Source organism: Oncorhynchus tshawytscha, linkage group LG06 (assembly GCF_018296145.1).
Source record: "Oncorhynchus tshawytscha isolate Ot180627B linkage group LG06, Otsh_v2.0, whole genome shotgun sequence".
Lineage (NCBI taxonomy): Eukaryota > Metazoa > Chordata > Actinopteri > Salmoniformes > Salmonidae > Oncorhynchus > Oncorhynchus tshawytscha.
Genome location: NC_056434.1, coordinates 23405447 through 23465755, shown reverse-complemented (window position 1 = coordinate 23465755; position 60309 = coordinate 23405447). Strand labels below are relative to the sequence as shown.

The window sequence follows — 60309 nt, the reverse complement described above, 5'->3', positions numbered from 1 at the left end:
AGGTTTCTTCCTAGGTTTTGGCCTTTCTAGGGAGTTTTTCCTAGCCACCGTGCTTCTACACCTGCATTGCTTGTTGTTTGGGGTTTTAGGCTGGGTTTCTGTACAGCACTTTGAGATATCAGCTGATGTACGAAGGGCTATATAAATAAATTTGATTTGATTTTGATTTTAATCGTTTTTCCTGTCCATGCTAGCTATATTTGTATGTGCCGCATACAGACATTTAGTTCTTTATTTGACCTTTGAACATGTTTTAAAACCCAAATGTAATGCAGATGTCACTTAAATATGAATCATTGTTAATATTTATCTAATCATTTTTGATATCATGAATGAATACAGGTTATTGACACTTTTCTACCATTATGTCGTGGACTTTTATTTTGAAAATGTCTACCCGGAAGTGATTGGTTTAGCTGACAATACACAAACTGAAAGGAGCCAAGAAGACAGCGGCGAAAATTGATACAAAGGTTTCAGATGTTTAAATGAGAAGAGGTACCTAGCTAGGCTTTGCATGTCATTGTCACCTCTACCAACTGCTAGCTACTACTTACAGTTTAAACTTTAAAGTCGAGAAATATGTCTTTATGGCTTAACTTTGGCATGTGTGAAATGGCAAATCAATCACAGAATGCCATTGTCTACAGTACACATTACCAACACTGTACACAGTGAACAATTTCCTCTGGCATTTGGCCTGGCGACACTGATACCTGAGTATCAGTCCATGGATGCCAAGAAGACAACAGTTGTGGAGACTGCCTGCTCTCACTCAGGTGACCCATTTAAAGGCCCAGTACAGTCAAAAACGTGATATACTTGTGTTTTATATATATTTCCACACTATGAGGTTGAAATATTATGATATTATGATTATGATGGCCTTTTAATGTAAGAGCTGTTTGAAATTAAATATCAGCCTGTTTGGTGGGATGGAGTTTTGGTCTGCCTGGTGACATTTGCTTGAAAATAATTCAAAGTAAACAAATACCCTAACACTACACACACACACAAAAAAACATTCAATTCTAAAAATAAATGTAAATAAAATAAGACCACCCTACTACACTATTTAAATATATTTAGTCCTACTTCATGCCAACAACCTGAAAGGATGGGACATCCTCACTTAACACACCCTGTAACTCTTCTGATGTCAAGTCTCACACACCCAAATACTTCTCTGCAGCTGCCACCACAACCTTTCTGATCCCCATCCTCATGGGCACCCCTACAATTAACACATACCACTACTATCCCCGATGCTACACATTCCTTTATCTCATGGCCTTCTGCACACGTCTCACACCTAGGAACCTCCCTCCTACACACTGCTGCCACATGCCCATAAGCTTGACACCTGTAACAATGTAATGTATTCGGCACAAAAGCTTGTACAGGATAACTTATATATCCTAACATCACTTCGTCAGGCAAAGACCTAACATCAAAACTCAAAAGAACAGACAATTACTTTTCTGTTTCACCACTCTCACCACCTTGTTTGCGTTTGCACCAAACTAAGAGCATCACAAACACCGGGAATCTTCCCCTTCAGTTGGTGAACTTTAACATTTACTGCTACCCCAGTAATCACTCCTTTCAATGGCGCCCATTTCTTGAGAGCGAAACAATTCACATTTCTTGCACCCATTCGTTTAATGCCGAGTGCCTTCTCCCTCTGACCAGCAGAAACACAAACAATTATCACAAGACTACTTCTGGTTACCCTCACCGATTCCACAGTACCCAACTCTGTTTTCACCCATCCTGAAACCACAAATGGATCAGCCAAAAGGCAAGGGTCCACTTTTTCCACAGACTCATCTTTATTCTGACACTCGATGCAATCCTCGCGCTCTGAGAACTTAGCCCTCTTTCACTTCCATTTCTCCTCCTGTCTTCAGCTCACTCTGCTTACACTTTCTACCTTCTTTAACAAACCATCTCCCTTTTTTCCTCCATTTTTAACAGACTCAAGCTCACCATCTTCATCGCTCTCTCTCGTAGACCTCCTCTGCCTCTCTTTTTCCCTCTATTCCTCTTCTGTATTCCAAATATATGTCTCCTTATGATGATCCTGCACTTCTCCTGACACATCTTGTTTTTCCTTCCCACTCAGACCACTCGCAGACAGTCCCAGCAAAATTCATGTCTGAGAAATTGCTCTTTGATAAGCTCTTTTTTTAAATATTTTTTTTTTACCATTTTAATTTAAAACAATCACAGTAAGGTACTTAAAGATGCACTATGCAGAAATCACTCTGTCATTTCCTGGTTGCAAAAATTCTAATAGTTCGCCTAATTTCAGTTTATGTAAAGAAAATAAGCAAGTATAATGTAGAGAATCATTGTACCATCTAAACCGCAGTGAAATATATTTTCCATAAATAAAAATATTGTACAAAACTGAAAGTAAAAGACGTAAAAACAAAACTTAAGAACAGGAAGCATCAAAATAGCACACACAGAACAGATCTACCACTTCTTAGACTTGATTTCAATTATAATTTATTGGGATCGTCCAAAAAGTTACATATTGCAGCTTTAATTGTTACCCAGAAAAAATGACTGCATTGGACCTTTAAGTCCTGGACATTGACCTGGTGTGTATTCATTACGCTGATTCTGTTACAAAACATTAAACGGTAGACAGTTTCCATTGATGTAATCAATACACCCCTGGTCTGTGTTCAATAGGCACAAAAAGGGGGAAAGTGTTTTGAAACCTGGGTTGCAATTTAGTATGAAAAAAAAATGGTGTGCAACATTGAATTCAATAGAAACGGTACTGTACTGAACGACCAGTTGAAAAAACATGATAATGGTGGCCCAGACGGCAATTACCATATGGTGTTTTGCGATTTCAGATGGTCATACCCATATTGATCCAGACCATGTGTCAGGGGATATTAATATCCAGTGTCTGTATCCTGTTGGTCTCATCACTGTCTGTCTCATCACTCCTCAGGTTGAATTCCTCTCTGTCAGCATACCCCGACAAGGAAGAACTGATCTTGTTTGGGGGCGAATTCTTCAACCTCAAAAAGGCAAGATTGATATACCTTGAACATCTTTATATCCTTAAAAAAATGTTTTTGACAAATCCTTGTTGACTTTGGATGAATAGGTTTTTAGTTGACAGTGGGTTTATTTTCTTCCTTTCAGTCTTACCTTTACAATGACCTGTTCTTCTATAACATAAAGCAGAACACCTGGGTCATCGGGTAACTATGTACCTCCTATAAACCTCAGTGCTTCCACTACAGTCATTAAGCAGAGGCGTGCTGCCGCTGGTAAATCGTTGCCGAATATTCAGTCCCTTCAGAAAGTATTCAGACTCCTTGACTTTTTCCATGTTTTGTTACGTTACAGCCTTATTCTAAAATGGATTTAAAAAATATGCCTCATCAATCTACACACAATACCCAATAATGACAAGGCAAAAACAGGTTTGTTAGACAGTTTTGAAAATGTATTTTAAAAAAAATGAAATATTACATTTACATACAGTACCAGTCAAAAGTTTGGACACACCTACTCATTCAAGGGTTTTTCTTTATTTTTTATTATTTTCTACATTGTAGAATAATAGCGAAGACATCAAAACTATGAAATAACACATATGGAATCACGTAGTAGCCAAAAAAGTGTCAAACAAATTAAAAATATATTTTATATTTGAGATTCTTCAAAGTAGCCACCCTTTGCCTTGATGACAGCTTTGCACACTCTTGGAATTCCCTCAACCAGCTTCATGAGGTAGTCACCTGGAATGCATTTCAATTAACAGGTGTGCCTTGTTAAAAGTTAATTTGTGGAATTTATTTCCTTCTTAATGCGTTGAGCCAATTAGTTGTGTTGTGACAAGGTAGGGTTATTAAACAACAGATAGCCCAATTTGGTTAAAGACCAAGTACATATTATGGCAAGAACAGCTCAAATAAGCAAAGAGAAACAACAGTCCATAATACTTTAAGACATGAAGGTCAGTCAATCCGGAAAATTTCAAGAGGTGCAATTCTTTTCAAGTACTTTGTGGCGACAAAGCTCTTAGGCACGTCTCTCTCCATGCCAGGCACATCTCTCTCCATGCGCACCGACTCCCACAGATTTGTGTGCATTCATAGTTTTCATGGTTTTAATTGGTTGCCAGTGTTTATGAATTCCCAACTATATAGCAAAAGTTTCACCAGTAGTATATGTAGGCTACCGTTAATCATTGCCATTTCTAGAATGTTTGGTTAAGGTCATTTCTGTTCATTAAATGTATTAATACTGCATACCATTCTCATTCTCTTAGTGGACCTTGTTTGGGGAGCTCACGAACAGCGCAATACTTGTGATAATGAAGTTGTGGTTTATTTAATTACCAGTTGTATTTACATTTCTTCATTGTCTTTGGTTTGGAGCACATGTCTGGTTTCTCTGTCTTGTCACTGATGTGTGAACGCATGAGTGCGCAGAAATGTAGGCTGCCTGACCTGCACACCAGGATTATGCTAAATATGTCCCCTATCACTTTTAAGCTCTCCTATCACAGTATAACTAGCTTCTTGACAAATCATATGCTTATCGCAAAGAAACGTTATTGGAATGGAACAAGCAGCAGCAATCTCGCATCACATCTTTTGCCACTGCAAAGCGCCTCTGTAGACCCTGCCAGACCCGAGCAGTTAACACAGCTCATTATGGTTTCAATGAAGGGTTCTCAAATGGATCTTGTTTTTATTGACTGAATATATACTCAGGTGCCAGTTTATAAGGTACACCCATCTAGTACCAGGTCGGACCCCCCTTTGCCTCCAGAATAACCTGAATTCTTCATGGCATGGATTCTACAAGGTGTGGCGTTCAAACGTTGCTCAATTAGTATCGAGGGACCTAATGTGTGCTATGAAAACATTCCCCACATCATTAAACCACCTTCACCAGCCTGTACCGTTGACACCAGGCAGGATGGGGCCATGGACTCATGCTGCTTACGCCAAATCCTGACTCTGCCTTCAGAATGATGCAACAGCAACCGGGATTCGTCTGATTAGGCAACATTTTTCCACTCCTCAATTGTCCAATGTTGGTGATCGTGTGCCCACTGGAGCCGCTTCTTCTTTTTTTAGCTGGAAGGAGTGGAACCAGGTGTGGTCTTCTGCTGCAGTAACCCATGCTTGACAAGGATTGACGAGTTGTGCGTTCCGAGATGCCATTCTGCACACTACTGTTGTAGTGCGCCCTTATTGGTCTGTTTGCGACCCGCCTGTTAGCTTGCGCAATTCTTGCCATTTTCGACCTCTCTCAACAACGAGCTGTTTTCGCCCACAGGTCAGGCCAAAATGAATGAATTGCCAAAATCTCGCACTATCCCTTTAAAATTAGAGTGACAAGTTACAATGAAATCTCGCACTATCCCTTTAAAATTAGAGTGACAAGTTACAATGAATACTTGTAGGAAACCGAGTGAGCATGGTCGTGAGCTTGCTCCTCATTCCCTACAGTGCAGTGGCACGAATGAGTTATATTTCAGATTGTGTCCACATAATTACATTTTCATGCATTTTGGAGTAGAATGCCTTTCTAAGTGTCCCCCCCCAAACGTCCCCCCAAATGTCCTGGCATACAAACGCTGCTGAAAGAAATCCTAGGGAAACACTGAACCTCCAACCATCATCTCTACCTCCATCCTCGTTACTCTACAGAGCTCACTATATCCCCCTGTCATGACGTTGGCCTGGGGTAGGTTTATGACAGTCATAAATACCTCTTCCCCCCTTTTTCCTCTCTCTACCCTACTGATGTTACATTTGAAAAACCCTTGGTTAACATAGAGATTCTCGGAACATCAGAAGGTGGGGGGAAATGAACTATATTCTGGTTATCCGACCAACTGAACATATGCGGTGGTACTTAATGAATATGATGTCAGTTCGGTTGTCATCTGAGACATTGTCATCAATGATAAGAATACATAAAGATGACTCTACAGTGGAAAGTCTACACATCAGAGTTATCGGATTCACATGGAATTTTTGTTCAATTTAAATGTTTGAATATGAAATTATTTGTGATGGGATGAAATTTGATTTTAGCTTCTAAAATGTGAGATTTGGGTTTTCATAAGATAGGGCTCTGCTCAATCAGTGGACAGCCCCTGTGAAGGGACATGGGCTATAAAACTTTTTAAACAAGCCCTCCTCTCCCTTCCTATATAAGCCCTTGATGACAATATAACCTCCCGTTCTGAGGACGTGAGGACTACGGTCTGATGTCAGAATGGTTCAGATAATAACTACAGAACGAAGCCAACATCAGCGTGAGCTTTGGTTGCGAATGGTATGAACTTTGAACTCTTATTCAATACAGAAGTGATACCTCCTAGCCGTTCAGTTAGCAACAGCCGCTGCAAACGAGGGTTAGGAAGGAACAGACAGAGTATCCCGTCTACCACACAACAACGTTACTACAACGTATTCAATTTACCCGCAGAGACATTCTTCAAAAGAACAAAGGACTCGGTTGGGCAACACGGCCTTCCATCTACCACCAACCTACCGAAGCACAGCTCAGAGAAAATATTTATTGCATTTTACTTTTCCAAATGGGCAGTAATTTAGAATGCATAAGATATTGTATTTACGATAGCACAGCTTCGCCCTTTGTTCCTCAGTCTTCCCGCTCTTTCACTCAAACCCAGCCCCTTTTCTTTTGTGTAACAAGCTGTCATATCTGTTCCGCCCACAAGGGACGTTTTCCTTTATGAAGTCATTTGTAATCAAGTTATGATTTAATTACGTGTATGTGTAATTCTGTGTGATTAGTTAGGTATTTAGTAAATAAATGATTAAACCCAATTTTGTATTGCTGGTTCAACTTGTTAGCCAGGGTTCATGCAGATAAACAAGAATTTCCAACTTTCAGATGAGACTTAATTAAGATGCCGATTAATATTGACTGCTATTGATGTAAAATATTACTAGGTCTTTAAGAGTTTATTCAGAAGATAACAGCTCTATAAATATTATTTTGTGGTGCCCGACTCTCTAGTTAATTACATTTACATGATTAGCTCAATCAGGTAATATTAATTACAGATAAATTATTTTATAGAATAGCATGTCATATCACTTAATCTGGCATAGCCAAAGACACGACACCCCCACCCTCCACCTTATGCCAGGAACCTATCTATACCCTCTATAGTTACTTAGACAGCTCAGAACGTTGTTGGGGAGCTCACCATTTTTTCACACCTTTGTTCTACTTTTCTCTATTGTTGTGGACTGGTGATTCCAGTCCACAACAAGGATTCCTCTCACTGCGGGTCTCTGTTGGCAGCCTGCCCATTGTTCTGTCATTCTCCCATTTGGACACCAAGGGGCAGACTATGCTCTGATACAACTATGAAGAGATTTGAGGTAGATGGTATCGATCTGATCACTATCCCGCCCTCTAACTCTCTTTATTTCTCTCTCTCCCTCCTGCAGGCTGTGGTAGTTCCCCAGGAAAGGGGTAGCTGTCGATGATTGGGGGGGGGGGGTTGCTTCTCCTGAAGTGGAGCAGTTCAAAGACCTCTGGGCTTCATCTTTCCACAAACACCTAGGAACAGATCAAGTGAGTGGCCAGGTGTCTTTGCGTGCCATGCTGTTACTGTAGTAGTAGACTGGGTTTGTGTTTGAGGTGCTACTACAGTAGGTGAACCTTGTCTGTGTCAGTGTGTGTCTGTAACCAAGGGTTCCAGGTGCTCCCTCTGGTAGGAGTGGCCATCGTATGGTCCTGAGTAAGAGACAGCTGCTGGTGTTTGGAGGTTTCCACAAAATTGCCAGGTAAGGAGAGATGATGGGAGGAGCAATTGTTTCAGGTAATGACAGGTGGTAGGAGGACTAATTGTAATTGTAGGAAATAAGAGCAGAGAAAATAGTTCTGGAGAGTTTATGGCTGAGGCTAAAATATAATTTCACAATCTTTTTTAGAAGCTTTCGGCCTGCCGCTGTTATTGAAATATGGAAAATGTATGATAATCTGACGGTATGGACTCTAGATTACTAGATTACACTTCTGTTAGTCAATTTATTTTCCTGCATGGGTTTTATCTACTACAACGACGTGCACAGCTTCAGTCTGGACTCCTTCACCTTTAGTCGCCTCTTCCCCTCTGGCACCCCCCTCTCCCCTCACTCTGCCTGCCAGATTACCTCTGCCCCTGATGGCTCCGGGGTCATCATCTACGGCGGTTACTTCAAAGTGGTGTGTGTGTGTTTGTGCATGTGTGTGTGTGCGCAAGAGGGTCTTAAGTCTGTGCATGTTAATTTAAGCATTATGATATTGAGAGTTATGCAACGTGTCTTTGAGTGGCTTCCGTCTGGACACTCTACTATAAAGGCCTAATTGGTGGAGTGCTGCAGAGATGGTTGTCCTTCGGGAAGGTTCTCCCATCTCCCAGAGGAACTCTGGAGCTCTGTCAGAGTGACCATTTGACCTCCCTGACCAAGGCCCTTCTCCCCTGATTGCTCTGTTTGGCCGGGCGGCCAGCTCTAGGAAGAGTCTTGGTGGTTCCAAACTTCTTCCATTTAAGAATGATGGAGGCCACTGTGTTCTTGGGGACCTTCAATGCTGCAGACATTTTTTGGTACCCTTCCCCAGATCTGTGCCTCGACACAATCCTGTCTCAGAGCTCTACGGATAATTACTTCAACTTCATTGCTTGGTTTTTGCTCTGACATGCACTGACACTTGTGGGACCTTATATAGACATGTGTGTGCCTTTCCAAATCATGTCCAATCACTTGAATTTACCACAGGTGGACTCAGCTCAAGTTGTAGAAACATTTCAAGGATGATCAATGGAAACAGAATGCACCTGAGCCAGTGGCAATTTTAGCATGTTAATCTTGGTGGGGAAAACGCAAAAACATTTTTTTTTAGATGCATGCCAGCAAAGCCACAACACAACATAACACTAAACAATACATTAATTGCATATACATTAAACAATACTAAACAAACAAAAACTAAACAATACATTATAACGATGACAAGCGGTGCCCACAAACTGTTAGCGCCTACATAAAGCTGTCCCAACAGCAGAGCTTTCTTTCCAGCACAATGGAGTGAATCCTTACCACGCTACACCAGGCTATCAGCGGGGTCTTGTCTGGCGGCGAAACAATTCATTCAGCCTCATTACTGCCTTTTTATAAAACATAGCTGATATGGCTGGCATAACATACCATATCTCCCTGGCATATTACATCATTTATGCAGCAGCATATAAGACATTTCTGGACTCAACTTGTTGTGTGCGGCAGTCCTTCGTTGGCAAATTTTGTCATCAAAGAAAAACATTTACAATTCTGAGTTGGTTGACCTTTCAAAACATATTTTCCCAGTCTTCCCAGTTGCAATGCTAGCGGTTAGCCACTGTCACGATTCCTTCCAAACAACTCATTGTTGAATTTGCGATTTCCAACTTGTGTTTAAGTGTTTGTGGCGTCACAACAGATCCGGGTTCGATTCCTTGGCTGTGTTGCAGCTGGCCGCGACTGGGAGAACCATGAGGCGGCGTCGTCTGGGTTAGGGGAGGGTTTGGCCGGCTGGGATGTCCTTGCCCTATCGCGCTCTATTGACTCCTGTGGTGGGCCGGTCACATGCATGCTGACATTGGTGCGGCTGGCTTCTGGGTTAAGCGAGCAGTGTGTCAAGAAGCAGTGCGACTTGGCAGGGTCGTGTTTCGGAGGACACATGGCTCTTAACCTTCACTTCTCCCGAGTCTGTACTGGAGTTGCAGCAATGGGACAAGACTGTAACTATCAATTGGACATCACGAAAAGGTGTAAAAAGTAGTAAAGAATAGGTAAACTTTTGTTCTATTGGGGATAGTAGATTGACATAAGCTAGGGCTTTTGTTGTTCATTAGACCTACTCATCTTGTTGGCTGATGAAAAGTAAGTTCTTCCAATATTCAAGAGGCGCACAGTTGCATTCCTGATGTTGCTCTCTTCCCTTGTAGCCTGTGAAAAAGACCTGATCATGTGATGGAGAGCCATGTGAGTGAGAGGTGCTTCAGAGCACACAGCATTCAGGGAGAAGGGAATTATAATCATTATATTTAACCCAAGGTCACAATGGCCACTGGCCGCAAAAGGCATGGATTGTTTCAGGGGGCATTATGGCCACACAAAGGGAATGCCGCCGGGAAATTCGAGGCATTATCAAGTGCTTGTCAAATTGTGAATGAGAAACTGATGAAGTGTGTACAGCCAGCGCCAAAAAAAACGAAGCCGAGCACATGACTTTCAAGCAACTGAAGTTTGCTAGAGAGCATTTGGATGATCCAGAAGAAGATTATGAGAATGTCATATGGTTAGATGAAACCAAAATATAACTTTTTGGTAAAAACTCAACTCGTCGTGTTTGGAGGACAAAGAATGCTGAGTTGCATCCAAAGAACACCATACCTACTGTGAAGCATGGGGGTGGAAACATCATGCTTTGGGCCTGTTTTTCTGCAAAGGGACCAGGACGACTGATCCGTGTAAAGGAAAGAATGAATGGGGCCATGTATCGTGAGATTTTGAGTGAAAACCTCCTTCCATCAGCAAGGGCATTGAAGATGAAACGTGGCTGGGTCTTTCAGCATGACAATGATTCCAAACACTCCGCGCCCGGGCAACGAAGGAGTGGCTTCGTAAGAAGCATTTCAAGGTCCTGGAGTGGCCTAGCCAGTCTCCAGATCTCAACCCCATTGAAAATCTTTGGAGGGAGTTGAAAGTCCGTGTTGCCTGGCAACAGCCCCAAAACATCACTGCTCTAGAGGAGATCTGCATGGAGGAATGGGCCAAAATACCAGCAACAGTGTGTGAAAACCTTATGAAGACTTACAGACAACGTTGACCTCTGTCATTGCCAACAAAGGGTATATAACAAAGGGTATATAACAAAGTATTGAGATAAACTTTTGTTATTGACCAAATACTTATTTTCCACCATAATTTGCAAATAAATGTATTTTTTTTTCTCATTTTGTCTGTCATAGTTGAAGTTTACCTATGATGAAAATTACAGGCCTCTCTCATCTTTTTAAGTGGGAGAACTTGCACAATTGGTGGCTGACTAAATACTTTTTTGCCCCACTGTATAACTATGATGTATGATTATTTTTATTTTATTTGTTTACTTTTTTTAATACAGGGTGGGTCACCATTGAGACCAGGGTCTCATTTGCAAGTAAGCCCTATGAACATACAATAAATAATATCAATACAATAAATACAAAAATATGAATCAAAACAAACAACTCTCACATATCACCTCAATTGAACTCGATATAAACTTTCCAATGGAGACCAGCGAGTCTAATTTCAAAGTAACCTGAAGGCTATTCCATGAGCCAAAGCAACATGCAACAATTTCAAAGATTTTATTGAGTTACAGTTTATATGAGGAAATCAGTCAATTGAAATAAATTCATTAGGCCCTAATCTATGGATTTCACATGACTGGGAATAGAGATATGCATCTGTTGGTCACAGATACTTTTTAAAAAAAGTTACAGGCGTGGATCATAAAACTAGTCAGTATCTGGTGTGACCACCATTTGCCTTAGGCAGCGCGACAGTTGCTGGGTATTGGCGGGAACTGGAACACGCTGACTTACACATTGATCCAGAGCATCCCAAACATGCTCAATCGGTGATATGTCTGGTGATTATGCAGGCCATGGAAGAGCTGGGACATTTTCAACTCCCAGGAATTTTGTACAGATCCTTGCGACATGGGGCTGTGCATTATCATGCTAAAGCATGAGGTGATGAATGGCAAACTGCTGTCAGGTCAAGACCCTGGTGAGGACGACAAGCATGCAGATGAGCTTCCCTGAGACGGTTTCTGACAGTTTGTGCAGAAATTCTTCAGTTGTGTAATTCCACAGTTTCATCAGCTGTCCGGGTGGCTGGTCTCAGACCATCTCGCAGGGGAAGAAGCGGAATGTGGAGGTCCTGGGCTGGCGTGGTTACACACGGTCTGCGGTTGTGAGGCCTGTTGGTCGTACTGCCAAATTTTCTGAAACGACGTTGGAGGCAGCTTATAATAGAGAAATTAACATTCAATTATCTAGAAACATCTCTGGTGGACATTCCTGCAGTCAGCATGCCAATTGCACACTCCCACATATCTGTGGAATCTGTGGAATCTGTGGCATTGTGCTGTGTGACAAAACAGTACATTTTAGAGTGGCCTTTTATTGTCCCCAGCACAAGGTGCACCTGTGTAATGATCATGCTGTTTAATCAGCTTCTTGATACGCCACACCTGTCAGGTGGATGGATATCTTGGCAAAGATCAATGTTTTTTGTGCATATGGAACATTTCTGGGATCTTTTATTTCAGCTCAAGAAACATGGGACCAACACTTTACATGTTGCGTTTATATAGTATTTTTGTTCATTATATCACCATATTAAGTACTGGGAGAAGTGTTTCTTGAACAATCTTCCTTCTATTTTCAAAAGTGAGGCAGGATTTATTTCTATAAACTTTTTGAACGTTTTTTGTATGTTTGTTTTAAAAGAGAGTTTATCATCAATCCAAATACCCAAGTACTTATAATTGGCTCCCTTCAATGTGCAAATATGCAGGTCCCCAGGGTCAATGTTATGAGAAGGGATGGTTGTTTAGCAACAGAACTGACGTGTGCCCAACTATTGGGCAAAACAGACAGGGTTGGCTTAGTTTCATTAGCATTTAGCACTAGTTTAGGATCAGCAGTAAACCATGCTGAAGGTCATAAATGGCCTGCTGTTCTGACGGGGCACAGGAGTGAATAACTGTATCATCCACGTAGAGATGAATGTTACAGGTTTTAACAGAAACATGTTATTTATATAAATAGTGATGAAAATAGGGCCCAAATCGACCCCTGTAGCAAAGGGATAGGAGATTGACTTTATTCATTCAATTCAACACATTTTAAAAACTAGTCAACACTTGCTGCTGTTAGGTCGTATATCAAAGCACCATAAATAGCCCATGTGCCCAGACTATAGTAGGCCTATGAAACAGACAAAAGAAAATAAATGGATGCGCCACAAAACAATTAAGTGGATTTCAATTCATTGTTACCACTTACATTACACTGGACATCTAAATTCACTCACAGGAGACAATGAAGAAGCATCATGCTCTCCCTCCTCTCTGAAAAAAAATGATGTGTAAATAAATTTGACTGCAGCCAAGCAGAGCGCACAAAAAGTAAAAAGTGGAAAAAAGTATCTGGCTGACAATGAGTCTGTTATTGGCTATTGAGACTACGGTTGGGATTTATGGAATACACTGCTCTACCCTGGGCCCAGTTTTTCAAAGTTATCTATCTGGATTTAGCCTATTGGATAGGATTAAATAAATAGAAATAGAATGGGAGTCCTCATTCAAGTCAGAAATTCATCCGTTCTATTCATTCTATTTCTATGCATTTAATCCTATCCGATAGGCAAAATCCAGATAGATAATTTATGAAAAACTGGGTGCTGCTGATTTGTGCCAAAGCTTTGCCTGAATATATGGAGGGGTTGGTTGTTTAGCAACATAACAGGTTTTAGTTTTGGGAACAGAAAACTGAATTGAGATCAAATTTGCAGGATGTCGGCCAAAATCCATCTTGCTACATCTTCACCCACTGCTGGCCACGGGGCTTCCTCTCATCATCATACCATATTTGGTGGTGAGTGGAAATGCCAACTGGATGCTACAGATTTATACACCCAGTGAAACATCTGTTTCATTGTTCAATCTGTATTATAGCTCTGGGTGCTGTGTGTTATATGCATCACTGTTTTCCGTCCTGGTAGGACACATTTTGGACTGTCAGCGTAGCCTAGTAGTTAGAGTGAGCTGACAAGGTACAAATCTGTTGTTCTACCCCTGAACAAGGCAGTTAACCCACTGTTCCTAGGCCCTCATTGAAAATAAGAATTTATTCTTAACTGACTTGCCTAGTTAAATAAAGGTTAAAAAAATGTTGTAGAGAGTTGTTGCACATGCTAGTTATCAAGTGTGTCCCACAGTCTGCAATTTATACATTTTTTCACTCTGTGACAAACACACTTTTTGCCTTGTCTCAATTTGTCCATGTGGTTGCTGGCTGCGCTTTGCTACCATCCGAAAAATCGGAAACATTGTCCATGATTTCATTTCGTAAGGACCCCAAAACACTAAAGCAGTGGGAGAACCTATTCACGAAAGTAAATACATGTTTCTTATGTAAAAAAAAACAATGTATTATTAGCTAGCTAGTAGGCCATTTTGTAGGCTAACTCAACTGATCTGCTAGCTAGCTTTACACACTGTTTAGCTAAGTGAATTAAATGTAATCAGCTACTTAACTTCTTATTACTGTAGCTGGCTATCTTGATGTGATCATTGTAAATTAAAAACAGTCTCTAAATGCATTTGTAAATAACATCCATGAAAGAGGTTGACATTACAGCTCCAGCTGTCAGTAAAGGGAGAGTGTAGGTTACTGGATAGGGCAGGCCATTTTGTGGTCATTATGAAACCATTCTCCAGTTCCAGTACCTAGAGGGAAAAAGTTTGAGGACAGAGAGATAAGAGCAACATAATATTCAACGATGTCTAATTTTAGTATAATGAAGCCTGTTTCTTTGTGATGTTTTCTGTCCTTAGATATGGAATCCTGTGAAACCTAATTGCAGATGAAGAGAGAGGTCCCAATGAATGACCCAAGAGACTAAGGGTATATCCTATATGCCATGGGTTATATATGTAAGCCTACCTATTTTAGCAAATGTTGTATAAAGAAATACAGTTAATCATCAAACACAATGTACTGTATAAACCTATTACAATTGGAGCAGGCCAACCCTACTGGAGGTCTGCTGGGTGTGCAGGGTTCTGTTTCAGCCCAGCAATAACACACCTAACTCAATTTATCAAACCTAATGAGTAGATAATCAAGTGTGCTATTGCTGGGCTGGATTAGAAGTCTGCTCACCCAATAGGTCAGGTATCAGTGAAGCAAGGTTGGCTAGCTAGTCTCAAACGAACCTCGGTGTGGCTGGCTAGTTCTTGTCCCTCATGCTAGCCTTTACAGCCAAATATCACTTCAGAAACTGTTATTTGTTTGTTCCGTCAATAAATGTATCAGATTTACGCAGAAACAGAGTGCTCCTTTGTTTTTTGTTTTTCTGGATAGTCACCAGTGGAAGTGTCCTGGGCTAAGGAATGGTTTTTGGATCATACCAGAAATGTCCAAATGTAAAATATTGATATGGCCAGCATTGTAGACCATTTCTCCCCTCTTACTGCAGCTTCAGCTCATCTAGAGATAACAGAGAACTGATGTGAAAATCAGCGTCCTGCAAACATTCCAAAATGTTTTGTCACCAGTGCTTGTTTTGTTGTCCTTTTTAGTCCTCACACACTGTTGCTCCTATGGCATTAATCTAGTGAGCACCTTTGGAGTTCCGCCCAAGCAAGGCATTTGATTGGTTTGAAGTTGTCACTGATCCCTCCGGAACTTTCATTATGCACACCTGGCCCCAATTCCCAGTGATTAGTAATTGTATACGTGTGCCCTTGGTTTACAGTGTCCTGTTGATTGTTGTTACAATGTCCGTTGGTTTGTGTGTGTACCTGTGCTGTGTGTTTTGGCTTTTGTGCCATTGTGAATTGCGCAGATGATGGTACTGGTCGATACTGGTCTCGTCCCGTGTGTTAATCATTGTGCGCTTGTGTGATTTATTTGAGGTACTCCTCGCTCTTTTGTTTGGGTTTCAACCCTGTGTTTTGTATAGTGTTTGTTTGGTCTTCGTCCCCGCGCCTTTATTTGGGTAAGAAATAAAAAATGAAATAAAAAAACTATTATGCATTCCTGCGCCTGTCTCCCGACCCTTCATACCAACGTGACAGAAGTGTTGTGAGGTTTCACTGATTTGCACAATCCCTTGTTAGCTGATTTCTGCCAGGGAACTTCCCCAGGCTTCTTGTTTTAGGGAAGCCTGGATCGCGACTAGGCTAGGAGGGGGTCTCTGTCGCCTGTCCCGAAGTTAGAGAATTTAGCATTCTCAAATTCTTATGCATATCTAAGCATACCACTTGAGCTGTCTATATCCTCCTGACTGTTTTATTTTGTTTAAATAAGCTAAATATGCATATCTGTTAAAATCTGGGTAAATGATTGAAAGGAATGTGAGTCTTAATCAGTGCATTTAGTAATTCTTGCTTTTCTAAAGTTTATCAATGTCACCAGCAGGCATGCTAGCTAAAATAGTTAGACAAGGTAGCTACTCTAACTTCATTGATCGCCTGAAATGGCTTCTTGGTAGCTACTGTAGTTGAGGTTAGGAACCTATCTGGGCTAGCTAAAGCGAACTTCATAAAGTTGCTACTAGTATTACACAGAAACAACAACAAAATGGACAAATCTGAAGGGCCACGTGCCCCGTGCCCCCTATGGGCATGACACCTCTGGTCAGACAAGCGCCAGAGCCAGGGAGGAAATCAGTGCCTCCAAATGAAACGCAACCTAGTTACATGTAACTATCTCAGAGTGACCTATTTTATTCAGTGTTCATTTTGTCACTCTTTAAGATTTTGACTAAATTATTGTCCTAGTCACATTTGTGTCCTTTGAGTAATGATTTTGTCAAAATGATGAAAAGTGGGCCATTTTAGTCAACTAAATACCCTTTCATTTTAGTCACATCACATTTGTATTGCCTCATTACACTAAAGTAAACATAAATGACTGGCTTCCATGTGCACAAACATATTTTTCTGCATACCATCCTATTTTCCCAACAGCAGAGATATGACAAACATACACTGTATAAGAATTATCTGGCCATGTAAATTCCTAATTCAGCCAACATAGATATTGTACATTATATACAAAACAGACTCACAATTGCAGAGAGAGAGCGTAGCTCAATCACAAGATGGTGTCGCAAAGTATTGACAATGTCACTCGGTCGCATCATTGTTATCAAAGTTCCACAGACGCCGCAGCCACATTGATGTCCAAAAGTAGAACGGGGGAATGACTTTGAACAGGAGCTATGACTGTTGTGATGTTGTCGATTCATTAAAACTTGAGTCCAAATCGAGCCATAAGTCCACTGGGCTCATGTTCGAGTCCTGGTCCAACTGCTCAAGTCTGACTCACTGGGTCCACATTCATTCCAAATAAAATAATTTACACAGTCATATATAGTGTAGTGGCAAGAGGAATTTTGTCAAATTGTTTGCTATCCATTATCCTTTCCTTCTATGCCAACAAATGTTTGCATATAGACTACTCAGATGCACTGAAATTGTTTCTGTAGTTAGAAACAGATTTTGCATTTTTGTTGAAATGTAATTTGATCTCTGAGAAAGTAAGTTACTTGTCAATCAAGCTGACTTTTTTCAATATTCTATGAATCCGATCAATTCATATGTCCAATTCGGGTGCAATCAATTAGCTTAAATTCTTGGAGATCAACCTATATTTCAACAAAATTATGTTACAGGAATGCTAATCTTATCTGTTTCTAACTACAGAAACGATTTCGGAACAATATGAGTGTCATGGCTTGCTGAATTGACATGGAACGACGTTCAGCTGGAAAATGTCCTTGAACGTTGCAGATAGAAATTCCATGAATAGAGCCAACGTTATTCCTTATTCAACATGTCAGAGGCATGTTTGTTCTACATAGCATATCTCTATCTGAATGTTCCAAAACGATGGTTGCTGAAAGCGCCCCAGGTTGTTTTTAAAGTTAAGAGCTAGAATCAAGCTGTTTTCTCTGAGGAGAACAGGGAGACTTGGCTATAGAACCTGGCTATGAAATGCAGTGGGGAACATGGGAGGGTTGAGCGAGACTACAAATTCAAACACAGCCTATTTTTTCTTTACTCAAGGGAGAAACATAGCTAGACTGGTGTTCTACTATTCAACTTAATGCTGCTATTGTTTTCATTTCGTATAGCACCTTGAGAGTCATAACGAGGCAAGGATAGCAAACGTTCCCATAGCAATGATTAAAACATTCCCAAACCAGAAACCGTGGATTGATGGCAGCATTCGCGTGAAACTGAAAGCACGAACCACTGCTTTTAATCAGGGCAAGGTGACTGGTAACATGACCGAATACAAACAGTGTAGCTATTCCCTCCGCAAGGCAATCAAACAAGCTAAGCGTCAGTATAGAGACAAAGTAGAATCTCAATTCAACGGCTCAGACACAAGAGGTATGTGGCAGGGTCTACAGTCAATCACGGATTACAATAAGAAAACCAGCCCCGTCACGGACCAGGATGTCTTGCTCCCAGGCAGACTAAATAACTTTTTTGCCCGCTTTGAGGACAATACAGTGCCACTGACACGGCCTGCAACCAAAACATGCGGCCTCTCCTTCACTGCAGCCGAGGTCGGTAAAACATTTAAACGTGTTAACCCTCGCAAGGCTGCAGGCCCAGACGGCATCCCCAGCCGCGCCTTCAGAGCATGCGCAGACCAGCTGGCTGGTGTGTTTACGGACATATTCAATCAATCCCTATCCCAGTCTGCTGTTCCCACATGCTTCAAGAGGGCCACCATTGTTCCTGTTCCCAAGAAAGCTAAGGTAACTGAGCTAAATGACTACAGCCCCGTAGCACTCACTTCCGTCATCATGAAGTGCTTTGAGAGACTAGTCAAGGACCATATCACCTCCACCCTACCTGACACCCTAGACCCACTCCAATTTGCTTACTGCCCAAATAGGTCCACAGACGATGCAATCTCAACCACACTGCACACTGCTCTAACCCATCTGGACAAGAGGAATACCTATGTGAGAATGCTGTTCATCGACTACAGCTCTGGATTTAACACCATAGTACCCTCCAAGCTCGTCATCAAGCTCGAGACCCTGGGTCTCGACCCCGCCCTGTGCAACTGGGTACTGGACTTCCTTACGGGCCGCCCCCAGGTGGTGAGGGTAGGCAACAACATCTCCACCCCGCTGATCCTCAACACTGGGGCCCCACAAAGGTGCGTTCTGAGCCCTCTCCTGTACTCTCTGTTCACCCACGACTACGTGGCCACGCACGCCTCCAACTCATTCATCAAGTTTGCGGACGACGCAACAGTGGTAGGCTTGATTACCAACAACAACGAGATGGCCTACAGGGAGGAGGTGAGGGCCCTCGGAGTGTGGTGTCAGGAAAATAACCTCACACTCAACGTCAACAAAACTAAGGAGATGATTGTGGACTTCAGGAAACAGCAGAGGGAACACCCCCCTATCCACATCGATGGAACAGTAGTGGAGAGAGTAGCAAGTTTTAAGTTCCTCGGCATACACATCACAGACAAACTGAATTGGTCCACCCACACAGACAGCATCGTGAAGAAGGTGCAGCAGCGCCTCTTCAACCTCAGGAGGCTGAAGAAATTCGGCTTGTCACCAAAAGCACTCACAAACTTCTACAGATGCACAATCGAGAGCATCCTGGCGGGCTGTATCACCGCCTGGTACGGCAACTGCTCCGCCCACAACCGTAAGGCTCTCCAGAGGGTAGTGAGGTCTGCACAACGCATCACCGGGGGCAAACTACCTGCCCTCCAGGACACCTACACCACCCGATGTCACAGGAAGGCCATAAAGATCATCAAGGACATCAACCACCCGAGCCACTGCCTGTTCACCCCGCTATCATCCAGAAGGCGAGGTCAGTACAGGTGCATCAAAGCTGGGACCGAGAGACTGAAAAACAGTTTCTATCTCAAGGCCATCAGACTGTTAAACAGCCACCACTAACACTGAGTGGCTGCTGCCAACACACTGACTCAACTCCAGCCACTTTAATAATGGGAATTGATGGGAAATGATGTAAAATATATCACTAGCCACTTTAAACAATGCTACCTAATATAATGTTTACATACCCTACATTATTCATCTCATATGTATACGTATATACTGTACTCTATATCATCTACTGCATCTTTATGTAATACATGTATCACTAGCCACTTTAACTATGCCACTTTGTTTACATACTCATCTCATATGTATATACTGTACTCGATACCATCTACTGTATCTTGCCTATGCCGCTCTGTACCATCACTCATTCATATATCTTTATGTACATATTCTTATCCCCTTACACTTGTGTGTATAAGACAGTAGTTTTGGAATTGTTAGTTAGATTACTTGTTGGTTATTACTGCATTGTCGGAACTAGAAGCACAAGCATTTCGCTACACTCGCATTAACATCTGCTAACCATGTGTATGTGACAAATAAAATTTGATTTGATTTGAACTAGAAGGTTGGTGGTGACTGGTTAGCTACGGGGAAGCAAGAGAGTCGCCTGTGCAATGTGTATAATCAGACGCAGAGCTGGAGCGGAGCCTGTCTGCCTGTCTGCCCACACATAGCTTACTCCCCCACAGCTCACCAGCTGATGTAGACTGTGTGTGGTGCATTCTTCCTACTGCTGAACAGAACTGCGCTACGCATCTGTGCTGCTAATATTAATTGTGCTTGTCACTGAAAAGCTCTCAATCTCTCCAAAAATGCTTGTCCAGTTCACTTAGTAGTCAGATTTAGTCGCAGAGATAATTTTGTCTCATCTCTTTTTATTTAATTGAAATTAAAAATAATTTTCATTTAGTTATAGTTTTTTATTTAGTCAGCTATAGTCTCATCAATTGCCAGTGGAAAATGTGTTTTACGAGTGGTGCAGTGGTCCAAGGCACTGCATCTCAGTGCTAGAGGCGTCATTACAGACCCTGGTTCGATTCCAGGCTGTATCACAACTGGCTACATTGGGAGTCCCACAGGGCGCACACAATTGGTCCAGCGTCATCAGGGTTAGGGTTTGGCTGGGGTAGGCAGTCTGTGTAAATTATCATTTGTTCTTAACTGGCTTGCCTAGTTAAATAAAGGTTAAATAAAATCAGCCCTGAAAAGAGGGATGAGGGAGGGATGAAGAGAGGAATGATGAATAATAGATGGAGAGATGGATGAAGTTACTGGGATGCTGCAGATGTTTTCCCAATCTTTTTTTCACTCACTCCCTTACTCATCTGCCTTATTTATTTTAAATCCTGTAAACAAGACTGATATTATGAATAAAAATACACTTTTTTGGGCTCAGTGCCACTGACATGTCAGGGCACATGCAGTCAGTGGTCTCGTGAGTCCTGTGTGTGTGAGAAGTGAGACTCAAACCCATAGAGTTTGCCTCCATCAATTAGTTGTATAATATCAGATATTGATCTTGTTGGTGTTTCATCATTTACACTTCTCCTCTTTGATAACACCATATTGGATGTTTTTTTTTTCAGATTACAGACTGACTAGATGATATTCACCATCACTCATTATCAGCCCTTTTCAATGTTGTCACACTAAGATTGTTCAGGCCCAGTATTAGTGACTCATGATAACATTATGCTTACACAGTTAAGGCAAATAATCACATTTTGTAGCCATTTGTGTGTGTGTTTTATGGGCGTAGTTGTGATCATACACCCAGCTGTTAGCTGGATAGATATTTGACAGACTGTTACCTCTCTCTCTAACCCCTCTCTACTTCCTCCAATAGATTTAGAGGAATGACCCATAATCCTCTTCTAGTGGTGGGACACGGCTAAACTCCACACAGTGATTTTATTACAGTAATCTCTGGTGAAATTGGCTTAGCTTCCCTTCAGACAGCAAGCAGACAGGGAGGCAATCAGAGACACAACAAGACATACAGAGAGCTGCAATGAGAACAGTGGTTCCAGAGTCTGGCAACAGAGCAACAGAGAAAGGGCTTACTGGGAGTTGACAACAGTGCAGGTTGACGTTTATTGTCAAGAGTCATGTCCTGGAGGCAGAACTGAGCGATTTCCCCTTAGATAGGCCAGCTGCAAAGTCAAAATTGGCTATATTGTAAACATTTATGAAAACAAAAAATATATATTTTTGGTCTTCATTTAAGGTTAGGCATTAAGGTTAGCAGTGTGGTTAAGGTTAGGGTTAGGTTTAAAATCAGATTTTATGACATTGTGGCTGTTCCAGGCTAATAACCACTCTGCAGAGCTGCCTCCAGAACAAGATTCATGACCGAAAACACTAACCTGCAACAGGGGTACGACACTACTAGCAATACAAACTAGGCTCTGTTGTTATGTACTTGTGCTATGATTTACCAGTATAATGTAAGCTGCAGCCTGCTGATCTTCATTGTGTGGTCTTGCTGTCTGATGTAGCAACATACAGTATAGGACACACACACACAAACACACACACACACACACACACACACACACACACACACACACACACACACACACACACACACACACACACACACACACACACACACACACACACACACACACACACACACACACACACACACACACACACACACACACACACACACACACGAGCAGGCACGGACACACACACACAGTGTAATGTTATTGACAGGTAGCCAGTATAAACCAAGGTGGAATGTACCATTTAAATTCTATTCAAGGGGAATTTTTGTCTGTGCTTCATCAGCTATTCTTCTCTGCATTATTGTAATCCAGCAGCATAGTACAGAAAGAAGGCTAGAGAAGGGAGAGTATAGAGGAATAGTTCACATTGAAATGGCATAGAGGCAAGACTGATTAAAGGGAAATTAAAGTGTGTTGAGTTTGATACAGCATTTTCCTCTGCCTTTTCCCTTTTTTATCACTCTCTCTTTTATTGAGAAGATGGGTCCCAGATGGGTCCCAGATAGGTCCCAGGAAACTAGCCCCACCCCCATATGTCTGACCACGCCCCTCACGTGAAAGAGAGGAATACTAAATCATGGTGGCCATGGTGACCCCCCTCCAATGGTGCAGTTTGAAGTAGCAGTTTGGTTTACTCCCTCTGCATCTTTATCAGACTTTGGTATCTAACATGTTGTATACCTTAACAGTTTAACAATATGCTGTGTAAACCCGCATACACATGCATTGCGCATGCGCAAACACACACCCTGGAAAACACACACACATGGCCCCACACACACACAAAATGCATTTTATAGCTGATATCATCAGTACTGTTTCTGTATATGGAAAGAATTGAGTGAATAATACAATATCAAAGTTGGAGAAGATCTGAGCAAAATAAGACTTGAAGAAAGAGGGAGAAGACAAGGATTCAATAACCACAAACAATGAGTTTTCTTTCAAACACTTTCATTATTTTCTCCACATAACTCAAAAACAAACAGACCCCCAAAAAGTTAATAAATAAAAGAGGAGAGGAGAGAGAAAAAGAACTGGGCATGCTTGGGCATGCGATGGGCTCTCAAGGTGATGGGTACTTCCAGTCGGAATGGTAGAAAAACCACAGGAACAGATAGATCACCTCTGCACCTCTCAGCATCAAGACCCGCTGGACCAATATTCATAGTTATTCTTTGAATCAGTGAACCATTTCCCATAATATGCCTTCACCATCTTACAGTATCAGTCCAGTTTCCAACAGTACCTCAGTAAGTCAAGACTGGGGGAGCAAACCACAGGAGGTTGGTGGCACCTTAATTGGGGAGGACGGGCTTGTGGTAATGACTGGAGCGGAATTAGTGGAATGGCATAAAATACGGTTTCCATGTGTCCAAAATATGGTTTCCATGTGTTTGATGCAACTCCATTTACTCCGATACAGCCATTATTATGAGCCGTCCTCCCCTCAGCAGCCTCCACTGGCGCAAACGTTCTTGAAAAATATAACTCCAAGCATTTGGCCCCAGCTTTCATTCCTTCACATCGGCAGCTCTGTTTGACTTTGCTGGATAGAGAAACGGAGAGGTATGGGAGGAAGAGAAGAGAGCACACATACTGTAGATTGTGAATGATTACTGACTGGAGGACCAGGACAATCAGGAGGGAGTACTAGCCCATTACAGACATGCTATAAATGTCTCAGAGTCTTTGAGTTATTTAGCCAGCTATAAAAAGATACACAAAACATTTCTCTCTTAGTTTGTCTGTTTTTTTCCCTCTGTTGTTTAGTTCCATCTGAGATGTGGGCTTGGTCATGGAGAAGCAGGGGGATGCAGTAGACTGTCTGATTCCTTTACTGTACCGTACTATAGCTCCAGCCCAGGCTATCCTATGGAAGATTCTGCTTCTCAGAACAGTACTGGACAACACCTGGAAAGCTTCTGCTTGCTCACAACTAAGAGGAAATTGGCAAAGCCAGTAAAAGACAACCTTTCCTCATTGGGATGACATTTTAAAATGTTTTTATTTTCTTTCGTTTTTTTCTTTTTTAAAAATGTATACAAATCTAAAACATACTTGACCATGCATTTTAGAATATATTTTTTTTCTTACTTTATAAAACAAGGCAGTTGGCGTTTTTTCAGACGTCTTGCAAATAGCTAAAAATGTTGATGATTTTTTTCTGTCTTGGGAAATCGTTGTTTTGAAAGCAGCAGTTTGAAACGTAACAGTCTCTGAACTTGTACTTGGGCACACCAGTCTCTTACTGTACGGCGAGCCAGTGGCTCCAGACCAGGTGTGTGGGGTGAGGTTTGGGTAGGAACCTTTAGTCATTATACTGTAATGAGAAAGAGAAAGAGAGAGAGACTCTGTTGGGGCCAAAGGGGCAGTTAGATGACAACTGACAGAATGTCATGCCCTATAGTCCTCATATGAAGTTCAGAGAGATACTGATGAAGTTGGTTGGAATGTCAATATTTTATACAAATCTAGCGTATAATAACTCCACTGGACAGACGTGCATGAGTATTGTACCTGTTGTGTACATGAGTATTGTACCTGTTGTGTACATGGGTATTGTACCTGTTGTGTGCATGAGTATTGTACCTGTTGTGTACATGAGTATTGTACCTGTTGTGTGCATGAGTATTGTACCTGTTGTGTACATGAGTATTGTACCTGTTGTGTACATGGAATTGTACAGTGTGTGTGTGTTTGAGAGTTCTTTCCTTTAGATCATGATTTTCTTTTGTTGTAGACTACAGAGAGAATCTTTTACATTAGAGACTTTTGTTTTAGACTATAGAGAGAATCTTTTACATTAGAGACTTTTGTTGTAGACTATAGAGAGAATCTTTTACATTAGAGACCTGGATGAAGTCCTTTCAGACAGAACTATTCCTACTCCGGTTGCGGACGGATTAGAGTTGACAAAGAGTAGATCCTCGCGCATGTTTCAATCTTGGTAACCCAAGTTGCTAAATTTACAAACGGTTTACTAACATAGATAGGTATGGTGTTATAGTTGTTAGAGGCAAATTTGTATTGGTCATCCTGGTTTTTCAGATTGTAAACATGTCCTGTTGCTGACCAGATTCTGTAGTTGCAAAAGTTGTTTTGCAGCCCTATTTTTATTGAATCATATGTTCATGAAAGAAAGAAACAAAATGAAGTCTTGGTGGAAATGGTTGGTTGTTAGGATTTGGGGAGCACGGTGGGGTATAAAATGAAAGGAGAGTTACATGAAACAAGGAAAAGAGGGTAACAAGATATGGTGTGATGTCATGAGTGGACTACCCGGAAGGGGAAGGATGGGTGGTGAGAGGCTGAACTTATATTCGTGAAGGGGAACAACGTGCCAGAAGGGTGATATGTGCAGGGGTAGAGGATGGGGTGGGTTCGGAGGGCACTGGGTAGGACAGGGGACAGGGGGCCGTTTCCCATCCCTTTGAACCTTGTATTACTGGGTGGACAACACCTGTGTTCAAATACAACTTGAAATCTTTCAAATACTTTCAGCATTTGCTTGGGCCTGCCTCGACTGTCAGGTAGGCATGGTTTTGCACTTTTGGGACTTTTCTATTGTTTCCACTGCAACAGGTAAGCTCAATCAAGCACAGATACAGTATTTAAAAATATTATTAAATAGTATTTGAACCCAGGTTAGGTGGACACAGTCACAACCAGAGTAGATACATTATCTTCTGCCTCATTTGACCCACTACACCATCATACAGGCAGTGCCACCACTCATCTGAGTCTGCCACCAGAAACAAACTCAATCAAAAGAACATCAGCAATATAATCAGAGAGAAAAGGCAATTAAGGAATACAAAATAATATATATTAACATGTCATATGTGAGGAAATTAATCATTTTAATTATACGTTTTTAAACTATGATTTAAGAAGAAAAACAGGTAATTTCAGGGAGAGAAATCCAAAATGTTTTGCAGATGTTTTGCAGATAACTGCTTATCTGAAATCTGGGCATTGGGAACCATCTTTATCCCCATATTGTTTATCCTCTTACTATATTCTTTACAGAAGTGTCGAATGGTCAAGGTCTGGTTACTGATAGTCATGATAATACTCATAATAATGTATAATCATAAAAGGAATCAATAGGCAATACATGTTTAAATAAAAAAGTGGATAAACAAAATTGCGACTCCAATGTTGAGCAAAATCACCATGACGACCAGAATTGAGCTGGAGCTCTGTGGAGGAGGGAGAGAGAGAATAGAACATGTTCATTCAGACTTTTACTAACGTAAGCACACACACACACACACACACACACACACACACACACACACACACACACACACACACACACACACACACACACACACACACACACACACACACACACACACACACACACACACAGCTCTGCCTTAACACACAAGCAAATACACAGCTAATGTGTACTTTCTTTGATTTTGGTATTTACTCTGTATAATTAGGTTCATTTGAGAGATACAATATTTTCAAGTGAGTCTCTGTGTCATTGAGAGCCAGCATGTCTAAACAGCAGACTGTTAGTGAAATCTAACTGATGTACTGTAACACTGTCATGGAAAATGTGCAGGACTCGATCTATTGTACAAGGTAGAAAGCATCACAAATGACCGATGTAATTATCAAAGCAATTGAGTCCATAGTATGATATCTAAAATATTTAGAATAAAATATATCATAGTGTTAAAATATATCATAGTGGGATCTTTGTCCAAGAGTGTTTTACAATGTGATCACTTGCAGAATCTACGTCTGTGTCTCATGTCTTACACAAGTTCGCTGCATTACTTGCCTCACTGCGGTTGCAAATACCACCCCCCCCCTCCTCCAGTCACCATCACACGCCCACTTATTGGCTACCGCTGAAGCAAGGCATAACCTGTTCCCTAGCAACAGAGCGTGGGGCAGCCAATGCGGGGCTGCTTTGTGGAAGGAGCTACTTTGCCAATCTGCTGTTACTAAGGTGCTGGGAGTACAGTGGGAGATAGCTAGCTGAGGCTGTGGTGCGGTGGAGGGGACTGTGGGAGGTTAGAAGCCCAACCAAGGTGTCTGTGTTTTATAGAGCACCTGCCTATCAGGAGACTACACCAGGGCCTGGGATGCTCCCACTTGCTACCTTACACATGAGTGATTACCCATGCATGTGTATTTTCTGCATGTGTGCACACAATAAATAAATTACATGACTAAATTTGACTATGAATGTGTGGTTGAGAGGAGGACTCCTTACCGAGTTTGCTTTGAGCTGGGTCAGTTTCTTGTCATCGTCGTGTTCTAGTGCAATGGGTGAGGATTTCTGTGGGGGGGAGAGGGTGAGATCCCTGCGCAGAGGCCTAGCCTCCAGCTTGTCCTCCTTGCACAGACTGTCCATCTTTTGCATTGAGTCTGGGGCCAGTCCCTCCTTGCCCTCTTTACCCTCCCGCACCCCTGAAGGCCGTGCCGCCTCCATGTCTCTGCCCTCCTTGGCCTCCCGGCTCTTACTAGGCCGCTGTCTCTGCAGCGTGTGGGAGTGGGCTTCGCCCCCGTGACCATGGCCCTCCTCTCCCAGCCCATAGGGCTTCTGGGAGTTGGAGTCCATTGGCTGCAGTGGCCTCATCTCCATCTCGTAGTTGCTCAGCTTCTCCTCATCCTGCTCCAGCAGTCGTGTGTCACCGCTGTGCGTCCGCTGGGACCTCCACGATGCTGATGGGCAGTCCGACCACCGGTCCCTGGAGGCCTTGTGATTGGACGAACCATGCTCTCGAGACTTGTGATTGGAGGAGGCGTGCTTGTGGCCGTGGCCATTTGTGCGCCCGCTGCCCCTGGCTTCCTCTTGGACAGAGGGGGTGGTAGAGCGATTTCTGCCCCAGCTGCCCCCCCTGCTTCCCCCTTTATAAGAGTGCTTGTCCTTGTCCTCGCTCCAGCTGTTGGCCCTAAGGTACTCGCCCCCTCCTCGCCCCTCCATCAGCACCTGGATCTCCTGCCCACTACTGCCCCCTCCCCCACCGCCACCACCCCCAGCATCGTCCACAGCACTCTGCCGCAGGAAGCGAGCGTTCTTGGTGCAGTGTGGCTTGGTGGTGGCAGGGCTGCAGGGGGGCGAGGAGGGGTGGCTGGCCTCAGGGCTAAGGTCAGGGGTCAAGTTTGGGGGTGTTGTGCCCTTCATGTAGAGTTCAGGACTGTCTGGCCCTGTGCCACTGGAGACCACCTCAATGTCGTTCTCACTGGAGTTCTGATGTTTTGGCCTTTGGACCTCTACTCCTGACCAACAGAGACACAGAGAGAGAGACACAGACAGAGACACAGAGAGAGAGAGACACACAGACAGAGACACAGAGAGAGAGACACAGACAGAGACACAGAGAGAGAGAGACACACACAGACAGAGACACAGAGAGAGAGACACAGACAGGGACACAAGAGAGAGAGACACAGACAGAGAGAGAGACACACAGACAGAGACACAGACAAAGACATGAGAGAGAGACAGACAGAAAGAGAGACACAGACAGAGAGAAACACAGACAGAGACACAACAGAGAGACAGAGAGTCAGGACAGCATGACACACAATGTTGGAATAGTCCCATTTCAAAGTGAATGATTGAGAGTTATTACGTTGGGATGGTCCCATTTCAAAGTGAATGATTGAGAGGTATTACGTTGGGATAGTCCCATTTCAAAGTGAATGATTTAGAGTTTTTACGTTGAGATGGTCCCATTTCAAAGTGAATGATTTAGAGTTATTACGTTGGGATGGTCCCATTTCAAAGTGAATGATTTAGAGTTTTTACGTTGAGATGGTCCCATTTCAAAGTGAATGATTTAGAGTTATTACGTTGGGATGGTCCCATTTCAAAGTGAATGATTTAGAGTTATTACATTGGGATGGTCCCATTTCAAAGTGAATGATTTAGAGTTATTACGTTGGGATGGTCCCATTTCAAAGTGAATGATTTAGAGTTATTACATTGGGATGGTCCCATTTCAAAGTAAATGATTTAGAGTTATTAGGTTGGGATAGTCCCATTTCAAAGTGAATGATTTAGAGTTATTACGTTGGGATGGTCCCATTTCAAAGTGAATGATTTAGAGTTATTACGTTGGGATAGTCCCATTTCAAAGTGAATGATTTAGAGTTATTACGTTGGGATGGTCCCATTTCAAAGTGAATGATTTAGAGTTATTACGTTGGGATAGTCCCATTTCAAAGTGAATGATTTAGAGTTATTACGTTGGGATGGTCCCATTTCAAAATGAATGATTTATAGTTATTACGTTGGGATTGTCCCATTTCAAAGTAATTTATTTAGAGTTATTAAGTTGGGATAGTCCCATTTCAAAGTGAATGATTTAGAGTTATTACGTTGGGATGGTCCCATTTCAAAGTGAATGATTTAGAGTTATTACGTTGGGATGGTCCCATTTCAAAGTGAATGATTTAGAGTTATTACGTTGGGATGGTCCCATTTCAAAGTGAATGATTTAGAGTTATTACATTTGGATGGTCCCATTTCAAAGTAAATGATTTAGAGTTATTAGGTTGGGATAGTCCCATTTCAAAGTGAATGATTTAGAGTTCTCTTTGTTTTATATTCATGTTTGGACTTGTTTTATATTCAAGTCCAATCTCTGTGATATGGCCATGGCCAATTTACCCCATGAATGACATGAACAGCTGTACTGCTAACGTCAACCAGATGATGTCAGTATTATGTAAAGGAAATCAAAGGGACGTGCATATGGAAGGAACCATTGCCCTTAAAATGACCTAATTTCCTTTCCTGAGATGCGTGTAGTTGATGTGCCCATTATATTATGCAATCATGCACACAACACAATAGAATAGAATACCTCTTAGACAGACAGACTATTCCTGACCACTCCTGTCCTGTCTTTAGACTAGACTCTGCCTCTTTTCAAGGTTTTTCAGTCAGCAGCACCAGAGAGAGGGGGGCTGGTTAAGCATTCTACTCAGTTACGCCAGACACTCCTTTCTCTCTCTGCATTGCCTACCTTACCTCGCTGTCTCCCAGACGTCTGCACCCAGCCAGTCACAACACTCACACAATCTTTACTCTGCTCAACAGGCAGCACAGCACGACAAGGCACAGCACAACACTATCACTCTCCCTCTGAGCCTCAACAGTGCTCAATGTGCTAATTTATCATGTGCAAGTGCACAGATATTGTGTGCAAAGGGTTTGGTTGGCACATAAGAGCTTGGTGAAATGACCCATTTCAGTTAAGACAAATGCTGCTGTTGTTGCTCTGAGGATAAACTCAGCCTCCTAGGGAATCTGTAACTGTGAGTCTTTATAATGTCATGACATTCAAAACAGCCATCAAGGTATTGTCAGGTACGTGGAACAAACAAACAAGCAAGGGAGAGTATATGTCAGGAAGTGTGTGTGTGTTTAAGAGTGTGTGTCAGTCAGCCTGCCTTGCGTGGGCTTGTTGGAAAGTTCATTGTTGACCTCCCTCCAGCTTCCTGTTGCTGCCTCCATCACTCATGACTTGCACTGCACTGTGGGTAACCGGTCCCATGGGGCACGAGCACATACAGTAGAGCACCCACATGCCTGCCACTGACACCTGATTGACTTGGCCATTCTCTTCTCTCTCTTGCCATTATTTACATGTTCAGGAGACATACTGTATGTTTATTCATATATGATGCAGTATGTATTTTCTCTCAGCGTTTCAAGTTGATAAAATAAAGTGACACACTGTGAGTGCCAAATAGACTCAGGGCATTAGTGTATTGACATTTGTGGTTATAAAAAGACTGTGTGTGACAAAATTGGTGCTTCTGGTGTATTGATGGTTGCTATGGGGATGGTGGCACACTCACCGTTTTTGCGGTGCTGGAAGGAGGGGGAGAACTCTTTGGCCGTGACCCTGGCGAGGCGACACTCTTCCTGGGCCTTCTGGGCTGCTCCCATGGCCGCCTCTGCCTTCCCTCGTGCATGAGCTGTCCTGGTGGTGAGTAAATAATAATTCATTAAAGAATGCAACTGCAGGGAGCATGTTGCATGACTGACTTTGTGAGTGTACTGTACGTGTATTGGAATGTATAATATAATAGACAGCCAATTCCCATTTCTCCTGTGAGGTCAGACCCTCTATGTCAGGGCTGCCCAATTCCAATGCTGGAATATTTTTAAATAATTTCCTATAAATAGCCTACTATTTTAACATATTTTCAAATACTTATTTCAAATACTATTTTAAAATGCCTGGGTTAAATGGATGGGAGTGTATTTGAGTCTGTGTATTTCAGTATTTTCAAATACTTTCCAAGTGTATTTTCAAATAAATTCCAATATTCAACTACTTGTCTTTAAAAGTAACTGAAAAAACCTCAATATTATTTGAACCCAGAGCACGATACTACGAATCAAGTTTTAGGAGTTACCGAGGTAACTTTGGTCAAATCTGAGTTCAACTCGGGATAACCGGTACCACGAAAGTGTCTCACCTTTTAGCCAGGTACATTTCTATGGCAATGAATCCTTCAGAACTAACCTGCTCTGGTGCAGGTGTCTGAGTATCTGAGCCTCGAGTTGAGGACCAATGAAATCAAATTCTCTCCCTCTCGCAAAGATTGCGTCATCATCCACTTCATTCGAGGAAGATGACTGATTAAATATTTTTTAAATTAAAAGGTTTTTTTGTGTGTTAAAAAATAGTAATGTTGAAATACCTATCACATTACACATTTAATAATGACAGAATGCACTTGAAACTTCACACAGTAAAACCTTTTTATGACAATACAATTATTTTGCTGATAGGAGTGGGAAAAAGGTACTTGTGCATTGATAAGCACACCAAAGATGACCTTAACGATAAGTAATAAAATAAATACCTCACTTCTAAAAGCCTATTTCACACTATAGCCTGCTGAATTGAAAATATGAATTATAATCACTTAATAATTCACATTTCCTGTGGCTGCAGGATTATTTCCCTTCTGTATCAAACTGGCTCAAATTAAGATCCTACATCTGCAGCTTCCATCGTAGTATACCCTTCTGGTATGTGACAGATAGCCCCATACTGACATCTGTTTCTGTGTCATACTACTGTGGTCTCATAAAAATAATAGAGGCCTGATGATAATGTGCAATCCCTTCAAATGGATAATTCCGTTTTAGCTCGCATGACATAAACCCACGTCCAGAGGAGAACATACGGTGCTTTCCCAATCGTTTTGCCTTTACCATTCTTTCTAGTCTCTCTCTCTGAACCCTCTATTTTGTCTCTTTCCTTTTCTATTTCCCTCTCTCCTCCTTGTTTGTGCAGGAACTGTCTTGGTGCAGTATTGCATGTCGATGGTTATTGATTTTTTTTGCCTGTGTTTCTTTTTGCTTCTGTCTCTCTTCACCCTGGCACTAGAGCTCACAGCACTGTGTGGTCACAGCACTGTGTGGGTGTGTGTGTGTGTGTGTGTGTGTGTCCGTCCATCTGTCCGTCTGTAGTAGTGTGTGAGTAATAGTCTGTAAAAGTTTCTGTTTGTTCATTTTAGATAGCCGTGTGTGGACAGTGTTGGCTGGCCTGGTGTGTTTGGTAGGGACACATTAGTGGGTGTTAGAGCGGGGTGTGGTGAGGGGGTAAGCTGAGGTGAGCTGAGAGGGGGAGAGCTCCTCATCCTGCTCTACTGGGGACCAGCCCTCTCCTGGACCGTTGTCCTAGCAACTGCAGGAGCAAGGGAGTGAGAAACATAGTGAGAGAGAGGGAGGGGATAGGAATCTTCCATTCAGTGTTACTGTGCCCCAGAGCACTGCATGAGTTATTTTACAGCTTCATCATTTAGAAAGAATGCAGTGATCACCCCACCACTCACTGACACACACACACTCACACACACACACACACACACACACACACACACACACACACACACACACACACACACACACACACACACACACACACACACACACACACACACACACACACACACACACGCTAGCACATGTGTTGGCATGTAAGGCAGATATGGATTTGATTCTCTGTCTATTTATATCACACCAAACCACAGCAGTAAGAACACCACTTCTGATTTCACAGAGACACTAATCATTCTATGACATCAGACACACACAGGACTTTTTGCCTGCACCCCTCATCTCTCCTAATACACCTTCTTACTCTCATGCGTGCACACGTGAACAGAAGTTATTTCACCGCTCTCTGACTCTCACAATGCACAATGTCTCGACCTCTTGAACCATCTTTCTCATGCAAACACAGACATGTTTTCTCACACAACCTGCACTCAACTTGTAACACACAAGTAAAGACAAACGCCCTCCACTCTAGCAGACATTTAGAGAATTAACTTCCTCTCACACCTTTATCTATCTAACACATTAATTCACACTGAATATATTTGTCTTGAGAAGCTGCTAGCTAATCTTATGTTAATGGGAAAGGGGCCATGCTTATACAATCTTAAGTAACCTAGAATGGTCTGACTAAGGCATGACCTGAGCCGTCTGGGGAATAGGGTGCCATTTGGGACACAATGAGAGTCTCACTAATCCTCAGGATGACACACATAAGGAGCCTCTTTTTAATAAGTTGCATCAAGATGGATTTGAACAGAGCCGGAGACAATTCATGCTTGTTTCCGGTATCAATGTCTCATCAGCAGCACATGACGCAGGGACTCTGATAAACACATTTACCCTATTAACATCTCATGAACATCTCTTTCTGTCCTACTGTGGTCTCTTTCTGTCCTACTGTGATCTCTTTCTGTCCTACTGTGGTCTCTTTCTGTCCTACTGTGGTCTCTTTCTGTCCTACTGTGGTCTCTTTCTGTCCTCCTGTGGTCTCCTTCTGTCCTACTGTGGTCTCTTTCTGTCCTACTGTGGTCTCCTTCTGTCCTACTGTGGTCTCTTTCTGTCCTACTGTAGTCTCTTTCTGTCCTACTGTGGTCTCTTTCTGTCCTACTGTGGTCTCTTTCTGTCCTACTGTGGTCTCTTTCTGTCCTACTGTGGTCTCTTTCTGTCCTACTGTGGTCTCTTTCTGTCCTACTGTGGTCTCTTTCTGTCCTACTGTGGTCTCTTTCTGTCCTACTGTGGTCTCTTTCAGTCCTACTGTGGTCTCTTTCTGTCCTACTGTGGTCTCTTTCTGTCCTACTGTGGTCTCTTTCAGTCCTACTGTGGTCTCCTTCTGTCTTACTGTGGTCTATTTCTGTCCTACTGTGGTCTCTTTCAGTCCTACTGTGGTCTCCTTCTGTCCTACTGTGGTCTCTTTCTGTCCTACTGTGGTCTCTTTCAGTCCTACTGTGGTCTCCTTCTGTCCTACTGTGGTCTTCTTTCTGTCCTACTGTGGTCTCTTTCAGTCCTACTGTGGTCTCCTTCTGTCCTACTGTGGTCTTCTTTCTGTCCTACTGTGGTCTCCTTCTGTCCTACTGGTCTGACCAATCGGATTCCACGCTTCAAGTTTGCTTCGATCATGTGGACTGGGATTTGTTCCGCATTGTGGCGAACAACAACATTGATGAATACGCTGATTTGGTCAGCGGGTTTATTAGCAAATGCATCGGCGATGTCGTATCCACAGCGTCTATTAAAACATTCCCAAAACAGAAACCGTGGATTGATGGCAGCATTTGTGCAAAACTGAAAGCACAAACCCCTGCTTTTAATCAGGGAAAGGTGACCGGAAACATGACCGAATACAAACAGTGTAGCTATTCCCTCCGCAAGCAATCAAACAAGCTAAGCCTCAGTATAGAGACAAAGTAGAGTCGCAATTCAACTGCTCAGACACGAGAGGTATGTGGCGGGGTCTACAGTCAATCACGGACTATAAAAGGAAAACCAGCCCCGTCGCGGACCATGATGTCTTGCTCCCCCAGACAGAACAACTTCTTTGCTCACTTTGAGGACAATACAGTGCCACTGGCATGGCCCGCTACCAAAACCTGTGGGCTCTCCTTCACTGCAGCCAATGTGAGCAAAATATTTAAACGTGTTAACCCTCGCAAGGCTGCAGGCCCAGACAGCATCCCCAGCCGCGTCCTCAGAGCATGAACAGACCAGCTGGCTGGTGTGTTTACGGACATATTCAATCAATCCTTATCCCAGTCTGCTGTCCCCACATGCTTCAAGAGGGCCACTATTGTTCCTGTTCCCAAGAAAGCTAAGGTAACTGAGCTAAATGACTACCACCCCATAGCACTGAATTCCGTCATCATGAAGTGCTTTGAGAGACTAGTCAAGGACCATATCACCTCCACCCTACCTGACACCCTAGACCCACTCCAATTTGCTTACTGCCCCAATAGGTCCACAGACGACGCAATCGCAATCACACTACACACTGCCCTATCCCACCTGGGCAAGAGGAATACCTATGTAAGAATGCTGTTCATCGACTACAGTGCAGCATTTAACACCTTAGTACCCTCCAAACTCATCATCAAGCTCGAGACCCTGGGTCTCGACCCCGCCCTGTGCAACTGGGTCCTGGACTTCCTGGCGGGCCGCCCCCAGGTGGTGAGGGTTGGTAACAACATCTCCACCCCACTGATCTTCAACACTGGGTCCCCACAAGGTTGCGTTCTCAGCCCTCTCCTGTACTCCCTGTTCACCAACGACTGCATGTCCATGCACGCCTCCAACTCAATCATCAAGTTTGCAGATGACACTACAGTGGTAGGCTTGATTACCAACAACTACGAGACGGCCTACAGGGAGGAGGTGAGGGCCCTTGGAGTGTGGTGTCAGGAAAATAACCTCACACTCAACGTCAACAAAACAAAGGAGATGATTGTGGACTTCAGGAAACAGCAGAGGGAGCACTCCCCTATCCACATTGACGGGACAGTAGTGGAGAGGGTAGAACGTTTTAAGTTCTTCGGCGTACACATCATGGACCAACTGAAATGGTCCAACCACACAGACAGCGTGGTGAAGAAGGCGCAGCAGCGCAACTACTCCTCCCACAACCGCAAGGCTCTCCAGAGGGTTGTGAGGTCTGCACAACGCATCACCAGGGGCAAACTACCTGCCCTCCAGGACACCTACAGCACCCGATGTCACAGGAAGGCCAAAAGGATCATCAAGGACAACAACCACCCGAGCCACTGCCTGTTCACCCCGCTATCATCCAGAAGGCGAGGTCAGTACAGGTGCATCAAAGCAGGGACCGAGAGACTGAAAAACAGCTTCTATCTCAAGGCCATCAGACTGTTAAACAGCCATCACTAACATTGAGAGGCTGCTGCCAACATACTGACTCAACTCCAGCCACTTTAATAATGGAAAGATTTATGTAATAAATGTATCACTAGTCACTTTAAACAATCCACTTAATATAATGTTTACATACCCTACATTACTCATCTCATCTGTATATACTGTACTCTATACATTCTACTGCATCTTGCCTATGCCGTTCTATACCATCACTCATTCATATATTTTTTTATGTACATATTCTTATTCATCCCTATACAACCTGTGTGTATAAGGTAGTTGTTGTGAAATTGTTAGGTTAGATTACTCATTGGATATTACTGCATTGTCAGAACTAGAAGCACAAGCATTTTTGCTACACTCGCATTAACATCTGCTAACCATGTGTATGTGACAAATACAATTTGATTTGATTTGATTTACTGTGGTCTCTTTCTGTCCTACTGTGGTCTCTTTCTGTCCTACTGTGGTCTCTTTTTGTCCTACTGTGGTCTCCTTCTGTCCTACTGTGGTCTCCTTCTGTCCTACTGTGGTCTCTTTCTGTCCTACTGTAGTCGCTTTCTGTCCTACTGTGGTCTGCTTCTGTCCTACTGTGGTCTCCTTCTGCCTCTGTTTGTGAGTATGTCTCTATCTCTCTCTCTCTGTGTGTGTGTGAGTGTTTGTTGTTATTTACCTATATTGTTCTGTGACTATGCATTATTTCTTGGTATCTTACCTCGAAGAGTAACCTTTGTCTTGGAGTTCTACAAGGAAAATACCTTTCCTCTCATAATATCTGGGTTAGCCTGTGTACTGTTTGCACCAGAGAACTGCTGTAGAGGCAATTCAAATGTTTAGCATAGAACGGTTGAGGTCAATCTCTTCTCACACGGTGTTCCTCGAAATGTGCATCCCTGTCCTCACAGACAGAGGTATGTTACCCACATTCTCCTTACTGTATTTTATGACAGCTTTAAAGTCAAGCAGTGGCTGCTATTGTTCCTGAATACAAAATGATACCCCCATACCCCTGCTCTCATCCTTTCCTCTCTCTGTGCTACAGCAGTGCCACACTGAATCAGCTGACATGGGTTGAGATAAATGTATTATCCTGCTGCATCGAGGTGTAGATGCCCTCATCTATAATGAGTGTCCCTGTGTAGGTAGTTAGCTGTAGCCAGTGTGTCCTGTGTAGGCAGTTAGCTGTAGCCAGTGTGTCCTGTGTAGGTAGTTAGCTGTAGCCAGTGTGTCCTGTGTAGGTAGTTAGCTGTAGCCAGTGTCCCTGTGTAGGTAGTTAGCTGTAGCCAGTGTGTCCTGTGTAGGTAGTTAGCTGTAGCCAGTGTCTCTGTGTAGGTAGTTAGCTGTAGCCAGTGTCCCTGTGTAGGTAGTTAGCTGTAGCCAGTGTGTCCTGTGTAGGTAGTTAGCTGTAGCCAGTGTGTCCTGCGTAGGTAGTTAGCTGTAGCCAGTGTGTCCTGTGTAGGTAGTTAGCTGTAGCCAGTGTGTCCTGTGTAGGTAGTTAGCTGTAGCCAGTGTCCCTGTGTGGGTAGTTAGCTGTAGCCAGTGTGTCCTGTGTAGGTAGTTAGCTGTAGCCAGTGTTCCCTGTGTAGGTAGTTAGCTGTAGCCAGTGTGTCCTGTGTAGGTAGTTAGCTGTAGCCAGTGTGTCCTGTGTAGGTAGTTAGCTGTAGCCAGTGTTCCCTGTGTAGGTAGTTAGCTGTAGCCAGTGTGTCCTGTGTAGGTAGTTAGCTGTAGCCAGTGTGCCCTGTGTAGGTAGTTAGCTGTAGCCAGTGTGTCCTGTGTAGGTAGTTAGCTGTAGCCAGTGTGCCCTGTGTAGGTAGTTAGCTGTAGCCAGTGTGTCCTGTGTAGGTAGTTAGCTGTAGCCAGTGTGCCCTGTGTAGGTAGTTAGCTGTAGCCAGTGTGTCCTGTGTAGGTAGTTAGCTGTAGCCAGTGTGCCCTGTGTAGGTAGTTAGCTGTAGCCAGTGTGCTCTATTACTATACTTAAAAAAAGAAAAATATGCAGACGCTCTTACCCAGAGAAACTTACAGGAGCGATTAGGGTTAAGTGCCTTTCTCAAGGGCCCATCATCAGATTTGTCACCTAGTCGTCTCGTGGATTCAAACCACCTTCCGGTAACTGACCCAGTGCTCTTAACAGCCAGGCTACCTGTCGCCCTGTGTAGGTACTTAGCTGTAGCCAGTGTGCCTGGAAGAGTTTGATGAGCTTAAATAGGATTTGAGTTTTAGAACCAAATATAGCAAATGCATACCCTTGCATATACTGTATGTATGTGTAGAAACACAGACACAGACACACACATGGAAGTGTACAGATGCCCACAAAACGTAACATAGCTATGTAAATCAAGACTTAAGTCCACAGTTTTTAGAGTAATAGCCTTTGGGGTTGCATCCTATGATATAATAATTAATCGATATGCATAGTTAAGACTTTGGAGATCTTGGAAGAGTGTGCTGGGTGTGAAGGTTGTAAGCGTGGGTGTTTGAACATTTGTTTGCATGCACATATATTTATGTGCAAATTGTGTGTGTGTGTGTGTGTGTGGCGGCCAGCCTCCAGTTCAGCCTCCCTTGTCTCTCTCAGGCTGTCCGCCAATGCAGATATCACTCCCTGCCTCTGCTCTCTCTCTTTCTCTCTGTCGCTCTCTCTCTCTCTTTCTCTCTGTATCTCTGATATTCTCTCTCTTTCTTTCTCTATCTCCCGTCATGCCTTTCTCCCACCTCCCTCCAGGAGAAGGCTTCAACGGCCCAACACAGGAGTGCAAAAGAAAGTCAAGAAACAGGCAGATCACACAGGTATTCTGTTTTCATAGCTTATGGCCTAATTGGGCTTTCTCTTTATCTCTCTCTGTCAACCACAAAAACACATACACACATGCACTTATGCACGGACACACATACACATGTGCATGCACGCACGCATGCACACACGTCACACCCACACACCCACACACACATATGAACAAATGCATACATGTTTTCAAATAATGATGTAATAGTTCATAGCCATGACACCATGACCGTGTATACCCACATCATTGATTGCCTCTACTGCTCACCCATCAATATAGACCCATCAAGGTTCCGGGCAACGTGTTTAAACAATCCATACCAGCCTCATTCAGACCCCAGTCTGGTTTGGTCAGGAAGAGGAACTCAGTATAATGGGCGATGCAGAGGTCCACATGCATGTGTGATATCCAAGAGCAACCAGCTATGTAATTCAACCCTAGTTTATAACTAATGTAGGTCAATGTTGCATTCTTTCAGTTCCTCAGTCCAGAAGGGGATACACAAACTAACAGTGGGGAACCGTGAGGGCCTTCTAAACCTTCAGAGAAGACCTAAGAATTTATAAAATAGTTGTTGTCATTTTAAAATATACACTTATACACTTCAAATATACACACGTTGAATTTCTATTTAATCTTTTCAATAATATTTCAATGGTATTCTGATTATATTATCCTTCTCAAGGATATTCTGACTGAAACTCTTCAGGTGGTTTTGGAAAGGAAAGGGTTAACACTGAAACAAAAAAAAAAACAATCAGGATTTTTCTTTGTTGGTCTCTGGGGAGATAAATCTAGCTAGCTATGTCAGCCATTGGCTAGGCCCTCAGAAGCTAGATAGAAGGCATCTGCCATTCAACTGTATTTGGGTATAATTTAGGAGTAACAGTGGAATCAACCAATCACATTTTGACTTGGGTGGGACGGTTCTTACAAAAACGTATGGAAACTTCCAGCTTCTTGAAAGCGGACAGGTCACTGCACAATAGCTAGCAGTAGTTTTCCCACGGTTTATCTAGCTAGCTTTAGTTGTAAGCTTGTTAAAAGTGTATAGCAGCTGCAGCATGTGTTATCGAAGAGGATGTTGTTGCTAAATTGTTACTCTGGCTTCACCCTTTTCAAGATGAACTTTCAACAAGAAGTTATGTTTGAAATGATCATTGTCTGGTGAATGGAACAGTGTTTTTTTTTATTGCAGCTCGCTTGCTGTTGTTAGCTGTCTCTGAAAATAACTTACAGTATGTGTGTGAAACATTGTTGCATTTAAACTTTAGATTGATCGCTGGTTACTTTGTGTGGTGAACATGATGAAAAGGAATAGTTATACAATTTGATTGAGAAATGCTTAGCCTAATGGTTGTGTTTTTGTATTCTTATGATTGGGACCTACTGGCTTATTATGTCTGAGTGAATGAGCTTCTTATCCTTTAACATCATGCCGTGTGAGACTGCTGTCTTTCTAGTGGCTCTATGTTTTTGGCTAATGGTGTTTCTGTATGCTACTGTACAATGTAGGCCTACAGTGTAAGCTACATGTGATAGCAGAGTTTGCTAAACAAATGACCTCCCAATACAAATCTTCATGACATCAGGCAATCACGCGAATGTCCCAAAGGTTGCGTGTTCGAAACTCATCACAGACAACTTTAGCATTTTAGCTAATTAGCATCTTTGCAACTACTTACTACTTTTTAGCTACTTTGCAACTACTTACATGTTAGCTAACCTTAACCCTAACCTTAACCAAAACCTTAACCCTTAACCTTAACCCCAGCCTAGCTAATGTTAGCCACCTAGCCATCTAGCTAATGTTAGCCCCAACAAATTGGAATTTGTAACATTGCAAATTCCTAACATATTGTATGAATTGAAATTCATAACATATCATATGAATTGTAATTCGTAACATATCATATAAATTGTAATTCGTAACATATCATATGAATTGTAATTCGTAACATATCATATAAATTGTAATTCGTAACATATCATATGAAATGGATGAGGGACATCCACAAATTAATACATATTATATACCATACCAAACGTAACAGATCATACTCCTGAGTGACGCAGCGGTCTAGGGCACTGCAGCTCAGTGCAAGAGGTGTCACTATAGTCCCTGGTTTGAATCCAGGCTGTATCACATCCGGCTGTGATTGGGAGTCCCATAGGGTGGCGCACAATTGGCCCGGCATCGTCTGGGTTTGGCCGGGGTAGGCCGTCATTGTAAATAAGAATATGTTCTTAACTGACTTGCCTAGTTAAATAAAGGTTAAAAAAAAGAAAGAATTATTATAGATTTTAAAAAAATACTATTTTCAGTGTCCTGGTTTTATTTTTACTATGTTACTGATTACAGGTTGCAGGCAAACAATGAGTTGAGAGCTGCTTACTCTTGAGATTATATTCTGGTGAAACTAAGCTATGTTGCGTGCATGTCAATATATTTGTGCTTTGCGATGTTGTAGGCCACTTTGTGCATGATTTCTCTATTGTGCTACATAATTGATACGGTGTATAGTATACCTCCACTACACTACTTTGATACACATCAATGGCAATTAAAAGTGAATATACGCAATGCCCACTGAAACAAAAGTTGGTATATGGCATATTATTTTGTATTTGCTTATAGCCCACACGAACACTACTGATCATGAGCGAGTCACAATCACATCCTTTGATGTGTCATCGTTGTCACTTTTGGTTGTCACATATAATGTTACTTACCCTACATTATTCATCTCATATGCATACGTATATACTGTACTCTATATCATCGACTGCATCCTTATGTAATACATGTATCACTAGCCACTTTAACTATGCCACTTTGTTTACATACTCATCTCATATGTATATACTGTACTCGATACCATCTACTGTATCTTGCCTATGCTGCTCTGTACCATCACTCATTCATATATCCTTATGTACATATTCTTTATCCCCTTACACTGTGTATAAGACAGTAGTTTTGGAATTGTTAGTTAGATTACTTGTTGGTTATTACTGCATTGTCGGAACTAGAAGCACAAGCATTTCGCTACACTCGCATTAACATCTGCTAACCATGTGTATGTGACAAATAAAATTTGATTTGATTTGATTTGATTTGGTGATAGTAATTTTTGAGTTTGGTACACTGAAGGCGTATGTCCAACAGTCACAGTTTGCCACTGCAAACTAAACCCTAGTAATTGCTATTTGGAGGTACTATAAGCCCTCTATCCATCAAGCCAGACCCAAAGATGACCCTCTGCCAGCCTCCTATACACAGACTGCTATCATTAAGCAATAAAGCATGAAGGGGTATGGTATATGGCCAATATACCACGGCTAAGGGCTGTTCTTAAGCACAATGCAACGCGGAGTGCCTGCATACAGCCATTAGCCGTGGTATATTGGCCATATATTCCAAACCCCTGAGGTGCCTTATTGCTATTATAAACTGGTTACCAACATAATTAGAGAAGTACAAATAAATGTTTTGTCATACCCATGGTATACAATCTGATATACAATCAGCCAATGAGTATTCAGGGCTTGAACCACCCAGTTTATAATAAGGCCCTACTCCTACTCCTAGTAAGGCCTACAAAGAAGGCCACATGGTCCTGTTGCTGTGGCTTACCTGGACATGGCGATCTCAGCCTTCTGCTTGGCGATGTCTGCAGCCTTCTCGGCCGCGTCCACAGCCCGGTCCACCTTCTCTCTGATCTTACTGGCTCTGAGGGGGATCAGGTTCTTTCTCTTGCCGCTCACCAGGACATTCTGCTTGTACTTGCCCTCCTCCTTGGTCCCGTCAGGGAAGGTAGTGCAGCCGTACCCGTGCCGCTTGTTTCCCACCCACTCCCCCTCATAGTGCAGGCCGTCCGAGCGCCGGCTCACGCCAAAGCCTGTGCGCTTGTCGTTCTTCCACTCACCGCAGTAGGTCTCTGTTGCCGTGGCGTCCACATCATCCTCGGCAGCGGTCAATTCGGCCTCGCCTTCTCCCAGGCTGATGGTGGAGTTGACTGAGCTGACCGTGCTCATGCCCGCCTCGCTGCGAAACGAGCTCTGCTTGGAGCGCTGGCTGGCTAGAGAGCTCCTGGACTCGGACTTCCTCAGTTTGAGTCCACTGAGGATCGAGCGACCTCGGAACAGACCCTTCTTCTTGCCCTTCAGCAGCTCTGCCTCGCTGGGTGCCGTGAGCACGAAGCCCCCCCGCGACACGGCCGGACTGCCAGCAGAGGCCATCCCACCCACGCACGCCACGCCGGCCCGGTCCGGGAGCAGAGCCATCCCGTTACTGTGCTCCGAGCGCAAGGAGTTTATGGAGGTACGCAGCGGAGAGCGGATGACGGCTGCCATGCCGTACGGCACACTCTGCCGCAGGCCGTATCCCTGTCGCATCCCTCCCAGCCACTGGCCCTGGTACGTACCTGCAAAGAGAGAGACAAAGGTCACAATGCATACCAATATGATATAACAGCATATCAATAAATTATTCATTTTTATATTTCACAATACAACAACAACACTAGAGATAGAGATATGTGCCTAAGGGAGCTAATGAACATACTGCAGAGTCTAGCATGTGTAAATGCCTCTTTGTCTGTGTCGGGACTCAGCTGATGACATTACAGCCTACTACAGTAATACTCGCTGCCTGAACACACACTCTTCCCCTCCAGCATTGTCTGCATCTTACCTGAGACACTAAGTTCAAGTGCTTCAATTAGGGACTAAACCATGCAGTATTACCATAATAACAACAACCAAACATACTACTACTACTACCACTACTAATACCGCCAGTACCAACACTACTATACTAAGGATATCAAGAAAAAATACTGCATCCCAGGCTGTATCCCAGTCATCAATATATGTATGAGGGAAACTGTGGCGAGATAGTAAGTGAAGAGCACTCATAACATCTATCAACATGTCCATCCTGTTATCTATCACTATATCCATCCCGTTACCTGTCAGCACTGTTATTTAGGGGTCATATTGCCAACAAAATAATGTCATGTTCTTTTCCCTGAAATGTCCAGTATGGCAGCTGGTCATCATGTCGTCTGCCAACCTCTCTGATTGATCATGTCTCAATGTGCTCCTATATAGAGGTAGCAAATGGACATTAGGTGCCTGAACAGCGTATCAAAGGACTGACCCTGACTGGCTAGGGTCAAAGGTGAGGCTCCACTGGGCACTGGATTCCATAATTCAATTCAGTGGTGCTATATTATGTCAAAGGTTTTCAGCCCGATTTTCAGCCCGATGCAATACATTACATATCTATAGGGATAGGTAGCATTGTTTCCTATTGTGAACTACACTCTAAGTCTATTTTGTCTGTGAATAGGTCCAATACTTGTTCAGTACACTGCCTTAGTAGTTTATATTTTAAAGATGTCGCAGGATTTTTACTCTCTTTTTCTCTATTTCCCATTCCAGTATAGGTCCATCTGTTGGATATCTCTGTAGTGCTGAAATCTGGGACAATTCACTGCATCTCTCTCTCTGTCTCTCTCTCACGTGCACGCACGCACGCACGCACACACACACACACACACACACACACACACACACACACACACACACACACACACACACACACACACACACACACACACACACACACACACACACACACACACACACACACACACAGACACAATCCTTGTGGGGACCAAATAATTGATTCCCATTCAAAATCATATTTTCCCTAACCCTAACCTTAACCCAAACCTAACCCCAAATCTAACCCTATCTCTTAACTCTAACCCCTAACCCCTAATCCTAATTGTAACACTAACCCTAATTGTAACCCTAAACCTAAACCTAAACACTAAGCCTAAAATAGCGTTTTTCTTTGTGGGGACAGACAAAATGTTTCTGTGTTTTACTATCCTTGTGAGGACTGCTGGACTAATTGCCCGATCTATAGGATCCATCTATGTACAAGTATTCATCTATCTTATCTATATTCCGTCCTTTCCATGCTGCCAATGACTGAGCAAACCCTCTGATGTAACAGCTCTTCTGCTCTGTGATTCATCGCAGCAAGCTTTCTAGAATTTGCTGCTTAAGTGTGGAATCAGCACACATACAGATGTAGGATCTTAATTGGATCACCCTGTTGCAGGAGAACTGTACCGAAAACTTGTAGTGTATTTGAGGTTTTAAAAGGCTTCTAACGTTTGTAATTTTCACATTGACATTTCGGACTTGATTTTTCCCTTATAAAAAATGTATCAACCCCTACAAAAATGTCCATGAATTATAATCCACATAATAATTCATATTTCCTCTTGCTGCATGATTATTTTCCTGCTGTAGCAAACTGGATCAAATTTAGATCCTACAAATGTGTAGGTCCACATAAGGATGCACACACACACGCACGCACACACACACACACACACATACACTCTCCCCTTTCCTCTCTGCCTTCATTGCTATCTTTGGGCTGGCGTGTCAGGGAAATGCATAAGGTTGGATGGCTCAATGAGGCAACAGCAGAGACAGTGTGGGATATCCCAACCCCCACAGCAACACACTGCTGCTGCTACTTCTACTGCTGCTGCTGCTGCTGCTACTGCTACTACTTCTTCTGCTGCTACTCCTACTGCTTCTACTTCTACTGCTGCTACTCCTACTGCTGCTACTCCTACTGCTGCTACTTCTACTGCTGCTACTTCTACTGCTGCTACTCCTACTGCTGCTACTTCTACTGCTGCTACTGCTACTACTCCTACTGCTGCTACTCCTACTGCTGCTACTCCTACTGCTGCTACTCCTACTGCTGCTACTGCTGCTGCTACTACTCCTACTGCTGCTACTCCTACTGCTGCTACTCCTACTGCTGCTACTGCTGCTACTCCTACTGCTGCTACTTCTACTGCTGCTACTCCTACTGCTGCTACTTCTACTGCTGCTACTTCTACTGCTGCTACTTCTACTGCTGCTACTTCTACTGCTGCTACTTCTACTGCTGCTACTCCTACTGCTGCTACTTCTACTGCTGCTACTTCTACTGCTGCTACTCCTACTGCTGCTACTCCTACTGCTGCTACTTCTACTGCTGCTACTTCTACTGCTGATACTACTGCTACTCCTACTGCAGCTACTTCTACTGTTGCTACTGCTGCTACTTCTACTGCTGCTTACTGCTGCTACTTCTACTGCTGCTACTTCTGCTACTTCTACTGCTGCTACTTCTACTGCTGCTTCTACTTCAACTGCTGCTACTGCTTCTACTTCTACTGCTGCTACTTCTACTGCTGCTACTTCTACTGTTGCTACTGATGCTACTTCTACTGCTGCTACCACAGTACTGAAACCTACTACTCTTCAAAACAGGCCTGGCAGTCTGGGTGGGCATTGACTATTTCTGTGCTTTTGAGTGTGTGCGGGGGGAGAGTGAAATAGGTAGACAGAGAAGAGAGAAAGAGGGAGAGGGCAAGACTAAGACCAAGCTCTAACATATCTCTCATGTGGAGGTATTAATCATTGTCATACCTCCCCCCGTTCCACATACGTCTGACCGTCACAGAGACAGCTGGCCGACATCTGGGCACACCCGCCCGATCCTATCAGTCAACAGCTGTGTGCCTTATGATGGATCAAACACAGGCCTCAACTGATAGGATTACACTGATATTCCCATAGACAGAGAGAGAAAGAGAGAGAAAGAGAGAGAGAGATAGAGAGAGAGAGAGAGAAATAGAGAAATAGAGAGAGAGAGAGAGAGAAAATGAGAATTAGCTAGGGCCTTCCAGCATTGCTCTGGCACATCTATCTATCTAGGATCACTTCCTGTTTTCCAGCTCTTGATTTGATTTGATCTAATTGATCCCAGCACAGACACTCCAGAGATAGAGAGAGAGAGGGATGGAGGAAGTATGAGTGCTTCTTCTGTCTGATAATTTTTTTTAAATTGTTAGCTTTTGCGACACAGCTGAAATAAGGTCCAGACTGAAATAACTTGGGTTATGTCTGGTTTCAACAGAGTCCATATACACAGAGAAGTGACTTATCCTCTCTTGACAGTTTGATTAGGTCCATTTTGGATCAGACCACAGCATATTAAGTTGTTATTATAGTTTGCAGACACATTAGCTAGATTCAGATCATAATGAAAGACTTGTGTGTACCCCCCTCCCCACACAAAAAAAAAGACTAACAATACAAATTTAGACTGGTGTGTCCCCGACCTGCTACAGCAGAACACTTCTCAGTGAAGGAGGTGAAGCTTTAAAAGAGTTGAGAAGGGACGTCTCTCTCCCATGAGAGAGCAGCGAAAGTAAACTCTGATTCTTTGGTAATCCATTGACATAGCCATGGGATCATCATCTCACCACTACAGCCATTAGTAAAGCATAGCTAGGCTAATGACTGATGCAAGTTTGCACACATGAACATTAATTATGAGGCAAAATAAATACAATGCCACATCTAGCAGAGAAAAATGCAGTAGTCTACCTGAATATACTTTTAACAAATATGTGTTAATTGAATTCAAAGTATCAAGTGCTCCTGAAATGTCAGTGACATTTTCCTTCTGGCTTAATTTTGACATTGACATACAAATCCTGTCATTACACATGCCATGAATCATTCCACATCAAGCAAAACATATTATATGCTTACTTGAGTTGTGTCATCCTTGTGTAGCCTTATAGACTTTAGGAATGTTTTAATACGCTGCATCGTGACCCAAAGTGTAGGCCTATTGTCATTGGAGCTCTCCAAGGTGCTGAAATGATAGCGTTCTCTCTGTGGGGGTGGATGGATGCACATTCATCATTGGTTTGCCTGAACAGTTTCCCACGCTTGTATGTGCCCTTACAGCTCTACCAGGAAGTCGGAAAGCCTATTTCAATTCAGATCGACGCTAGTTTCATCAGTTAATTTGGCTGTGGTAGAAAACTCCGCGTCGTGGAGGCATCTCTCAGTCGTGTTATTAATCAGTGAGGCAAGCATATTATTCAATTTCCCCACAGCTATGAAAACATCTAGGATTCTGAAAATATATTTTAATTCACAACGTGTCACATGCTGCCGGCGTTCAGATTCGGCCTAGTATGTGATGCATGTAGCCTGACTACAATAATCCTCTGTCGTTTATTTGCGTATTGGTTTTCTATGGACTATGCAACTCAGATGTTAAAACGAATCCGGTGGAGGTTTTCCGCCGAAGGGCTGCGAGATGGGTTTTGCAACAGCAGTACAGGGGACAGCATGGAAATGGTTAAACGTGGAAAGATCAAAGACGCGGAAACATCAGAGAAACTCTGATTAGATCACGCGCCAACCAACCCCCTGTCTGAATTCATGATAGTTATGTGTTCTTCTGTTTCTAGGTTAAACTTAGACCAGAAGTATGTGGACACCTGCTTGTTGAACATCTCATTCCAAAATCATGGGCATTAATATGGAGTTGGTCCCCCCTTTGCTGCTATAATGGCCTCCACTCTTCTGGGAAGGCTTTCCACTAGATGTTGGAACATTGCTGCTGGGACTTGCTTCCATTCAGCCACAAGAGCATTAGTGAGGTCAGGCACTGATGTTGGGCGATCAGACCTGGCTCGCCGTCTGCGTTCCAATTGATCCCAAAGGTGTTCGAAGGGGTTGAGGTCAGGGCTATGTGCAGGCCAGTCAAGTTCTTCCACACCGATCTCGACAAACCATTTCTGTATGGACCTTGCTTTATGCATGGGGGCATTGTCATGCTGAAACAGGAAAGCGCCTTCCCCAAACTGTTGCCACAAAATTGGAAGCACAGAATCATCTAGAATGTAATTGAATCCTGTAGCGTTAAATTTGCCCTTCACTGGAACTATGGTGCATAGGTCTAACCATGAAAAACAGCCACAGACCATTATTCCTCCTCGACCAAACTTTACAGTTGTCCTGGCATCCGCTAAACCCAGATTAGCCTGTCGGACTGCCAGGTGGTGAAGCGTGATTTATCACTCCAGAAAACGCGTTTCCACTGCTCAGGAATCCAATGGCGGCAAGCTTTACACCACTAGAAACCCATTTCATGAAGCTCCCGAAAAAAAGTTATTGTGCTGACGTAGCTTCCAGAGGCAGTTTGGAACTCTGGAGTGAGTGTTGCAACCGAGGATAGGCAATTTTTACGTGCTATGCGCCTCAGCACTCGGTAGACCCGTTCTGTGAGATTATGTGGCCTACCACTTCACGGCTGAGCAGTTGTGGCTCCTAGATGTTTCCTCTTCACAATTACAGCACTTACAGATGATCGGGGCAGAAATTTGACGAACTGACTTGTTGGAAAGGTGCCACTTAATGGTTCTACTGCCTATGTTTGTCTATGGAGAGTGCATGGTTGTGTGCTCGATTTTAAACACCTATCAGCAACGGGTATGGCTGAAATAGCGAATCCACTAATTTGTTGGGGTGTCTAAATACTTTCGCATATATAGTGTATATATATACATATATATAACGTTTATAGAGATAACTTAATTGTATTATATATAGATCCATTTCTAAATGACAAAATGTTTGACCAACTTACCTCGTTTTGTTGTTGAAGTCACTTAAAACATTTAGATCAGACAGATTACAGTTTTAGTTGAGCAAGAGTAGTGGCAGCCAGGGAAAGAGTTGGGAAAAGTTTTTGTGACATAAAGTGGTTTCTGGCTAGAACAGACACGGACAGACTGCAATCCAGAACAGAATACAGCTAGCACAACTGTTGCAAAAACGTCAACATTCAAAATGAGCTGCAGTTAAAAGCTAAATCTCTCAGTAAGCTTAAATCGACTACGGATGTTATCCGGGATTTGGTTTTGAGCTTTTTCTGTCACAGAGAGGTGATGGTGTGCCCCTGTCTTAGATTTTTCCATTTAAGGATTATTAACACATAGAAACATCAGACTATTGATTTATCTTTTGAACGCTAATTCTCCCAAAATTGCCCTGTACATCACAAAATTGATTTACATCGTGCTCATAATTTTGAATAACTGAGCATGCTATTTATTTGGCCTCATAACATAATCTGGTTCAACAGCAACAAGATATGTTCTTTAATAACTGCGATAACACACCATGCAGGATGATATAACAACATAAAGCAGCTAACGATCTACAAACCGTAGACCCCTCCACATCTCTACATGGTTCAAACCACTTCTTAACAACCATGTTGGTATGTAGGTCAGGGATCACATTATAAAGGCTACTGTACTGTAAGGTTGAACAGGTTGACTCATATCCAGATAGACAACTGTCAGGGCAGTTTCCTGTAGCTTTCAGTTTTGTGAGTGTGTTTTACTCCCAATCACATAGTGTGTGATAATCAGCAATCAATTTGATCATTATCATGTGACTGATGGTGTACAATGGAGCGTCAACAACCATCAGAAACACTTAGCTACATGACAATTATTAACACAGACTGTTGAAGTGTTCTCCATAGATACCTTGGATGAGTCCCTTATTCCATGGCCATTGGCAGTATAGAATGTCTGACTCCATCTGAGGGGTAAGACATTGGAAAGACAATGCTACTTTAACCTCTCTGTAGCTTTGACTCCTCCCTCCTCTCTGTCACTGTCTACTGTGATTGTGATTAAGCAGCCAGATTAGTGTCCAAATAAGTAAACCCCATTAGCAAAATCAACCAGCTAATCAGAGCAAGGAACACTGAGTCCCCTGTGACACGCTGACTTGCTGCGTGTCTGTGCGTTTCCACAGCAACTTACTGTACAGAGACAAGAGGCAGTGAGGCACGAGGGAGACAGAAAAACAACTGCTCAGAGCATAGATCCTTTTCCTCCTTTCAGTTGTGGTTTGATAAGGAGGTTATGCAACATGTGTGATCACAGATTGGGGGGTAGAATGCAAGACTATTTCTTATTTACGATGATGGATGCTGTAATCAGCTGATTAAATGTTGTTGTTTGGCAAAACATGCTGTAGCTTACAGACACGAGGAGTATACATACTGGTGTCTTTTAAAGACACTGACTGATTTATAGACACAGTGAAGTGTTACATAATGAATACTGACTGTAGATATCAAGTATCTGAGTGTCTCTCATACGACAATAATCGACTATTCCTCATTCTCATACATCTTTATCTACCAGTTTATCTTCTCCAAATCCATTTCTCTCTATTACATCTCATACTCATTTCATTATAACAAAGCCTCACAGGCCTAGTGCTCTCTTCAGAGTGGATACTGTAACTGTTATCATTGTGGATATAGTACTGTATCATATCTGTTCTGCATATTCTGTCCCCATTAGCCTGCTCTCTCTCCTCGTTCAGCCAGTGTTGGGTGGGCTGCTGGTTGGGTGCATGATTGTGTAAGGTGCTAGAGAGTTATATAAGCTTAACAATGGTGTTGCACCAGGAGGTTTCACCAGAATAATTCAAACTATTCTACAGACAGTTATGTCCTTTAACTGTGTGATTGTTTTAGTACCTTTGTTTTGTGATATGAAATGTTTTGATGAATATATCTGGATGGACCTGGAATCCACCTTAGGAGAGAGTATGTGTGTATTTGGGGTATAGTAAGGACTTCCAGGCTCTCATCACTGTCATCTTCAAAGTGTGTAGAGCATTTATGGCCTTAGAACTAGATCTCTCCCAGCCCAGCCTGGTCTCATAGACTAGCCGTAACATAGTAAACGTATATCAAATCAAATTGTATTTGTCACATGCCTCAAATACAACAACCTTACCATGAAATGTTTACTTACGAGCCCTTAACCAACAATGCAGTTCAATAAATATAGTTAATAAAATATTTACTAAATAAATTAAAGTTAAGAAAAATGTATCAATCAAACAGTAACACAATAAATGTACATAACAATAACGAAGCTATATACAGGGAGTACCAGTACTGAGTAAATGTGCGGGGGTACAGGTTAGTCGAGGTAATTTGTAAAGTGACTATGCATTGATAATAAACAGCAAGTAGCATCAGTGTAAAAACAAATGGGGGGAGGGGTCAATGTAAATAGTCAGGGAGAATTAATTGTTCAGCAGTTTTATGACTTGATGGTAGAAGCTGTTAAGGAGAAGTTTGGTCCTAGACTTGGCACTCCAGTACCACTTGCCATATGGTAGCAGAGTCTGTGACTTGGGTGACTGGAGTCTTTGACAATTTTTTGGGCCTTCCTCTGACCGCCTAGTATATAGATCCTGGATGTCAGGAAGCTTGGCCCCAGTGATGTACTGGGCCGTACTACCCTCTGTAGCGACTTACAGTCAAATGCCTAGCAGTTGCCATACCAGGCGGTGATGCAACCGGTCAGGATGCTCTCGATGGTGCAGCTGTAGAACTTTTGGAGGATATGGGTACCCATGCCAAATCTTTTCAGTCTCCTGGGGGGGAAAGGTGTTGTTGTGTTCTCTTCATGACTGTCTTGGTATGTTTGGACCATGAAAGATTGTCGTTGATGTGGACACCAAGGAACTTGAAACTCTCGACTCCTCCACTTCAGTCCCGTCGATGTTAATGGGGAACTGTTGGGCCCTCCTTTTCCACTGAGACCAACAAATTAGTATGATATGTTACACTTGGTATGGTTACAAAAAATGAAAGTAGGTTTGTTGGTTGCGGTGGATAGGTGGCGTATAACAAGTATAATGCGAAAGTCGAGCAACTCAAAGATTGTGAGTTCTTTGAGACAACTTTAGCATTATAAGTTGTAACATATCATATGCAATGGGTGGTGGACATAAACAAATGAATACATACCATATGAAACGTAACATATCATACTAAATGGAACGTCTGGGATTTACGTACAGAAGGATACAAAATGCTCTGAGACCAGGTTGCCCAGCCAGGTTTACCAAGAGTTTCTCCGTCTGGTTATGGGAACTTCACCCTGACTGCTTATTTCCTATTCATGGCTGTACAGGTAATCTGGAATATCTCTTTCTCTCTCTCCGACTGCATGCAGAGTCCGGATGGCCTTAGTTTGGGCCTCTAAATGTATCTCCCATTGCAGCTCGAGCAGCGGAACTGCTTACTTAAATGACAGATGGATGGAGAAAGAGAGCTTAGTTTCTGAGTAACAGGAGAATAATGAAGCAGGAGACAGTTAAATTTTGTGTGTGTGTGTGTGTGTGTGTAAGGCATCCATATGTTGATGCCTTACACAGAGGGTACTACTCAGCCATAACATGACTCAGTCTGAGTCTGGGTCTTACCTCCATCAGAGTAGGTCTCCGTACCGTATCCGTCCTGAAGACCATTGTTCCAGGTTCCCTCGTACTTTCCGCTGGTGCCGGTGCTCTCCCTGAGGCCGTAGCGTCCCTTAAATCCACTTGTCCACTCCCCCTTGTACACCCACTTGCCCTTGTTCTCAACCCCAATCCCATGGCGCTTGCCCTGCGCCCAGGTGCCCTGGTAGGTGTTCCCACTGGGCCAGGTGTACACCCCCACCACCTCAAAACCATGGCTCCAGGACCCTGAGTACTCGCCTTGGCCCTTCGGCCCAGTGCAGATGCCATGGCCGTGGGCTTTGCCTTCCTGCCACCCGCCACAGTATGACCCCCCATCATCAAAGTTGAACCTGCCCCCAGTGGACATGCATGAAATAGGTTTTGGCAAATCCCCCAAATCTCAAAAAAAGAAACAACACAGTTGGGGTCGGAGTTGGTGATGATGAGGTGTGAGGGGGAGGAAGACACACATACAAATCCCCTGGGTTGACTTAAAGAAGAAAAAGAAAAATAGCCCCCAGAGTGTAGGGTCCCTCCTGTGAGGCCGGAGCAGCGGGAGCCTCTTCAGACCATTATCCTGGAGCTGTGGTTCACTGTCACTCCCAGTCCAATCTCCTACAGCCGCAGCTCACAAATGGGAAAAGGCCTATGCCAGCCATGTGACTTCCCTGCTGACACAAATGCAGAAAACCCTCCTTCTCCAGGTTTTGGGTTCTTTCCCCCTCCCTCCACACAGGGCCCCACCGCCGGCACTCTCCCAGCCGCTCTTTAGCGCTCCCTGGCAGCTGAGCACCACCAGGCTCCACCTAGAAACCCCAGGTAACACAGCTAACAGTCAGCCGCTGGCCAGATCCGACACCATTTCCAGCTTTACAGATCCATCTCTTCTGGCTGGCTCAGCTTGTCGTCTGTACCCAACCCACCCAACATGCTCCTGCCGCACAGTGCAATACAGAAATAGAGAGAGAGAGAAAGAAAAAAAGAGGGATTCAGCTTGTTTCTCTCCTGATGCCTCTGCTAGTGAACAGCAATGCAGTCTCTTCCCATATGCACACACACATACGTACACTCTCACCAACAGCAAGTGCGCACACGGACCATGAAAAAAAAACAAGTGATCTGATTATTTTCCTCCTTTCTTTTCCCTTTTCTCTCTCTTTTTTCATCCACGTCCTTAAGTGGTTGAGCGAAGCTGATGCTTTTATTCTTGTTCCCTTTCTGGTGAGAAATCCAGATTTATCTCTGCTTTTCCTCCTCTTAATGCGCCATGCTCTTAATTTTTATATATCACTATCTGCCTTTTCGGTTGTTGTCTTATTCCCCACTTCTCTCCTTATGGTTGGGTCTCTCTCTCTCTCTTTCTCTCTCTCTCTCTCTCTGGTGTCTCTCAAATCTGCTCATTAGAGGAGGACTGTTCCAATGCAGCCAACACCCCCTCCCCCTCACATGCATGCTCCTGTTTTTAAAGAGACAGAGGCAGCATAACATCCAAGCCTCTCTCCTCTCTCTTTTGCAGCCCTGAAGAGCAGAGATTGCTTTTCTATTTGCATGCCTTAGCCTTTTCACCTCTCCATCGCTGGTCCTGCATAAAAACATATTTAATCATTATGTAAGATAATTATATGGTAATAGATAGAGACTGGTAAATCTGTTTATTAGATATTATTACCAGAGTTCTGTTGAATCATTATGTTAGGTAATCTTCCATAAACACTCTTAATACTGTAATAATAATAATGTAATGCACATTAGTTTGACATGATATAAGAGGAATAACATTGACATACCTAACTTAAATGATTTACATTTTAACATCCAAAGTTAAGACATTATTGTAAGATACAGATGAAGAGGATGCTGAGTTAAACATCTCTATGTTATGACAAGGTGAAGGTGACAAGGTCATAGTGACAAGGTCATAGTGACAAGGGCATAGTGACAAGGTCATGTTCTCCTTTTCAAAATGGCGCTGCAATGGATAGCAGCCATTTTACGGGCTCCTGACCAATTCTGCTTTTTTGTGTGCTTTTTTGCACTGATCAAATATTTTGTACATAATGTTTCTGCCAATGTTTCCTATGACCAAAATAGCTTTTGGACATCAGAACAGCGATCACTAACCTCGATTTAGATGAAGAAAGGCACAGGGTGAACCCAAAGTGCAAAATATAAAGTACTCAGGAAATAGTAGGAGAGATTCCTCTCAGGAAAACAAGGAACATTTGCAATGACCAACAAAGACAAAAGGCAGAGGGAGTATATATACACTGTGATAGAGTGGGGATTGGAACCAGGAGTGTGTGATGATGACGAGACAAGTCCGGGGATGATGGGTGCTAGAAGACCAGGCGACGCCGAACGCCAGAGCTGGACAGGAGGGGGAGCCAAGTGAAGGCTGGTGTGACACATGTCACCTGTGAAACTACAGGCGAAAAAAACTCTAAATCACCTTTACTCCACACACAGAAATGCATACAAAGATCGCCCTCCATTTGGCAAATCTGACCATAATGCTATCCTCATGATTCTTGCATACAAGCAAAAACTCAAACAGGATGTACCAGTGGAAGTGGTCCGAAGAAGCGGATGCTTAGCTACAGGACTGTATCGCTAGCACAGACTGGAATATGTTCTGGGATTCACCCTTGAAAAGTTTACCACATCAGTCACTAGCTTCATTAATAAGTGCATCAACGATGTTGTCCCCACAGTGACAGTACGTACATATCCCAACCAGAAATCATGGATTACAGGCAACATCCGCACTGAACTAAAGGCTAGAACTGCCGCTTTTAAGGAGCGGGACACTTATCCGGACGCTTATAAGAAATACCACTATGTCCTCTGATGAACCATCAAACAGGCCTATCACCCCTATCACCAGCCTGTTCAACCTCTCTTTCATATCGTCTGAGATCCCCAAAGATTGGAAAGCTGCCGCAGTCATCCCCCTCTTCAAAGGGGAAGACACCCTGGACCCAAACTGTTACAGACCTATATCCATCCTGCCCTGCCTTTCTAAGGTCTTCGAAAGCCAAGTCAACAAACAGGTCACTGACCATCTCGAATCCCACCGTACCTTCTCCGCTGTGCAATCTGGTTTCCGAGCCGGTCACGGGTGCACCTCAGCCACGCTCAAGGTACTAAACGATATCATAACCGCCATCGATAAAAGACAGTACTGTGCCACCGTCTTTATCGACCTTGCCAAGGCTTTCGACTCTGTCAATCACCATATTCTTATAGGCAGACTCAGTAGCCTCGGTTTTTCGGATGACTGCCTTGCCTGGTTTACCAACTACTTTGCAGGCAGAGTTCAGTGTGTCAAATCGGAGGGCATGCTGTCCGGTCCTCTGGCAGTTTCTATGGGGGTGCCACAGGGTTCAATTCTCGGGCCGACTCTTTTCTCTGTATATATCAATGATGTTGCTCTTGCTGCGGGCGATTCCCTGATCCACCTCTACGCAGACGACACCATTCTGTATACTTACGGCCCGTGTATCTCACTGATCATCCCTAAAGCCAACACCTCATTTGGCCGCCTTTCGTTCCAGTTCTCTGCTGCCTGTGACTGGAACGAATTGCAAAAATCGCTGAAGTTGGAGACTTTTATCTCCCTCACCAACTTCAAACATCTGCTATCTGAGCAGCTAACCGATCGCTGCAGCTGTACATAGTCTATCGGTAAATAGCCCACCCATTTTTACCTACCTCATCCCCATACTGTTTTTATTTATGTACTTTTCTGCTCTTTTGCACACCTATATCTCTACCTGTACATGACCATCTGATCATTTATCACTCCAGTGTTAATCTGTAAAATTGTAATTATTCGCCTACCTCCTCATGACCTTTGCACACAATGTATATAGACTCTTTTTTCTTTTCTTTTTTCTACTGTGTTATTGACTTGTTAATTGTTTACTCCATGTGTAACTCTGTGTTGTCTGTTCACACTGCTATGCTTTATCTTGGCCAGGTCGCAGTTGCAAATTAGAACTTGTTCTCAACTAGCCTACCTGGTTAAATAAAGGTGAAATAAAATAAATAAAAAGGCAAAGTGTCAATACAAGGCTAAGATCGAATCCTACTACACTGGCTCTGACACTCGTCGAATGTGGCAGGGCTTGAAAACTATTACAGATTACAAAGGAAAACACACCCACGGGCTGCCCAGTGACGCGAGCCTACCAGATGAGCTAAATGCCTTCTATGCTCGCTTTGAGGTAAGCAACACTGAACCATGCATGAGAGCACCAGCTGTTCCAGATGACTGTGTGCAAGACCTTTGAACAGGTTGACATTCACAAGGCCGCAGGGCCAGACGGATTACCCAGAGGCGTACTCAGAGCATGTGCTGACCAGCTGGCAAGTGTCTTCACTCACATTTTCAACCTCTCCCTGACCCAGTGTGTAATACCTAAATGTTTCAAGTAGACCCCCATAGTCCCTGTGCCCAAGAATGCCAAGGTAACCTGTCTAAATTACTATTGCCCCATAGGACTCACATCGATAGCCATAAAATACTTTGAAAAGCTGGTCATGGCTCACATCAACATCCTTTTCCCAGATACCCTGATCCCACTCCAATTCACATACCGCCCCAACAGATCCACAGTTGACGCAATCGCTATTGCACTCCACACTGCCTTTTCCCACCTGGACAAGAGGAACACCTATGTGAGAATGCTGTTCATTGACTACAGCTCAGCGTTCAACACCATAGTGCCCTCCAAGCTCATCGCTAAGCTTGGACTGAACGCCTCCCTCTGCAACTGGATCCTGGACTTCCTGACGGACCACCTCCATGTGGTGAGGTTAGGCAACAACACATCCGCCACGCTGACCCTCAACACTGGGGCCCCTCAGAGGTGCACGCTTAGTCCCCTCTTGTACTCCCTATTCACCGACATCTGCGTGGCTGCACATGACTCCAGCACCATCATTAAGTTTGCTGATGACCTGACAGTGGTAGGTCTGATCCGTGACGACGATTAGACACCCTATAGAGAAGAGGTAGAGACCTGGCAGTCTGGTACCAGGACAACAACCGCTTCCTCAATGTCAGCAAGACAAAGGAGCTGATCGTGGAATTCAAAAAACGGAGTGCCGAGCACACCCCCATTCACATCAACAGGGCTGTATTGGAACCGGAGCTTCAAGTTCCTTGTTGTCCACATCACTATGGACCTAACATGGTCCACACACACCCCGCACAGTCGTGAAGAGGGCACAGCAGCGCCTCTTCCCCCTCAGGAGGCAGAAAATATTTGGCATGGGCCCTCGGATCCTCAAAAAGCATCACCGCTTGGTATGGCAAATGCACCACCCTTGCCTGCAAAGTGCTACAGAGGCTTGGTGCGGACAGCCCAGTACATCGCTGGGACTGATGTCCCTGCCATCCAGGACCTCTATATCAGGCGGTATCAGAGGAAGGCCCGAAAAATTGCCAAAGACTTCAGCCACCCAAGCCATAAACTTTTCACTCTGCTACTGTCTGGCAAACGGTACCAGAGCATCGGCTCTCGGACCAACAGGCTCCAAGACCGCTTTTACCCCGAAGCCATAAGACTGCTAAATAGCCAGACTCCTAAATAGTAAATTAATGGTACCCAAACTATCTGCACTGACCCTACGCACATTCAGTAGACTATATATACAAACCATATACACACTCACTCATACACACTACATTGACACTGCCAAACAAAACCCACCCACATTCACATACACTACATATGCACACATACACAACACACACACGCAGACCGACACAACACAAATGCACAAACATACACATTATACACCCACACTTTTCCACTCATTATTTGCTGCTGCTACTCTGTTCTTTATTTTACTCCCCTAGTCACTACCCTGCCTTCATGTACATACAGTATATACCTCAAATACCTTGTACCTCTGCCCATTGATCTGGTACTGGTATTCCCTGTATACTGGATACTGTAGCTCCATTCTTGTGTATTTTATTTTATTCCTCATGTTACTGTTTTATTTTTATTTTTATACTCTGCATTGTTGGGAAGGGCTTGTAACGGTAAAGTCTACACCAGTTGTATTTGGCCCATGTGCCAAATAAAATTTTATTTGATTTTGACATATCTACCGCAATTATCTCATACCCTTGAATATTGAATCGGTAGTGGTACCATGTGTATATAGCCAAGTTATCGTTACTCATTGTGCATTTATTATTATTTATTTTATTATTACGTGCTTTATTTTTCTATTATTTCTCTATTTTCTTTCTCTCTACATTGTTGAGAAGGGCCCGTAAGTAAGCATTTCACTGTTAGTCTACACCTGTTATTTACGAAGCATATGACAAATACAAATTTGATTTGATTCTAGTCTCTCTTCAGGTGCTCTCCCTATCACACGCTCAGCTGGCATGTTGTCGATGTGTTTATCCTGTCAATTACCTGGGATGAGATCAGACTGAGCTGAGCTGGGTATAAATAGAATGAGAGGACTGACACGCTAACCTCACCTCTCTCAGTGTTGTGGGTTGTGCGGTTCCTCTAGTCCAGTGGTTCTCAACCTTTTTTGGTTACTGTACCAATCACATTTTGCTCTGCCTGGAGTACTCCAGAAGTACCCTCTCATTCTTTCTACCAGTAGACCTACGGTTGTATGAGTTTTTTCAAGTATCCTGAGGGGTACACGTACCCCTGTTTACGAACCAATGATCTAGTCTATACTCTGGACCCAGATAGGCAGTGTAGGCAGTATGGGACTCATTACTGGTCCCTCCCCGGAAAAATTGTGTTTTTGTACAGTAGGCCTCTTATCAAATCAATTGTGTGCCCTCTAGC

The 60309-nt window shown here is 43.2% G+C and overlaps 1 protein-coding gene across 2 annotated transcripts; it reads right to left on the bottom strand.

Moving 5' to 3' along the window:
• Positions 1-24907: 24907 nt before the first annotated feature.
• Positions 24908-54865, bottom strand: LOC112252257 (junctophilin-3-like). Of its 2 annotated transcripts, none has more exons than XM_024423341.2 (5): positions 53462-54865; positions 42894-43683; positions 31106-31230; positions 27504-28513; positions 24908-26469 (listed from the first exon to the last, which is right to left on the bottom strand). In XM_024423341.2, exons 1-5 carry the CDS (start codon positions 53841-53843, stop codon positions 26389-26391), a joined length of 2388 nt encoding a protein of 795 aa, XP_024279109.1. In that variant the 5' UTR covers positions 53844-54865; the 3' UTR covers positions 24908-26388. The 2 variants fall into 2 exon arrangements, with proteins under 2 accessions (XP_024279109.1, XP_024279111.1); XM_024423343.2 differs by having other exon boundaries at positions 27504-28507.
• Between the last annotated feature and the right edge of the window lie 5444 nt (positions 54866-60309).

Coding starts and splice junctions, on each gene's coding strand:
- LOC112252257 (XM_024423341.2), bottom strand. CDS start 53,843: ATGTCCACTGGGGGCAGGTTCAACTTTGATGATGGGGGGTCATACTGT. Junction 31,231..42,893: donor GCTGAGATCGCCATGTCCAG/GTAAGCCACAGC, acceptor ACTCACCACCAG/GACAGCTCATGCACGAGGGA. Junction 28,514..31,105: donor CTTCCAGCACCGCAAAAACG/GTGAGTGTGCCA, acceptor TCTGTTGGTCAG/GAGTAGAGGTCCAAAGGCCA.